Source organism: Amphiura filiformis, chromosome 13, assembly GCF_039555335.1.
Source record: "Amphiura filiformis chromosome 13, Afil_fr2py, whole genome shotgun sequence".
NCBI lineage: Eukaryota > Metazoa > Echinodermata > Ophiuroidea > Amphilepidida > Amphiuridae > Amphiura > Amphiura filiformis.
The window spans coordinates 48,676,285-48,748,373 of NC_092640.1; the positions used below are offsets into that span (position 1 = coordinate 48,676,285).

Here is a 72,089-nt window from a genome sequence, read left to right on the forward strand (position 1 = left end):
GATTTCATTACCCTGATAAACTACATTTGATTTATCTAAGTAAATACTTCATTAAATACAGGCTTAATAATAACTATTATGAAAAATTGAGATAGAAGATATATAAAGGTATGCCAGTGTTTAAATGTAAATTGTATACTTTACTTTATTTATTAGAGTAACATTATTTGCTTATATTGATCATAAAAATCTAATTTTCAAAATGAAGATCAAAGTAAAAATGTGGCATGATATTATGTAACATAAAATATATATGTTTCACTTTTTGTCTTGTAAAATAGTATAACTTGAACAACCATTGGATATTCACCGAAATATCCTTTTTTAGAAGTTGGAGTGCGAAAGGTTTCACAAACCACTAACTACGTAAGCCAGTCTCGTCTTGGGGTAAATGACAGACTAGAATATATTTCACTGAGATGAGCACACTGGTTGGTTCTACAAATATCACAAGTGAGTTGTGTGATTTTAAGTTTGAGCGTTTTAATACTTTTTATGATAAATATGAGGTTACTGCCATATCTGCTATGAGAAGCTATGACAAAAATGTATTTAGTGTAATGGTGGCCATATTGGTGTGGTGACGTTTTACCTGTCTGGTACCGACTTTGTATAACATGATTGCTTGCTTAGTTGTGATTTTTCCAAAACCACGATAGCTTGTCCTTATGTCCTGCAGCACATCGTCCATGTCAGATATATATTTGATTGCTAACATAATAATATATAGGCCTAATATCTGTAGCTGTTGATATGTGTATACGCCTTCGTCTGGGCATATGAAGTATATGTATAGAACACTTCTGGGAGTCTGTATGTATTATTCTGAAACTTACTTGCTTACAATATCAATGTAGTTCAGAGCAGGTCTTCCAGGTGTCCGCCTCCCATGCTTAGACATCCAGTGTACCATTTTTGATGCGGGCTACTCAATTCTGGAACAGTGGCCAGCAAACCGGGTTCTTCTTTCTCTGATCTTGTGGCTTATTTTTGGAAGATCTCCACATATATCTGCATTCGACATTATGTTCCCTCCAATGCACATTCAGATCAGTTCTTAGCATGCGGGTATAAGCTTGAAACTCTTGATAAGAGTTGCTTTACGTAGCTTTACATCCCTTTCAGTGCTTTTCATCCAAGCGCCTAGGTATTTGAAATCATCGACCTCCTCTAGAACTACACCCTCATTAATTTGTTGTTATGCTTCCTTTCCTGTTATTGTAGGGCATATACTTTATTTTATTTCCATTCATCTTCAGGCATGACACGTGCATCATTAGTGTAGTCTATGCATCATGGTATCGGAAAAAGCAGACAATAACAATTCCAGGACTTTTAAGATATATATAGGAGGTATCCAAAACTGGTGTCGTGCTTAAAGATATATTGACAATTTGAATAGTCAGTTTAATATGGAATCACACCATTTAAACATTTCATCTATGGTGTACAACCGGTACACACAGTACCAGGGTTCGTGTCCAATATTAGGCGTGTATAAAATATGCCATTATTCAGGGGTACACTTCCTTTCACACTTCTTATGGGGAATAAAACGTACCAGCAACAGCTTTTCTACGCATTTCAGGCCTTTTGCGGCCCCAAGAACTCCGATTTACACCCCAATAGGGACTTGTACCCCCCTGCTACTGCTACAACTTAATACACAGGTACACACCAACAATCATATCACCGGGGCACCCTACACATGCACCCCACTTTAGAATACTTTAACATGGTTGGTGTTCACAGCAAGCGTTAACTTAAACGTACCAGTCACTGGATACATATATTAATGTAGATGATTTGAGTTCATCATGTTGTTGGTTGGCTGTTGTCTACTGAGGCTATGTACTACATTGCCGGTTTCCCCTGTTTTTTCTGTCAATTGAAGTCATTGAATTATTTATTTATTTATACATTTGATTACCATACACTTGTCCATAGGCGAGATAATAATCCCCTGAATGCATGTAAAACTGTCAATTCTAAGCCCCATGGTAAATCAATATGATTTAAAATTGCTTGAACATTGCTCTTTTTCACCTCATTTTGCATCGCCTTATCCTGCGTTCAGACATTACTAAGCCCTTGGCCTATATTCATGGAATACTAAATATTCCACATCATTGTTGAGAACTGTCTGCGTCTTTTACATTCTATAGTCGTACCATTTTCACTGAAGTTTTCTAGCTACATCCGATGCTGGAAAGCAAAATGAAATGAATTTTAAAATGAATTGGCTTCGATACAGACTCTCGTCATAAAATGGCACGTTACGGATTTAAGAATCAGATCATTAATGACATAATATATGTCACTGACAGGTTACGATGATAATCAAGCACCTGTTTGCATCTAGTGATGGAGAAATGAGACTCCCTTTAGACTTGATTAGCACTAGGATATATTTGAGCTTTGATTAGAAGTCTACTACACGCGGTTTCTATAAACCAATTACATAGCATTAGCAGATACAGCAGTGTTACTTGACAGACAGATGTTTTGAAGCGATATAAAATGCAAGATGTACCATAGCTTTGCATATAATAACTTAATAATAATATACTTTTTTTATTTTGTTTTAATCTGCTTTAATGCCCTGCAAGTTATAGCCTTCAACATACAACATATCAACATTTCTAAATATCAAGTGATATCTCTTGGGCCTTTGAACCAACACCAGGCTCGTTTGTAGTCATTTTAAGACATGTTCCATGCTGATTCCAAATATAGTCATAAAATTGTACGCACTATTAGCTCATAATTAGTACGACATAGTGCGATTTTATGTGAAAGGTATAGAACTCTACTTCAATTTGCGCGCATTTCATTTCGATATTTAAAAAACCCGCCTCCAAATTTATATGTTTTTTATAGAGAATAAACATAATTAAAGTAAAGAGGAAATGAAAATAACAAGAAATATTGTTTCTTCTCCTTAAACAAGACCAAGAGAAATAGCACTTTGGGTGTTCCATTTTATTTCAATGCCAATGAGGTTAAGAAAATGACAGTCGTTATTAATTTATCTTACACAGAGTGGACTGACATTCAAAGTTTAGATGTCTCTTGGACAAACATTAACTTTGGGTATCGCTATAAAATGTCCTATAAAAACGTTAAATGTTAATTCCTTGATTTTTTCACACAAGATCACTAATTAATATGTTATTTATATTAAAACATGTTTTAAAACCTAAAAAGTTCAGCTCGGTTCTTAGATAAGAATGGATTATTTTCTCTTTTGCACTTTTTTGATTCACCCTGTAGTGACCGGTCCTTGATGTCATCTTCAGTTATTGGATTATGCATATTAAATAAGTTGAAAGAAAATTCAGTTTCAGAGCAACCAATCTCAAGATGTTAATTTCAACTGCAACACGTGGTTTTGAATTTTTAAATGCTCACTCATTTACATATAAGCAAAACGTATATTAGTTGTTTGAAGTGTTTATCATATGACAGAGGTTAATAGTCTTTATAGTATGAATGGCCAAGTGGTCCAAAAAACGCGTAAGATAAACGTGTAAGGTTACACGTGTAAGATTGCTTCTTATACGTGTAAGAATGAAGCAGGATTGTTAAGGTTACACGAAGAAACGTATAAAAAACGTATAAAAGACGTATAAAGTTGTTCTCTAAAACCGCGTTTTCTCAGCAATCAAATATCGCAGTGAGTCAAATGTTGGTGCATGGATGTATCTTAACATTATTTTTGTGTGTTTATACAAATTTTTAGAATCCGTTTGAAAATCCTTCGTTTAAATCATTTTTACGCACCATGTTCACAAGATCAAAAACACGTTCCATGCAGTTTTTTCAAATATTCGCTCCGTATAAAACCACGCCGAGTGACTGTTTTCTCCTTTTTTGTATTGTACTACAAATCGACCAAAGAAATAATGTTGCCATGGGGAAGAACCAAATACAGTACCGATTAAATTTTATTAGCCCGTTTTTGGGAACAATTTTCGAGAATCTTGTACCACAAAACACTGTTATGTTACATTATCGATATCTGGATTGTGGAACGTTAATTTTGATTTCTAACTGCCTACATTATTTCTCAAAAGTATGTCGATTCCTTTACCATTTGAATTTAATTCCAAATTTAAGCTACTTTTGCAAAAATCGAGGTTTTTCGCCATCGATACCTCCGACATTTACAGCGGTGATGAGATTGTTTACCATAAGAGCCTGGTATGCACTATTCAATAATAGTCAGTTTGAGATCAATCGATTTCACAGGTCACTCAGTAGCTCAATCGGTTAGCGCGCGGCCGGACACACGTTCGACTATAATACTATAGTTTTGAGCTGGAAAACTTTGGTACGTGTTCGAGTCCCTATGTGGTCCATTCCGTCTATTTTATTTTATTTTTCTCTCACTTTTTTCTTTTTTCTTGTTCGTTTCTTTCTTTCTGACTGCAGCGCAGCGATTGATTGTTTTTGCCCGTTTTTTTTTTCATTATATAATTCAGGAATTTTTAGGCTATAGGCCTACTAATCTAGTTGGCGCGGCCTATGAATATATTTTTACAAATTAGATTAACAAAATGTTGGTTGTTGGTTTTGTTACTGTTGTTGTAGTTATTGTTGTAGGCCTATATATTGCATAATCAGGGTATAAATAGGCATACTAGGCCTAGGCCTATTATAGCCTATAGAAGCATTGATTTATTTCACGACAGATATCATCCAGGATAATTTCAAAAATTGAAAATTTAGAAAATCCAAAGTAAAATTGCCGAAAACGGCTGCCCACAATCCCCCCACCCCCATCAGCCCATATGGTCCTATCATGGTCGCCCCTTCCCCCCGCCCTTCCCTATCCCTGCAACATATAGGATTAGGATGACTCACGAGCCGCGGTTTGTCCGTGGCCCAAGTTCAGATTGATACACTATTCATAGGGCCTGCACTTTGGCTCGTTTTTTGCAGGTTTACATGGTCCAATAATCACAAGATGACTGACATGTGGTAACAAAGGAAGCAGTCACTGCAATTTGATTATGTCCCATATGATTGGCCATTCAAGACACCCCTGTGAATATACTATAGCGGCCTTTTCAAAATATAATACCTGTTTGCTTGACTGTATTGACAATACCGGGAACAATACACACAGTATATGCATTGGACAAACTTTTTACAATAAGCATGATAAGTGATGATGTGACCTCCAGATTTATACATCGTTCGTCTCGCACACTGACAACATTTGATTGAATGGACTGTAGGCTACTGCGCCGTGATTACGGTGAAGGACACCGGTTCAAATCCTTTGTTTGGAGCCAATCGATAAAAGCATGCAGGGCCTCTATACCCATGTACAGTTTATCCCTACATAACCTATGTCTTGAATACGCTGGCAAAGTTATGTAATAATCGGATTAATACTATATAGCAGTAGGTAAAAACAAGTTTTGAATAATCCGCGCTATAAAGTCCCATTCAGTGATCCCAGCGAAAGTGAAAAAAAAATCAAATTGTTACGTTTATAAATTTTTTAATGAAAAACAAATGGCAAAAAAACAAAACAGGAAAACGACAGTATTGACGAAGTTGAAGCCCCATTCAAATACATGTAGCTAATTTATATACTGTCAGTACCGGTATATAAATTACAGACTCACGTAAATGCATTATTTTTTGTCTTAGACACACGGCGCGGCTTTCGGCTGAACCACTGCACTAGCAAGCTATGTTAGCACATCTATGGCAATGACGAAAGGTACAAAATCAGCCATAGGCCTTTAGATAGCAGAAGACACAAAAGTGGTGTTTTATGACCTTTGACATTCTTTTGTGGCGAGTGACATGGTCTTTCAATTCACGCCGAGTGTCCTTGACAGGTTTGACTATGCTTCAGTGGTCATGAAAGAATTCAAAAGATAACCTCTGCCCCAATAATCCCAAGCAATTGTCTGAAACTGCTCCTCGGATTATAAGAACTCAGTCCTCAAATGATAGTCATAATAATGTCCAAAATATAAAAATTACTGACTATCATTGAAGACTGAGTTCCGCAGTCTAGTATCCAAAATCTGAATTTTGATGATTTTTACGAAGGTAGGAAAAAAAAAAAAAAAAAATCACTGAATGGGCCTTTAGTTCCCTCCTCTCCTTACCCTGGCAATATAAATCAAAGAAAATAAATAAAGAAAAAATAAAGAAAACAAGAAAAGAAAATTAACCAAATTAAGGGATCTGTTTTGAGCGTTTCGATAGTATTTTTGTGGGACATGAGAACACATCAGACATATCGAATTGCATTCTGAATACGAAGAATGTCTTTCTGATATCAAATAAATTTCATTGTTTGAAATTCACGATATAATACAAATTTTATGACAAATTATTAAAATTTGATATTTTTCACATTTTTTATAAATAACAGTCCTCGAAGTAAATATCATTTATTTTTTTTTCTGCAACTATAACGGGACGCAATACGATACCGGTATGTTATAAGAATCAAACTTACAAGAAAGATGGCTCTTGTCAAATCCTACAATTCTGTCAGAGAAAATATGCATATTTGCATTAAATTTTTAATTAATCGACATAATTGATTAATTAATAAATATTTTATTTAATGATTTACCATAATTCCAAATATGTCAAACAATATGTCAAATTAAAGCTAATGAAATGCTTTATAAATTGGTCAGAGCGCATTTTGCAGAATGCATTTAGTACTTTAGTTACATGATTTCAAACATTCTATTCCAATTTTCTGCTATACACGCATAGGAGCTGTACTTTTAAAATCCGCGCCTAATCAATAATAATAGTCTTTCACTCCATTGTCAAAGTACTGTGCTCCCTGTAGCATTATGGAGTGACCAGGTCCTAGAGCACACCACTCCACGCCATACATAAATTCTCCCAGTCACATTTCCCCAATATGAAATTTAAAAAAAGTTAAATTTTAATTTTACTTCTTTTAAAGTTTGGCAAAGGCGGGTTCGAACTCACGGCGCACCACGCCACTTTGGAGATGCTCTATGAGCCTAGCGCCTTAGACCACTCGGCCACTTGTCTTGATGGAATCTTTTATGAAACGTATTTGAAGATATAATCGCAACTTCAATATAGGCCTACCACGTGACAAGCAAAAGCAGAAAACGTACCATATTTTGGAATTTTATTTGCCTAAAAACATTAATGTGTATTAATAGCGCTCAATTGTTGTTAATCCGACAATAAACATGATAAATGCGCGTCTATATGGACAATACATTATATCGATTTTGACATGTGCTCGCACGGTGTCAGTACATTTCCATGGTCAGTAAAATACTATAGAGGAACCTACCATTTTTCTTGTATACACGTTCGATGTTTTTATCAATTACATAAAAAATCCATTTTAAACCCCAAATGTTTCTTCAGGAAATAAAAGATTAGATTACCATAAAAACGAAACAGTAATCTTTTGCCGGGTCTAATGTTATTTATACATAGAATTTTCAACGTTTTTTCTATCCTTATTCTTGCTCAATTAAAAAATATTTTGGCGTATATAAAATTGAAATAAAATTCTCTGCCTCATAAACGACCTCAAATGTGCCACAATTGGGTATCACGAATCGTTATATATGATGTGCAGTTCATATTCATATTTTCTTTTATACAGAGGATGCTTCAGTTTTGACAGGAAAAATATTTTCTTGAAAACCCTCTCACTCGGTTATTTCAAAACGGTAACCACGCTTCCCTAGAATGTGCAATAATTTAGCATTAAAATTTTTCTTATTCTAACAGCAAGCGTTTCTAGAATGCAGTATGGCGAAATGTGGTGTAGTCCTAGAGTGTGATGGTTTTGTAGCAGATGACAGTGCTCATTCAAGCCTGTCAAGGTCAGTTAGTAGCCACTTGCTGAATGGATGGCCATGATCAGCTATCAAAGAGATGCCTTGTGCAGCTGCCAATCACAGTAGAGGTTTGATAACATTTTGTTAAAAACCCAAATGTGATATAAGGACAAAGCTGTGCATGTTGGTACTTAATTGTTTGGATTCTTACGTTGAAATTCCCTTGTATTAGTATTTTTTTATGTGTAGTGTATAGTGGTCATAAATTATATAGCTTTTAAATTTTGGGCATTTTTGCTCTGTTGCACTGTACCATTATGGAATTTGAGCAAATCAATTACCGACACAAGCAGGTACACAGTGTATTATTTTATTTTTATTTCGTATCTCAGGAGCACAGCTCACTTGGTAAGGCATCAGAATTTGGTACACTAGCGCTTCGAACTTTAAATCGGAAGGTGGTGAGTTCGAGCCTCATCACGGTCACATTAATTTTATAAACCAAATATTGTTCGAACTTTTCATATTTGTTTTTCTTTTATTGTTTCTTTTCTTTGTCTTTTTTTTTTTTCTTGTTTTCTTTTTTTTTTTCTTTATTTTTCTTTGATCCATATTGCCAGTGTAAGGAGAGGAGGAACTAACGGCCCATTCAGTGATTTTTTTTTCATCCGGACGATCGTAAAAATCATCAAAATTCAGATTTTGTACAAGACTGCGGAACTCAGTCTTCAATGATATAGTCAGTAATAATCTTTTGGTCATTATATGACTATCATCATTTGACGACTGAGTTCTTATGATACATCATCCGAAGAGCAGTTTCAGACAATTGCTTGGGATTGTTGGGGCAGAGGTTATCTTTTGAATTCTTTCATGTCCACCGAAGCAGAGTTAAACCTGTCAAGGACACTCGGCGTGAATTGAACTGACCATGTCACTCGCCACAAAAGAATGTCAAAGGTCATAAAACATCAACTTGGTGTCTTCTGCTAGTGGTTCAGCCCTAAGCCGTGTAGGCATATTTAAGACAAAAATAATGCATTTACGTGAATCTGTAATTTATATACTGACAGTATATATAAATTAGCTACATGTATTTGAATGGGGCTTCAACTTCGTCAATACTGCCGTTTTCTTGGGTTTTGTGCCAATTTTGTTCATTAAAATTTTTTATAAAAGTAACAATCTGATTTTTTTTTTCACTTTCGCTGGGATCACGGAATGGGGCTTTGCAACGCGATATATTCAAAACTTGTATTCACCTACTGTTATAGCATTAATCCGATTATTACACAACCTCGCCAGCGTATTCAAGACATCCAATGCAAATAATCACCTAGATTATGACGTATCATACCGTAAATATGGCGGAGTACTCAAATTCATTCAACAAAAGCATGATTACAAGCTATTGCAATCTACCGCGACAGCTCGTCTCACACACATAACAAATGCACAAATACGATCAAATAGGTTGACGACAACGTTTGATTGAATGCACTGCATTGTGCCATGATTACAGTGAAGGACACCGGTTCAATTCCTTTGTATGGAGCCAATCAATAATTTCACGCACATCCTCTATTATTGCCCAATTATTGCCCGGGATGATTGCACACTGTAAAAGAGCTATTGTTATAATGTTTGATGAAATCGTGTTTAACTACCGTATTTGCTTAAGAACGGCACAATACAGATAAAGCAGACAGATTGACTACATGTGGTACATGTATATACATATAGGGAATGTGTGTGAGTCGAGTATTACCTAATTATAATAGGGGCGTATCCAAAAATGAATTCACGCCCCTTTCAAATGTCGAGCCAAAGTGCAGGCCCTATGGTACGCGTGAGTTCATTCTTTTCTGCATGGCTGTTTCCATTATTAACTTACGCCCCTCTGGAATCAAGCCTTGAAAATCAGTTGTATTTAACCTTAAATTGACGAATCACAGAGTAAGAAATCAGAAACAACCAATCATCTCACGCGTAACAAACTTCAACCAATAATATGTAAAGACGTTTTGTGATTTGTAACACCCACGACTTCTTATACGTGTAAGATTTGGATTTTAGTGATGGACGATATGTGATATTATTGGCGGCGTACCGATGATAATGAGAGCAAGTCACCAAAATCGTAAACGAGGCATTTTCTTAATTTGTATTGAGTACTACAATGTCCTGTATTAATGACGAATCTCTGTCAGGAATTGTTCCGACTTTTGGTCCGTCATGGTCACATCCCGATTTATCTCACTTTTGACTACTTATCAGTTATCTGGAGTCAATTAATACTCATATCAATTAAATTTCAAGAGGTGATGGTAAAATAATCACGTTTGCGAAAACTACCGCGGTGCAGATCGATATCGAGGCTGAGATTATTCGACACTCGTCGTACCAGTCAAATCGGAATACCGTCCATCCCTAAGAGGCAATTCTTACGCGTATAATAAATGATATGGTGAGATTTCATTGGTCGAAGATGAATACGCGTAAGATGATAGGTTGTTTGGGGTTTAAATATGGGTTCTTTATATATGATTCGTCAATTTAAGCATCCCGCTAGATTCGAAGACGTATAAGATGCGATCTTACACGCATAAGATGCAATCTTACACGTGTAAGATGCAATCTTACACCCGTAAGATGCCATCTTACACGTGTAAGGTTACACGTATAATCTTACACGTTTTTTGGTCCACTTGGCCATTCATATTATAGAGACTGCATTGGACCCTAACAAATATATTACACTTAAGTACATTAAGGAGCTTCCGTCGGTGTATTATTAAGTGAGGTTCCTCATAGGGACGCATGCATTATATTACAGAGGCCACACATTTGTACATTTATTACCAAATATTTTTGCAAATGTTTACCAAACTAAAAGTGAAAACTTTTCTAATTTCAAGATGTAGATATCAGAACAGATCAGATTTCAGTTATTGTCTTCTTAATTTTTGACACCGCCATAGAAAAGTATTCCTGTTGAAATCAATACGACATGTTTAAGACTACCTGGGTGCTTTGAAGTTAAGTGTTAACTATGGGAAATTATAGATTTTGAATATTCTTGGTGGTAGGAGCGATTAACTATACTAGCTAATGACATTGATTGAATAATCATATTTCCTTTTATGGCTTTTTTAAACGTTTTAACATTTTGTGATCACATTTATTTGTATAGTTGACAGTTTAATCAACATGGCTTCCAATCCAGCTGGGTCTTTATAAATGATATAAAAAGCACTCTCTATCTGACTTGAACTATACTACTGAACTGAATTACATGAGTGATGAATCACTAACACTAATATTTATGCGAGTGCAAACTTGAAAGAACTTTATTATTGGGCGTAGTTGAAGCGGAAAACGATATTATTCACACGTAACACTTTTCAGTCCACTTGGAGCTTGCTAAGTATTAAATTCAATATTACGTTCAACTTCATTTTGTCATTGTTTTTGCACGGTACATCCTGTTTAGGGTTGTTCTGATAAATGAAGGACGCAATATACGAATAGTGATAAATATATTTTATAAAGTTTGGTTCTTAGAAAGAAAACAACGCGGAGTGAAACAATGGCGATGATTCAACTTATTATTTTGGGGATTGTTGGCAGTGGTGTTGTTACAAGTAAGTAGTGGTACTCTTGCAGTGCCGTACCGGTCAAAATGTCAAATTTCTCTTTCCTTTTCTCTTTCCCAGCAAACACAAAAACGTTTTAAAAACGTTTTAAATAAGTTATATTTTGGCTTTTGGTTTAGGTAAAAACGTTTTAATAACATTAAAATGTCGGGTTATCTAAAGGTCATGATAACGTTTTACAACGTTTTGTATGAAAACACACTACAACAATATTTTTAAATGTTTTCAAAAAATGTTATTGTAAACTATTTTTGCAAACATTTTTGCCAAATATTGTGTCAATACTTAACATTATGTTAAAATATTTGAACCCAGCAAACACAGAAATGTTCTTAAAATGTTTTTTTCAAAACCTTTTAATAACATTTAAATGTCGGGTTATATAAAGGTCATGAAAATGTTTTTAAAACGTTATTGAAAATATTTTGGGCAAACATTTTTCGCAAAATATTTTTTCAACCCCAAAATAACATGACGTACGAGACAGAAGAAAATACAAGGCTGACGGCTTACGGTGGGGTACTTTGTCGAACCCCAACTGTTTTAGAATAACATAATTTAGCTTTAGCGACACATAATTGTTTGTGAAGATGTCAATGGCGACGTCAAAATTGCGATATTGCATCCGACCCCTGCATGTTTCACACAGAAATGGGGTCAAAGGTCATTTGAGATTCATTTCCGGTATGGGATCAATGAAGCAAGTTAATTTGTACTAAATTTGTTAATCCTTCCACACATTACATAGCAACATGACGTCAGTTACACACACGAATCAGCTATAGTGTCTAAAAGCTATACACAGATGTGGGCCAAAGGTAATTTAAGTGACGTTTAAAGTATGTAACCAAATACATACATTAAGCGCTGTTGTTTCCACAAATGACATAGTAAAAAATGTCTCTTGCACACATGCATTGCTAAATCTTCCATACAAGTGATGGGCCTCATAACTGCTAAATTGTTTGTCTAGAGTATATAATATTGTACATATTTAGAATGGCAAATACTTGATGAATCTTTCTGTGGAGTCAAATGTTGGCCAAAATGCTTAGTTTTCTTGACCCCCTCCCCCCTCCCCAACAAAAATTATATAGTTTTGCCTGGAAAGGTCGGGGCTTCCTTTTCACTATCTTGAAGAATATAGACTCCTCGACAGCCCTTAGGCGTTTGCTTAATACACGAGTGCGAAATAGGAACGCGGTTCAACCAGGTAGATGTTCGTGACGATTTCGTTAATTTAAAACAACGTAAATGCCCTCACATAAATAAATGTAGAGAGATTGAGAAATTTACATGACACGTGATACGGAACGGCGACCTCAAGTCACACCTGTCGAAAGTAAGTTACTATGCCCCCTAGAGGGTGAAGTCCATTGGGAATTGGTCAACCGTAGATTTCTCGTAAGCATGGTAAGGCGGTCACGTTGCGGTTTGTAGCAAAATATTGATATTCCAAAATGACAAAAAAAGGGCATTACAAAATGCGGAAAAATGTTACGTTTGTCATGTTATGAAGCGATTCGGTGTCACGTCAGATTTGAGTTTCGTGAAAATATTTAGCCATTAAATAATAGTTCCCTCGATTTTGTGCTATGCGTCCAAGAGTTGTATAGATTCAATGCCTATTGACCGTGTTCAGTCAAAAGCGAAATCGGAGCAACGAAACGGCGATCGGGAAAACTTCAGAACAATAAAAAGTAGATGTTCGGATGCGAATACCAATTGTTTAGTTTTGTACGGGAAAGGCCGAGGTTTCGAATCCCGCTGAATGATAGCGCGTGGATGACTGGGTGGGTCACTTGATCATTAACATCCAACGAGGAAAGACGTGGTTTTCAATCTATACCACCTCCCCGAATAATCGGGTTTGATTTCAATGAGTCGCGTAAAAGGCCACTAATACATACTATAATTGCATCCAAGCAAATTATACGAGAGTATGTACATAAATAATGGTTCCAATAAAGGTATTGGTACGAATGTAATTATGTGGTTGCGAGCTCAAGGGGTGCCGTCTAGAGGTCTTGCATCTGTGTTTGATGATGGCAGTACCGAGAAATTGACCACCGTGTGAGGGGAAGTCGTTCAAGTCACCATTTTTTCTGTTTGGATCCAATTCCACCGTTTTGTTCCTGTAATTATCTGATTATCCTGAGTTTGGAAAACCGGAAACAACTGGGGTCAACGTCAAGTCTACATGAGGGTCAACTAGGTCAACTCAACATTTCATCTCATAACTCTTCGCTACAATTTTATGAACTGTATTTCTCCGTAATTACAACGATTATTCAAGTCATCGCTTCAATGCATTTTCATACGCTGTATTCGCCTGCATGGTATTTATAAAATTATAAAAGATTCTTCGAAATCCATCGCTAATTATCGCGAATGTGCACAAGTAAATTAAGTTTGGGGTTTATATCAAAATTGTTAAAAATGTAGTACACTAAGGAAGGGAAAAGTATTTAAACAATAATCTTGGTGTTTACAATTTTTCATCAAAATTCACGTTTGGACTTAGAATATTTCTGAGATCAATTTTTCATCAAAATTCACGTTTGGACTTTTTAGAATATTTCTGAGATCGATTGTCATCAACATTCATATTTGGACTTGCAATATTTTATAGTTGATTATTATTCAACAAAGATCCTATTTGTACTTTGAAAATATTTGTAATTTGAATTTTGGAATCAAAAGTGTTTGTACTTTGACAAATTTTGGAATGTTCATGAAGTAATTAATTAATCCAGGTCATTGTGGACTTAGTCCATTTTCATAACAAATTGTATTAGGAAATCAGTGTGATTTATTAAGATCATAAGCATAAGGTTATATCATCCGGTAACCAGTTTTCTGGTTAACTCTGTATTGGGGTTTTTTATTAATGGAAAAAAAACTTAATGAATTATTATTATTATTATTAATTAAATTACTTGTAAATAATTTATAGTATACACTGGTCCGTCTGATTGTTTTTCCTAGTGTCCTTACTGAGCTATATTAGGGTTTTAATTGCACTTCGGTTGGGAGTGACAGGGGGGTTACAATTTGACCTAGTATAGATGAGAAGTGAATAGATTTAGACATTTTTTTGACGCGGAATCGAACGGGCAGATTTCCTATTCATTTGTGTGTGGAAAATGCCGTCCAAAAACACCTTGCAAAATGGAATTTTAGGCAAGATCGTGTCGTCTTAACGACATTATGCTGTATGAATAGCAGTTCATGTAACGTCGTTTATCACCATAGCTATTTCATTGCGTTAAACAGCTGTCCGAGTGCTTTTGTTATGAATACTACCCAGCGAAAATGTTTTTAAAACATGATAATGCATGTGTTTTTGTTTTAGTAAAACATTTTGATAACATATCAATGTCGGGTTATAATAAAAGTCATGAAAACGGTTTTAAACGTTTTATGCTGAAAAATAGGGCCTATACAACTACATTTTAAACCATTATTTAAAATGCTATAGTAAAATATTAATTGGAAACACTGGGCATATTAAATTATTAATTTTCTTTTTGCTTTAACAAGTTAACAGGGTATTATTTATATGATCATGGGGTTTATTTCTTGTTGTTCGAATAATATATACCATGGCGATTTATAAAGCTTTAATGGGATATCCAACACCAAACTCTGTTTATGTTATTTAGACAAATAGCATATACGTGTGAACAATACTCATTTTCCAATAGCTATGATAGTCCGCAGAACTCAAATATCGCTAATCTTGTCTGGACTGAATGTTTGGCGCAATAGATACAGCCAGTCGTATTTGCATATTTTTCTGGTTTGATGCATCCAAGGCGATTGATGGGTGCTTCCTATCTCTTTAGATATATTTGTCTCAGCATAGCACAACCATGAGCTTATTGCAGTTGTGTTCTGGATGTAGTCTCCGGCCAGACTGTATGCTGCTATCATGAGCATACCAGGAACGACGAGCATTAGGACCGACACAAGCTGGCACTGTAGGTGACTAGTTTGGATGCGAGCGGCACTATGACGTTCCATCGCAATACGTAAACCGTATGACAGTGAAAGCCTCATCGTAATCTCTCTAGTAACATTATTTTTTTCTGGGAAAAATCACTTTAACTTAATATACAAATTATATTAACGTAGGTAATGGGGCTACGTATCCTGCACAAAAACACAATGGGGAACGATTGCTCAGGAAACTTAAAATAATCAATAAGAAAGAAAAACAGTTTACCAACCCAAAGTGTTCCAATTAAAATTTCTTGTGCTGGTGACTCTATCAAGAGTAGTGTCTTCACTTTCAGTTTAGTCAATACATAGGTGTAAAGTGTAGTTTGAGCGTGTATTCTTACCGCGGCCAAGTAACATGTACAGGGTGGCCCAAAAAAAGAGGCCCCTCATTGCGCCCTCTTTTTCTCCTCTTTCTGAAAATGTGATCAAATATATTTTGGTATGTAAAGAAACCTTGAGTCATTAGCTTTAATAAACCAAAACAATTATATCAATCGGCTCACAACTTTTGCAGATATGCTCTTTTTAAAGAAATGTACCCGTTTTTCACTTTGTCCACGGACAAGGTTTGGCTACTTCAAAGATTGAAAAGGAGTACACATACCATGCATGAATATCAAACATTCCTCAATGATAACTTTATGAAATAACTTTATTTATGGAATGTGCTTTACCGGTGGGTTTATGGGCAATGGATTTTGTTAATAGTGTCATTAATTTGTGGCTAAAATGGATGCCGAATGGGACTTCTTTTGCTTTTCTTGCCATTACTTATTTTTTCTTGCTTATTTATGCCTTTTTGTTTTATTATGTTTCTTACTTTCTTACTTTCTTACTTTATTGTTTCTTGCTTTCTTTTTATTTACAACATATAGTCATTTCTCTATTTAGGATAAAAGGTAGACCTAAAAGGCTGTTTGGTTTGTCTTTGGTTCTTCTGAAGTGAGTTTACTGTGCTGCTCTGCCCTCCGCCTGGTTGCCTCCTTGGCGAATACAGGTTTCAGCTCTTGTCCTCATTGCATCAATTGCGTTCCGTACCATCCTCGTGCGCGGGATACTTGAATTTTCCCACAAAGGAAAAAAAATCAAGTGGTGTGAGGTCTGGTGATCGTGCAGGCCACTCCACAGCATGAGCGATCCCAACCACTCTGTTTACTATCCGTGGACAGAGTGAAAAACAGGTACAAAAGGGCACATCTTCAAAAGTTGTGAGTCGATTGAAATAATTATTTTGGTTCTAACGATTAAAGGTTTCTTTACATACCAAAATATATTTAATACACTTGTCAGAAATAGGGGAAAAAGAGGGCACAATGAGGGGCCTCTTTTTTTGGGACACCCTGTAGTTTTTGGTTTTTGTATGCGTTTACGGATAGTTTGTTAACTTTAAACATATGTCTACATGAGTAAGCTCTTTATTCATAACTATTTCTACCTCCTCAAGTTGAATGTGCGAGAAAAACAAAGTGATGTCTTCTGCAAAGGGTATACATCGAGAAAATTTGTAACATGATGGATATCATAAACATACAAGTTAAAGAGCAGTGGCCCAAGTACACAGCAAACACCCACCAGCACTGGACCAGTAAAAGGGCCCATTTGCACTGGCCCAGTACTGGACCAGGGTTGGGCCACATAAAGTGAGCGCCAGCACTGGACCAAACCAAGTCGGTCACAACTGGTCCAATATAGTGTGTCACTTATGGACCACATAATGTCGCCAGAGCTGGCCCAACGCTGGCCGGGCTTCCGTGTGGCCCAGCATTGGCGCTCACTTTATCTGGCCCACATGTGGTGGGTGACGTGCTCACACTAGCGAAACAATCAATTAAATTCAGTTTTCCGACTAGGCTTGGCTATGCCCGGGGGCTAGGGCTATTTGAATTGATATTTTTAGTGGAAGTGCAACTTTTGCGGGAACTTTGATTTTATTTTCAAATCTTGGTGTATGGCTACAAATTTGGTACTAAATGAAAGCTAACAGATTAAATTTTATTGTTTATTATTGAAAAGTAAATATAAATATTGTATGAAGGAATATTTTTACAGTGATTTTACTATTTTTGGCTCATATTTGACAATTTAATAGGAATATTTAGGCATGTTTAAATTTCAACTTATACTTCTATCCTATCGGTAGGGAAAAATCTAAATAATATTTCATGTCCCTTTGATTTCTAGACCATCCTCTAGCGCCTATACTGATTTACGGGCCGGGTCCAGATAAGTGACCCTCACCATTTTGTAACTGAGACTCGTGTATAATTAATTTTGTGAGGTAGGCCTATACAACTTTTAAAGCATTTTATATAGGCCTAATATTTATTCTGCTTTAAATTAAATAGGCCTAGGCATATGCATGATACGTTACAACATGTATCAGTAATAGACCTAATAGGGCCTATTTTTCTCTCCCTAGGCCTAAGAGCTTCAAACTGTTAATAAGCCTATAACTTTCCATAAGCCGTGTAAAATTAATGTTTTGGTTCTCGTCCAGAGGATTTTCAGGAATTGATGACGCAGGGAGGTTTTTTTCTCAATGTAAAATTAGCCCCGGTAATTAGCATGGCTTAGTTTTCGGTCTTTTTAGAGCAAATCAGGAGGCCTTTTTTTCATTTAAATGTGAGATTCTGAGGCCGGATAAATCCCCTAGATTACCACAAAAATTCTTGGAAGTGATATTTGTTCTCTAATAAACTTATTTAGGCATATTTGTAAGCCTATAAAGTTTTCGTAAAGTAGGCCCGGGAAAGTAGGCTATTCCTAAATTTTAAAAAAGTTGAAAAATCTACTTTAAAAAATCTGACAAATCCCGTAAATTGAGGAGGGAGAGGACGAGAACCAAAATATTTAATATTTATTCAAAATTTCAGAATAGGGTGTTCCTAGGCTAGAGGGTGTTATAGCTTGAGCTATTCTTATAGGGCGTAAATTAGACCTCTAGTCTCAATAAAACTTCTGCATGGATTATTTGAAAGTGTAGGCCTACAATCCAAAATCCCGGGGACTCATTTATACAAGCATAAAACGCCAACATTTAGGGTCCCTAGCTTAAAACCACACATTTAAACTTGAAATGTCTGAATGTCCCTTTCTTTTCATGGGGGCTGAGCAATTTATGTGCCCGGTTTTATGGGACGCCTAATTTTTAAATACAACGCTCTAAAAAGATAAAACGCTGCATCTAAATGATAAAACGCTGCATCTTGTAAATTAGGTTCCCAAAATGTTGTCACACGTTGAGGGGGGGGGCAAGGACAAGAGTAAAGCAATTTGCAATTTTGGCATGAAGTTTAGAAATTTTACCCCCACCCGGACTCGTATTGCACAAAGGTTGGTCACAGTTAAGTTATTTGTGGTTTCACCGCCTTTGACCGGGAGGGGGCACTCGAATCCCGAGTCGAATATGAAAGTGACATACCTGTGCCTACCAAAGTAAGATACCAGACTAGGGATCTACCGGAGGCGATTATTTGTCAAAAAAGTGGGTCATTCAGTGGCGACTCCAAGAAAATGTAATGGGCCATTACGTATGGAAAGGATTAGAATTGCATCAATTGTGTGTCATTGAATAACTTTTTGGGCAAAACTGCACAAATGTGCTACAAAATGTAAAAATTGTACAATTTGCGCATTTTTGTTTGTTTGTTTGAGTGTAAATTTCTATTAAAAAAAAGGGGTCATTGGGTGTAAGCTGATGACAAAAGGGGGTCATTGGGTTAATTTTAGCCTTCAATAAATAAATAAATGATAATAATAATAAAAATAATAATAAACGCTCGACAACCCCTACTAGAATAGGGTTTTTTGGTCTCCTAATGTATATCGTATTAAACTCCCTGAAGATTACAGATGACAGAGAAATAATGGAGACTCACTCAATGAAGTACAGATATTTCAAATTTAATTGAAAATTTAAAATCAAACAAACTTATAGGCCTATTCCCCCTGCATGTCCTTTCTCAAGTCAAAATCAATTCAAGTTATTTTGAAAATGACAAGTCCCCTTACAAGTTGACTCTTTACAACACAATATCAAGGGACCGTTTTTTTATTTTTTTGAATTTTGACCAACTTTGAGAAATTTGCACCAAAAATGGTCAAAAAATGCAAAATTTTCAAAAAAACCATATAAAAGCCTGATTTTCGTCCAAATTTCAAATATTTTTGGTGAAGTTGGTCAAAATTCAAAAAAATTAAAAACAGGTCCCTAGATATTTTTATCTAGTTTTTAAAAATTGATAAAAAAATTTTTTTGGCCAAACAATTTTTTGTTACGTGCGCGTTGCACGAAAAAATTTAGGCCAAAAAAACTGTTTTTTTTTTAATTTTCTCCAAAAATGAGCATTTTGGCCCAAATTGGACCTCACAGATGAATTCATCAAATCATTTCAATTAAAAAAATGTATACTTTTATATTCTTTAGACTAATAATTTAGCAGTTATGAGGCCCGAAAGTTTTCATAATTCCATGGTTCAGACCAACCTTAATTCCCAGCAAACACAAAACAAAAAACCCACTTCTTTTTCGTTAATCGTAACAAAACCATTTTTTGGTATTAATTTTTTTTAAATAAAATATCTAGGAGCCATTTTTTTTTTTTTTTTGAAATTTGAACCAAAAATGGTCAAAATGCTGAAAAATAAAAAAAATCATAAATAAAAATTCATTTAAAAGGAATAGGGCGGGCAAATGAAAAATTATCAAGAGAAATGAAAGAATGAGTAAGTCTTCACAATTAAAAACAGGGAAAATATGACACAACATCGATTTATGTCGATTTATCGACTTTATACGTTTATACGTTTGTTAAACCCCCATTGGAGGTTGTGTCATATTTTCCCTGATTTTAATCTTATCTATTGCTTATCCTTTGTTCTCTGCTGGTCAGTTGGAACAGATTTTCCCTGTTTTTATATTAACCCTTCACATCATAACAGAAGACGTTTTATGTTAACATTTTATATAAAACATTGTTATAAAACGTTTGTCATAGTTATTTAAAACATTTTCGTAATCATACCTACAGGGTGTATCAAAATGATTGGTACCGACGACTTTTCATTTTTGCAGATTTTTTTTACTATGTTTTGTACCAGTTTGTGGTTAATTGTTTACATATTTGAAATGATAGTAGTTTTATCTTCTCTACGAATTTTAGATCTTAAAGATAGCACATTCGGTTCAGAAGTTACATGATTCTAAAGGAAAGTAGGTGTTTTACACTTTTCATCGTAACGCTGGATCCGTTTTCAAGCTGTTGCGCTCTATTTTATTACAAATACATGTCGAGAATGATATTTATGTTGAAGATCTTGGAAATGTTTTATTTTTTCCTTGCATATTTCTTCATTCACGATGTGTTCTAATCAATATTTATTGGTTGATAGTAATGTCAAAGCCGTAATACCTTATTAACTTGAATTAAGAGCATTTATGCAATAAACATTTCAAGCAGTGAACATATTCATCTTGTTGTGTATAAGTAAAACCATGATTACGCCGATCTTCATTTAATTAACATTAATATTTAGATTATTAGATCAATAAGTTAACATATGCCGCTTTCTATTTATAGTACAAAAACAATATTAATTAGCAATCTAATATTTTTTATATAATGGTTTATAAATACTAAAATAAAAGGCATTTTGCTGAATTTAATTTAAAAAAATTCATAATCAAAAAAGTAAATGAGATTAAATTTTCTTTTTGATTTTGCAAACGTTTTATAGTCAATGGCTCAAATTTGATTGCAAAGTTGATCAATGATTGTGTTTGAGCTGTACAGTGGATTAATGACAAGCATGTATGCCAAATACACAAATGAGCTCATTAATATTTGAGCTAGAGAGTGGATTAATGGAAAGGCAAAATATGCAATTCTAAAACACAAGGCCTGGTGGAACTTTCAAAAAATGTATACTTTGGTATATCTTGCATGACTAAGTTTAAAAGAGGTTATAACCATGCTAACAAATGTATTGCACTTCTGAGACTCTTCAACCACCTTATTTTGGGTGAATATTTGTGTAGTGAACTGATTTCCTGATTTTCCATCAAATGAGACCTGTTCTCACAAAATGAGCGGAAATTGTCAGGTAGAAAAGGAGATACATGAATGGTTCATTGAACCTGCTAAAAAACAATAGAAAGCAAGAAAATTCTCCTTTGAAATATTGAAAACTTATATGACCCAGATAATTTTATATGACCCAGAGATTATGGATCTGGCCATAGCCATGAAGATCTGACCATAGCCATGCAGATGGTGCCCACCTGGACTAGCTTTAAGCTAGTCAGTACTGCTGGACTAACAAGGATGACTAACCTATCTTAGTCCAGCTTGACTAGCTTTTGCTTAATCGCTTGACTAGTTTGATGTTAGTCCAGCACGCTGGACTAGTTAAGGTTAGTCACTCGACTAGTTATTGACTTAAGTTAGCCCAACTGATGCCCATCTGGACTAACATAGCGCTAGTCAAGCCAGCTGGACTAATGTAACATTAGTCCAGCTGGCTTGACTAACATGCTCAAACTAGTCGATCCGACATGACTAACCTCAAGCTAGTCCAACCTGCCGGACAACCCTAATTTAACCATACATGCAGTTGCAGATTGGACAGTCTGATAAGGGTTATACAGTTGGAAGGTAAATGAGTTTGTCACTCATATTCACAATAATGTAGTCACACAATCAAAAGTTTTGATGGATCCATTTTGCATGTGCATCAAATCATCAATCAGAAAAGTTTAATGTGCATGATTCAGATAAATCCATCTTTGACAGGCAAAATTAGTGCAAGGTTCTTTTTTCACATGACTTTTTTGTGTAACAGCTTAACTCGTAATATTTTGCACAGCTGATGTATGCAGGATATACCGCATTTTCTTCTTGATGAGTTGGAATTGTTGGAAGTCTATTCCTACCACAGTTGGGTCACATTTCAGCAGCACCTGAAAGCAAATTATGCAAAAAGTTACTGTTAGTTAAACTTCAATTAGCAAAATGAATATTCCGCTTTCACATCTGGCGGTTTTCTGAAAAAAGTACCAGTGAAAAATTCGAAATTCAGGATCATCAAATATTTTATTTACAGTTTAATACATGTATAGTGTACGGAGCCCCTGAAGTGACATGGAAGAAAAAAACTCTGGGTCCGACTTTGTAATTCTGGGCCCCGAAATAGTAACTTGGGGGCCAAGATAGTAACTTGGGGCCTGAGATAGTAACTCGAGCGCCCCAAGATAGTAACATGGGCCCTGACTTAGTAACTCGGGGTCCAAGATAGTAACTCGTAGCCCCGAGATAGTAACTTGGGGCCCGACTTAGTAACTCAGGGCCCGACTTACTAAGTTGGGCCCTCAAGTTACTATGTCGGACCCCAAGATAGTTCTTTTCTTCCGTGTCAATTCAGGGCTCTGTAATAGTCCCATCAATTAAGGGCTGAAATCAAAACTCGACCGGCGGTTGACTGGCAGTTCTGTCCAGGTGCCATTGTTTAGAACAATAGCAAAAGGACAGGCGGTCAACCACCTGTCGAGTTTTGATTTCATCCCTAAACCAACAACAATTTTTTTTTTGATGTTTCAAAATGGGAGCTTAATTTTGACAAATGACAACGGGCAGGAAACTTTAAGACGTTCTTACACCTCCAAAATTTTGGTTGGTCATGTATTTCCACACCATTTTTTAGAGTCCACCATCAGGGACAGTACTTAATACAAATAATAGTATACTGTCCTAAATTGCACAAGCAGTTTTAACATTTAGAACCAAAAATGTGTTTCATAATGGCCATAGAACCATCATTGGTGGCACCAGGGCATTTGCCCCTCAATATTCTCCCCCACCCCCACTTATTCTGAAAAATTGGATGATTTTGCACTCATTCACTTTGCCACCCCCAAAAACCAATCTGTGGCAGCACTACAGGGGGCATTTTTCTTACTCCCCCAGTTGCAATTGAACAGAAATTACAGAAAATTTCACTTTTTGCAGCAATTTTGTGCAAATTTAGAAGATTTTGCCCCCATTCACTCCCCCCCGAGAAAAATTCCAGATGTCGCCACTGAGAACCAGTTTATAACATCTAAACATGCTAAACGGAACATATTTCAGGTCTAAAGTATCACGGGGATTATGAGAATACATGAGGTTTCTTTTGATGCAAAATGTCTCCATTTTGATCTAGGATAAAGAACAGTATGACCGGATGAGGCTGTTGATCTGGTCACACATTTTTCAGTTACCTTTGGTATTTGAACGAAATCATTCAGACTAGTTGTATATGTTGGCGTTGAGTCTTTCAAGCTTCACGGTTGCATCGTCAGCCACAGAGCCTATAAAAAAATTCATGGAATTAAAATCATAAAATGGGATTTGACAAACTGTCGATTGTAGATTTTGGGTCACAGAACTTTGTTATTCTTTAAAAAGTAAATTGCAGACCATGCACATAGCATTTTTTTGCCTAAGTTGTTGCTAATTTAAGGTACGGTATGATATATTTAAATGAGTCATATTTGAAATTTGTTTTGATTTTTTTTTTTTTGCAGCAATTTTGGGCAAAATTTGTTGAAATTCACTTCCTTGGGGGGGGGGGGGAGTGAATTTCAGGGGCCATGTCACCGAAAAAAAAAAATTCTGGCACCGCCACTGTACTTAGGGGTGGTGCAATAATTATGTGTGCCCCCGGGGGGGTGAATTCTCACAATGGTCTGCCAAAAATCGCTTGCCCCCCCTTTGGCCGTGCCAAAAACCTTTGCCCCCCCCTTTCGACGTGCCAAAAACCTTTGCCCCCCCTTTGACGTGCCAAAAAATCTTTGCCCCCCCTTACACATGCAAGATTTTGGGGAACCCGAATTTAAAACCTTAAATTGTCTTAACATATAATGCGAGCGCAGCGAAACAGGACATTGTGCATATTTGAACGTGTTCGTAACGTTTTCCTATGCCTTTTAGGGCGTAATATAGAAACGGTGCCCAAAATATCTGTGCCAAAAATTGCTTGCCCCCCCTTTCGACCTGCCAAAAATCGCTTGACCCCCCTTTCGACCTGCCAAAAATGCTTGCCCCCCCTTTTGGCCTGCCAAAAATCTTTGCCCCCCCTATAATTCACCCCCGGGGTACACATAATTATTGCACCACCCTTAATAGACCTATTCAAGTGTTCATGAAAGTCAAAATAGTGAAAATAGGGCTAGTTTTTCAATCCAAATTCCTGTTTTAATTCAATCGTTTAGAACAAAATAAGGGTAAAATAAAGCTCAAAATGCAATCTGCAACAGGGGTTGTTTTGAATTTTCTGAATTAATCATCATCATCATATGTTATGCCTTTGATAAATTTATATTAAGGGGAGCCCTGTGCAATAATTGCGAGCCCCCTGGGGTAATTTTCAAATGGCAGAAATGCTTGCCACCCCACCCCCCTATTGGCTTGGCAAAAATTGCTCTTGAACTTTACGGCCAAGGCCCACTTTTAGAGCATTTTATTTTTAGCATTTTAGAGTAGGGGTAGGTTAAACAGCCTTTTAAAAAGGGTGGTGTTTCATATTAGGGAACAGGTTTATTTGATGCAGTATGATCTCCTGAGCATTTTGACACCATTTTCATCCAAATCGGCCAAAAAATGAGTTAGTGCCGGCCAAAACAAGTTATTATTTTTGGTCTTTCTGATGTAATATTATAATAATTGCAACTTTACATAATCAACACAAAGCAAGACTTACATTGTAGCGGAAGACATCTTCTACAAAATCTTGATGCATTTAATTCCAGGACATTGGGGCAAGAACTTGAAGTGTTGCTCTGCAGTGCAGTGTATACGTGTAGACTACAGTATCAGTAGTTGACTCTGACAGTTGACAGTTGTGTTTCCCCGCTTATATAGAGTTGGGTCAGAGGTCACATACCACAGAGTGGCAAAATTTAAACTTGAAGCTAGTCGAGCAACCTAGTCAAGCCGGCTTGACTAACGTTAAGCTAGTCCATCTACCTTGACCAGTCCGTCCAGCTTGACTAACCATAAACTAGTCAATCCTCAAACTAGTATGCAAATATTCTAGCCTGGTTGGTCTGAATGGCATGTATTCCTATAGTCACAGTTGAAAATATGCAAAATCAATGCAATTTCAACAACATTTGAACTGGAACACATAGTGACACATCTATGATGTTGATTTGAAGTCATTCCAATTGTCTTCTTGCACTGTCACCATGTAACCATTTTCATACTTGGCTCTGTGAATGATGTTGATCAAGTCACGATACTTTCTGATGTGATATTCCTCAATTCCTGTCTGAAACAACAAAATAAAATATTGATACAAAGTAATAAACATTTTGGTCATCTAAATGTTTATTCATATCATTTTCAGTACCGCGGTATTTATTTAAAAGTCACTAAATAACACATGTTCCGATTCTTTATTCTTGTCTGGGGCTGTGCAATAATTATGAGCACCACTGGGGGTAAAATTTCCAAACGGCTTGCCAAAATTGCTTCCCCCCCCCCCCCACCAGCCCGCCAAAAATCGCTTGTTTTCCGAAGCCTTTTTAGAGCATTTTATTTAAAAGGCGCCCCAAGAATGTGCGCCAAAAATTGCTTGTCCCCCCCCCCCGACCCATAGTTTTTGACCTATGACCTCCAGCAAACCACAAGCCATTTCAGCATGTAAATAGGCTACATAGGCCTATAAGCAGAGAGGCTGCAATAAGAGTCATGATTTAAGATTTAAAGAGCTAGGCCATATGATTTTAAGGTTTTTGTGCAGCACTTTTGGACAAAGCTTCTAATGGTGATAACATTTATTTACACACATTTTACCCGGCTGGCATTCCTGAAAAGTGACTTGATATTTGGGTTGAAAAATGCAAAAAAGCTATACTGTAGCTCAAGTACCGTATGCAGTTCAGAATAAGCAGTTCAAAATAGAATAGGCCTAAACACCCAGGCGCAAGGCGTACCGTATAAAACTGGATGCCCAACAAGAGCCCAATTTCAGAAAAAGTAATAAAATTTTTTAAATTGCCGCATAGCGGCCATCGTGTCGCACTTGCGCGACGTAGGGTGGGTGTCTGAGGGTTGATGTGATCATGTTCCCCCTCAGAAGTAAGAAACTTTTGCCAAATGAAGACCTAATTGAAGCGATTTGGTGGACCATTTTTGCACTATTAGTTTGTAAACTCTTAGTTTGAAAAAGCCGAGAATGTGTGAAATGAGCAGTCCATGAAGTCTTTTGTGGGGCTTTTGTGGACAAGTTTTAATTGGCAAATGTCGAAAGCAGAAGCGAAAATGGCTGGCCACTTGTTTATCCATCCACTACGCAGGAGGTGTCTGAGCCTGAGTGGGATGTTCCCCACACAGAAGTTGGAAAATGAATGTCCAATTGAAGCCTTTGCTGCATTATTTTTAAACTATCAAAAAAGGGGGGGGTGGGCAAACTCAATTTGCAAAAATTTAAATGTTACACAAGCGACATTTAGGCCGGGGGGGCACTCAAATAAAATTTTGGTAGGGGTGTGCCGAACTTTGGGAACTAAGAACTAATTTTGGGTCAAAATAGGGGCTTGATGAACTGAAATTTCAACATATTTGTGGGGCTCTGTGAACTAAAATCGGCCAAATTATATTATAGGCTTTGGAGCTAAAAATTTCCAAATTTTAGCTAAAGAGCTACAGTTGTCAGAGTTTGAGGCTCAATGAACTGGAGCATATTGCAAATGTGGGGCTTAAGGAACTGCCGGCGAGCCTGAATAAGGGACCCTTGACCGCCGCACATACCCGTACCACCTTTACATGTGAGTGCCCCCCCAGGCATTTAGGCCTATAAAACTTGAGACTCGCAATTAAAGCAAGGATCGATGTTGAAGTCTTAATAGGCATGTCGACGGGCCAGCAGTAATTTTCACATGTTTTTGTGCCAAGGACCCGCCTTCAAGTACCGTAATGCCTAAATTAATCACAGGCCTAGCCTAGGGCCTATATAATTATAGGGCCTACTTACGAACCAAATGTCCGTTTTTTTAGGCATGGGCCTATGTGCAATGTAAGTATTTCTCTTCTCCTTTTCTCCTCTCTCTTTTTCTCCTTTCCCCTCTTTCTCTTCTCTCCTTTTTCTTTGCAAAAGAGTGGAACACCTATAAACCAAAATGCATTGCAAGGCGGCATGCCAATGCAAGTCATACATTCACCAGAATGAACTTGTGTCTTCTAATGATCTAATAAACTGTTCCATTTATCGTGGATTCAAATTCAGTCAGCATATTTACCACAAATATGTCATTGTCATATCTCCTAGTCCTACATCATGTTCATCATTCATGTTCTTGAGCTGACATGCATGACATGACACTCTCCGCTCGCGGAAAATGAAACCAAATGAGATTTATGCATGTGAAATTACAAGATTTTTTATAGTTTATACATACCTATTCGATGTCGTCAGTGGTCAGCCTGAATCCTCTAACATTCTGTTAAATATGTATATGCTTTTGGACCAAGATATACGAATAAAAACCTTTTAAACGGCATCTAATTTACTTTTTATAAGCTTAAACACATCCAGTGATTGATTAGAATTTTTATGAAAACTTAAAGACAGCTCGTGGTACTACCAGCTCTGGGCCAGCAAAAGTGGCTTGATGTGGCCCATTGCAAGCGGCTCCGCATTATGGTCCAATCCAAGTGTCACTTTTGCTGGACCACACGAAAGGTCCTTTTGTTGATCCAATCGCCGGTACCAGGTGTGGCCCAACACTGGCCCAGTACTGGACCAAATCGGCCAAGTTCCCTGTGTTATTGACCTTTGGGGCACACCACAAGTGATATTTTTGCTCTCTGATGAAACACCATTGTAAATTACAAACTGTTTACTGTCTTTGAACCAGTCATAGCACACACCTCTAAAGCCATAATTGTGACATGATCAAGGGGAATGAGTCACATGTCGAACCTAGTCGAAAATGGGTTTACTTATATTTCTAAAGAGGACATAAAGAGCTGTCAGAAACTGAAAACCCCATGTTGATATAACTTTTCTTTGCAAAGTTACGTCAATTTATCAATCGCTGAAAACATTATAAAACAAAAGAATTTTGACACCTCCTTTGCCAATATCTCAAAATCAATATTATCGACATCAGACTCATCTCCCTTGATCGTGTCACAATTGTATAATTTAATAAGACGTATCGGGAGATCAATGATATCCAACGCTTTCGTTAAATCTAAGAAGATACCAGTAGTACAATAGCATGAATATACTTTGACAAATCATATTTCTACTTCATATTAAGGTCAAAATGAGGGAGATATTAGGTTGCGAAGAGGTGACAGTGATGCTAGTGGATACATTGAAATATATAACGGTGGCACTTGGGGCGAGTTTGTGATACAGGATGGACACATAAAAATGCTCACGTAGTATGCAAACAATTAGGTAAGATCAACACTGGATATATTACGTAACGTAAGTCATCGTATGTTTTTTCTAACTAACTTATTACATGCTCTTGGTTGTAAGAAAAGTAATTTGTTACAGTATTTTCGACTTGGCCCAGTTTATCACATCATACGGTAATATCTCCAAGTTTAACTGGAAAGAAAAAGAGCGAGGTACACCAACTTGCCGTGGGGAAACAAATAAAACACAGACTAGATGGTACGCAGACGGAGGGGGACAAAAACAGCAAATGTAGGCATTAAAAGTAGGTAAAGTTCGATAGCCAAATGTTACCAAGTCCCACTGAAGTGCTAAACATGTAGAAACAACAGGGGTTGGTGGTGGTAGTGATGGTCTGTGGGGGTGGAGGTTTTGGTGGTGATGTTGCACCCCCCCCCCCATTATTGTATATATTAAACGTAATAATATACCGTTATATAAAGTAGGATTTACTACTTATAAGTTCCCCCAAACGTTTTCTGAAATACATTGAACAAATATTTTACAAAATGTAAAAATGCAAAAAGGTTTATGTAGCCTTATGTTTTTCCCCATCTGGAACAATTTATAACGTGACGCATCATTGCATTCTGTGTCAATGGTTTTTATTTTAAAAAGAGCTAATTTTAGAAGTCCGTAGGCGTCAACTTTCGAACATTACGGCCAGACTTATTCATATGTATGTTAAGATGGAACTACACCCCTTGATAAATGTGTGACTATTTTTGTGTATTTTTTCTCAAAAAAAAAAAAATAACACAATGGTAACAAATGTGACGTTTACTTTTGAAGTAGTTATAATGCGTATTGGTTCTCCAATATTTGATTGTTTTATGTATGTAGTATTTTAAACGCGCTGTTGTAAACATTATATTTGTTTTATATTGTAAGGATTGTATTTATCTGAATTTGCGATTTTAATTTGTGTATTTGATTTTATGTATCTTTTAGCCTTTGTTGTATTGATCCCTGAGCCTTAAGAAGAACAGGTGGTTAATTGTGGTTTCAACACACCGAGTATCATGTATACCAAGTTAAAGGAAAAACAAAAACAAAACAAAAACAAAACAAATACATATGCCGTGTTGGGGGAACTACAGGCTCGGGGGGGACTTATGAATTATATTCATTATAAAGCTATTGTATTTACTTAGACAGTAAACTGAAAATAGCATATTTTTGCGACCATTTTGTATTCCATCTTGAATTGGAAAGATACAAATGAAACTAATTTTGTGCAAATTCATTTCTTTTGATTAGAAACGTTTCCATATTTTATTATTATTTCATTCTCATGTTACTAAAGTTTATTTCAATGGAAATAGGCTATTCTGGCGGCCATTTTGGACGCCATCTTGAGTTGAAACGATGCGAAATGGGCATATATTTATTTCTGTTGATTATAAACATTAAATGCGTTGATATTTTTTCATTATTAGATCATTTGTATGTTGCTATACAGTAAGCCAAAAAATTACGGTACCAGTTGTGTTCACCCCTGTATATCCTAGATAAAGACGAATGTGTCAAAATTAAAACAAGCAGCCGATGCCTGTACTCTCTAGCTCTGATTTAAGACCTTATTTGTTTAAATTGGTTGAGAATTAAAGAAGCGATAGTCCAAAACCTGATGAAGATACGAAATAAAAAATTAAACAATGTCAACGAATGAGGTCTTAAATTCGAGCTAAAAGATGCAGCTATTGGCTGTTGGTTCCTATTATTACATATCTGCCTTTGTTTAGGATATACAGGGGGTGAATGTCACTGGTACCTTAATTTTTTTGCTTACTGTAGTGCGTTTTAATGGAAAACTCCTATTTGGCGGACATTTTGGACTCCATTTTCAATTGCACTTGATCTGAATTTCTTATCCAAATTTTTTGGAAGGTCTTGGCATATATAACATAAAAATGTAAAATAAATTTCTAGAAGAGCGATGTACACGAGCTCCCTTCTAGAACCTATAGATATGGTGGATTTTTGTGGGCACTTATATATAGCACTATTGTGAAGTTCCAAAGTAAGAGTAGCTTTACTTATTGCTCGGTGCTTCCGCAACTAGAACTAAAACTTATGGTTTAACTTGATTTAACTTCTAACATCATTAGATTACAATGGGGCTCGGTTTCCATCAAATAGGCCAACTCAGCCAGCGAATGCTGCAATACCTGTATGGCTAAATAATTTGTCGTGTAGAGGCAACGAAAAACGACTAACTGAGTGTGATGGGAATGTATGGATGCCACCCGGAAGTATTTGCCAATCAGCTAGTGTTACATGCAACCCGTATTGTGAGTATCGTAAACAAATCGTCGGCTCCATTACATGGTGGTGACGTATCTTAAGGGAAACTGTAAAGAACATTTCGGAGAAAAACGAGTTTGAAAAAATAATAGGATTGTGTTGTTGTGTTTTGCCCACATTTTTAGTTTTAATTTAAAAATGTATGAAGTGTTCAAAACAACCTTTACTTTGACTAGTTATAGTTGAAATATTAGCTTTTAAATGGCTATAACAATGATGCGTCAGTATGTGAAGGGCAATCTAAAGGACAATTGTTGTCATCTCTACAGTTTCAGGTGTGGGGGTTGACATAAGTCTTTGGATCGCATATTCTTAATACAGATCTTTGGCATACAGCCGTAACTCGCATGTCTCTGCACCGTCGAAGCTACCCATGGTCACATCAAAGTTTGTATTACCGCGTTTGGTCCTTGAGGTGCCTTTATTGTACAGAGACGATTTCTTTGCGTGGTGGATGATATGCTTTTCATCATCTTTCATGTGACCATGGGTAGCTTCGACGGTGCAGAGACATGCGAGTTAGGTGGACTTAAACTCTTATCACAACTGCATGTTCTTGGCATCAAAATATCCCCTATACAGAGACGACGGCCTAGCCATTTGTCATAACAAAACGGCTCGACATATCGAACTCATCAAGAAAAAGATATGTAAAATCTTTGCAAATAATCTACGCATCACAATTGAAGCCAACAAGAAATATATCAACTTCCTCGGCATCACAATGAACCTGTCCACCGGATCATACTCACCATTCATGAAACCGAACAATAACCCAATTCATGTCAACAAAGAGAGCAACCACCCCCCATCCATTATCAGGAATATACCGGAGAGTATAAACAAAAGACTTTCAAAAATATCTTCCTCTGAAACCACTTTCAAGAATGCCACGCCTGTATACCTAGAAGCACTCAACAAAAGTGGATATGATCATGAACTCAAATTCAATTAAAAAAAAGGGAATAATGGAAACAACTTTCGTACACGTGCTCGTCGCATCACCTGGTTTAACCCCCCATATAGTGAAAACGTGTACACAAACATCGGAACAAGATTTTTCAACCTTCATCATCATCATCATCGTCACCATCATCATCATCGTCATCACCACACAAAAATAATGTCAGTGATTATTTTTGGCCAAAACAAAAAGATTTTTTAAGGAAAGAACTTTGGGAGGGGAGGAAAATGATTCTTTTATTCACAGGTTTGTAGATTTTTCAAATCAACGAAATGTATGTCAAGTTATGCAAAGAAATGTCTTGTAATTTTAGGAGGGGGGGGGGTATTTTTTGTGAACCCTTTATTTTCAGAATGACCCATCATCCGGGGCGTATTTTCTGGGCGCATTGAATTATGTGAAGGGCGAGTGGAATTACGTCACGATTCTAGTGTATTCCTGTTCGTTTGGATTCACCCGAAGCGTTGGGCAGTATTGCTACAGATACGTCCACCCAATCCACGTTTCTGATCTCATGACTGCAAAAAAGTACAATAATGATGTAATTAGCTGACACACGTCATAGCTAAGTATCAAAGACAACAAGGCAATCCCACACATCTCGCCACAGAAATTGTCGTCAAAAATGCTTCCGAATCAAGGAAGTTTACTTTTTTAGATTTAGTAATATTGTTATAATCTCAAGACCTTGCAGAGGCGGTTTTTTATTTGGAAGGTGAACGTTTTGCCCAACATATTATGCAATTAAAAGATCGACATTTTTTGTTTAGTAGGCATGACACGAGGTAAAGAAAAAAAAGTACCGTCGGGGCAAGTCCGCCCTGTATGTGAAGGGGCAAGTTCGCCCTGTGTTTTCCCCAGTGGACTATCGAGCGGATTCGCCCCATCGGCGTATTATGCAAAAAAGCTAACAGTACCTTTAAAAAGGATAAAACTACATAGAACCATTTTTTTAAAAGTTAAGTGGTATCAGTATTGCTCATACCACCGTTTATGCCCTAAACCCATAAAAGGTTTTGCCAATTTTGGACCCCTAAATTGATTAACTTACATTATACCCCTCCAATAAATGTAGCATATTATCTTTAGAAGAGAGAAGGTTCCCAATATACCCCTATATTTTGCATTAAATTTATCATTGTTATGCAATATTATAGCCTTTTCTTTTTATCAGGGCGAACTTACCGCCACCATAAGACGGCACGGGGCAAGTCCGCCCTTGCATCGTGATTTTTTTTTCAATTCTCATGCCGTTACTGAAAGCTAAATGCTCTTACAAATGTGGTAGTATTAAGCTACAGTATACAGCTTTAAAGTGTTAAAATATAGCTTCTAACATGAGAATTGTCCTCTTTAGGGCGGACAAGGTCTAGAAAAGGGGCACCATTAGCAGCCATTTTGCTGTAATACTTTGGTACACAATACATTAGTTAACCGGTTTACAATGGAATATGTGACACGATCAAGGGAAATGAGTCTGATGTCGATAATATTGATTTTGAGATATTGGCAAAGGAGGTGTCAAAATTCTTTTGTTTTATAATGTTTCCAGCGATTGATAAATTGACGTAACTTCGCAAAGAAAAGTTATATCAACATGGGGTTTTCAGTTTCTGACAGCTCTTCATGCCCATTTTCGACTAGGTTCGACATGTGACTCATTCCCCTTGATCATGTCACATATGACGATGATTTTTGAGGTGTTAGAGAGATTGCGATTTTCAAACGTATGACGTCGATCTACCCAAAACCACTCTCCTGTATCGAAGTGAGGTTACGTATTTAGCCAGTTTTGAAGAATTTGTACGTGCGATATCAACGTAGATACATCGTTGAGAATGCATAAATTTGGTTCATTTCACAATAATGTTAAAGACAATCAAGTATAATGAACATACGAAGGAAAGTCTAATTATTATTATGACCTTTTTTGTTTGTAACAAATCATTATAATAAAGCTACAGCGATGTGTTAAACATTTACTTCATTTATACGCGACGTTCATACGCAGAGATTGTACATTGAAATGGAGGGGAATGGTGGTTGATGAAGTGTGGGGTATTCGATAAACTAAAAATCCTGATTACAATTCTATGACAGTACGTAATAAATGGATACTTCTAAAAGAATTCTAGAAACACTTGGATTTTCGGCGCTGCGGATCAGCTGTTTTAGAAAGCAATAGGACGGCCATTGTTGCGCATGTTGCAACCGGGAATTTGTCTATTGCACATCATGTGTTATTCCAGAGAAGCTATGCCACTTACTATAGGCTATTAATACAAACAAATCCAATTTCACGCATTCCTACACCTCAGTGGTAGCCATGGCTGGGTCCCCGCTGAGTATATCTAACCTTTTTAAACTGCATTCAATCACCCGCGTTACACGTAGACAAAGGAAGGATGAAAGTTTACAACACAATACAATATAACATCGATTTTTAAGCAGATTTAATCCACCCAATTGGGCAGTCACAACACCAGACTTGGCTCGTTGGATTCGTCTTTTTCTGGGATGTGTTGAAGAAAAAATACGCGGTGAACAAATCGACCGTGGGTGGTTATGTAACGCATACATATAACGTATCTTCCCTACAATAATATTTTACCTATGATGATAATCCATATGCATGATGATGATAGGATGATGATGATGATGATGATGATGATGATGGTGGTGCTGGTGATGATGGTGCTGGTGGTGGTGGTGATCATCCACCCATCGCCCATCAATTTTATTAGGATACATTTCTTTGAGCCTCGTTAGCCAACTCCAAACCCCGACTGATTACATGCAAAATCAAAATCGCGCAATGATCACCAGATGACTGTGGGACATAGGACCACCACACGACCGTTGGTTAAGTACGTGGCCTCATGCGATGCATACAACTTAAAACCGTACGTATTAACGTACGTAAAAACGTACGGTCTACGTCGGCGTAAATCGCAATATCTCAGTTTATTTTCAATACACCATTATTATATTTATTTATTTTTTTCATTTCAATTTTAAACAGCAAAAACACGTCGATTATATCCGTTAAAAAGTGCTATTCGAGATACAATGTTTTTTCAAGTTTCATCTTGGGCCAGTTGTTAAAGGGGATGGTCCGATTGAAATCCTGTTTGCCGCTTTGTCACAAATTGCAAATGTGTCAGAAGTGAGTTAACCCGCTTCTTTTTCACACATGCAGTATTTTATCTTAATTAAAAATTTATGGGCTTTTGTTTTTAAAACGGATTGAAATACCGACATAAAAATCCGTCAATAGCATTGCTATAGATGTAATTTTCCTTTAAGAATTGATGCACACAATCTCCTTTCCAATTTCAGTGGCTCAACATTTGGGATGCTACAACGACAATATTGAGCGTGCACTACCCAACTACGTAAATTGTACGCAAGAACCAAGATGCAAATGTGATTTTACCAGAACTGGATGTTTAAGCGACACCGCAATGACTGTAGAGCTCTGTAAAGATATATGCTGCAATGGAGCAACGACATTCGCCTTTGCTGGGGTGGAAGCAGGAAACGGTTGCTACTGTGGTGTGGCAACAACAAATTATAAGAGATGGACTCCTGGTGAAGTAGCTCTACCTAATACAGATTGCTATGTGCAGTGTGTGGGGAATCCTACCGAGTCGTGTGGGGCAGATTATAAGATCAATGTTTATGGATGTAGTAAGTGAAACAAGCGTTTTGTATATCTATTGACATTAATTTACCATTTTTATTGTTACTAAATAGGCCTAAAACTGTGATTAATTCAATCTGGTCAAGCAGAAACTCGCGTTTTTTGTTAAATTGATACACCGACATTGCAATCCGTCCAGCTGAATACCAATGTTTGGTTGCAAAGTTAGTTAGTTGAGTATAAAACGTTTTCATAACTTTGAAATATTCATTATTTGAAAACTTCCTGCAAAATATTCTAACATAATGTTATTTTAAGTGTTGGCGAAATATTTGGCAAAATATGTTTGCAAAAATATTTTACCATAACATTTTGACAACGTTTTCTAAATGTTGTAGCATGCTTTCATATAAAACGTTTTTACCAAAACAAAGACCCAACATATGACCCGTTTAAAACGTTTAAAAACGTTTTGTGTTTGCTGGGAAGTTCATATAAATCAATGCTTAATATTTATGGAAACGTAAGTTGTTAATCAACTTTGGAAGACGGGTTAGTAAATCGGTATTCTCGCTCGCTTCTTACCACTGCGGCTTGGGTTCACTTCCACAAGGTGCCGCGTGTGAGTTTGGTTGCCGATATATGTTTGTGCTAGCAAGTTTTTCTCCGGGTGCTCCAGCTTTTCTCCTGCTTCTAAAATCGGGTCTCATCCCATATCCATGTCCCGTCACATTCGGTTGACACCCTTCGATTTAGTAGCTTTTGAACGCTATTGGCTTTTGCCTGTCTTCGGCCGAATGTTACAAAAAAAAAGTCAAATATAAGTTTTGGTCATTGTTATGGTATTGATAAGTATCAATTACCAATTATGACGTCACATAATAAAATGACATTAATTTTGCTTGATCATATTAAATTTTCTACAATCAATCTGTCTAAATGAACTAACAGAACTTAACTAAATTTATATATACATTTAGAGGGCGAATCAACTTGATATGCCGAGATTATTGATGCTATATTAATAAAATAAAGGTATTGTTTTCAACCGCCATGAGCTATCATCTCATATAACATGGGTGACGTCATTATTACACATTATTATAAAACAACGAGGCGAGACGTCGCCCGTATTATATGAGACAATAGATGCACGGCAGCGGCTAAAACAATACCTCTATTCTCATTCTTAAACATTATAATTCAAAAAAACAAAATCATAAGTATATCAAATTATAATCAACTTTAGGGGGTACTACACCCTTAGTTTTTTTTGCGTGGTTTTTGCATTTTTGTGAAGAAATGAAAATGCAAAATGACGGGGCAAATCTTCTCGTTCTATTGGTGGCATCAGTATCAATGTAGCTTACATGCTTTTAAAGGTAGAAGCCCGGAAGAGGTACATAGGCCTACATTCACAAAATCGAGTTTATTTAGAATTTCAGAATTGCTACCGTAAATCCAATCACACACACACACACACATGTTAAGCACTTATGGCAGACGCTAAAAGTATCAAAATTATTTTGTGGGGGAAATTAATTAATTATGCACAGCTTTGAAAACACATGCTTGGCATCGCTTTCAGGGTCTAAGGTACAAGAAACAAATTTGTTCGATCTTTGGATCGACCGTCGATGCTGCTTCGATGCTTGTTATTCATGAACTAACAGCTAATTAATCAGAATTAACGCTAAATTTATATTGGTCAATATCACTACAGGCCCAAATTACTGTTTTATCACCACTAACAATAGTAAATTAATTGATTTCATAAATAATAAGGATCGGCCAAGCATCGATGGTCGATCAAAAGATCGAAGTAATTTATTTCCATTGCCTAAAGAAAGTAAACCGTATTTTCCCCCTTTAAGTTACCAACGATGTGCAAAATTTGTGTTCGCGAGTCATTACATCTGTTTCAGGTTATATAAACTAGAATCTAAACGATAAGATAATGCTTGTTTTTTTAGTTCTACCTGATTTTTAGGGTCGTCGGTGAGTAAAATACGAATAACATGTATGGTGTGAAACGCTATGTGTTTGGGACAAAAATGTTAATTTGTCGCAAGTTATTCAACAATATCAACTAAAGTGGGAACGTTGACAGTGTACGTTGGAGCATAATTAATATTCCACGCTATATACTTACATCAGAAGGTGTGAAACCAGACAATGTCATTAAAATCTCCTGCCATTGCACACATTGCACAGTCCGACTGGCTAACCGCCGCCATCTTAATTTACGGCTAGCGTTGGGCGAAACTCGATACCGCCGTGTTGGTATCGGTACTATCGGATGGTCAATGCCATTTGGTAATCGACCATTCTCCGTTATACGATACTTTTGAAAGGATATAGAAAAAATAAAATGTAGGGGCCTATCATTTTATGGAACGTATTGAAAACAAAAATATTCGAAAATTGAGAACAAATATAAACAAATATTCTAATCTTTCAATATCTATTAGCGACTTCAGGTAGCGAATAAGTTGTGTGGTAGTCCTAGAATTGTTTGTTACGATTCGTAATCTCACGAAGTGTAAGTTAATGTGGTAGGCCTACAGCCACACGTACATGCCCATCCGCCCCCCCCCACAAACATATCCTACTCGGGGCGGTCCTATAATATAGTAGGCCTGCGATCAGGGCCTTCGCTAGACCATTTTCTGAGGGCGGGGGGGGGGGGGTATCGAGAAATCAATTTTGCTGGTATCGGCCTGTAGCCTGATTTACCTTTTGCTGGCACCTGTGCAACATGATTGCTACCCCTGGCGCTGATACCCCTTACCCCTCCCCCACAACTGTAACCTAGGTTTTTCCAAGCTGTCCCCCGAATTCCTTTACCGCGAAACTAAGTGAACCAAATTTTGATAAATTGCGCGTGTAGCGCGCGAACATTTGCTAAAATTCAAAGGGGATGTACCGGAGTCACCGGGCCAGGGGTCAACATTTCCAAATTGTCCCACTGATCTGCTACTAAAAGAACATTACTGGGAAATATGCGCGCGAAGCGCGTGAAAATAAATGCAATTTCAATGCTAAAATAAACACAATGAGGACAATTGTCATGTCCTAAAATCGTGCTAAAGGAAGATGCATAGGCCTTTACAACTGTTGATTCATTTAGTCCCAGTGTTTCCTGCTCGAGAGCTTTATGCTTATTCCAAGTGTTAGAAGAGCTGCCCTACTAGTAGCACTCATATTTATGATTTACATAATAGAAAGGATGGAATTATAACTGTCATTTTTAAGACTTTGTGATCGTGTTCAAGTTTGAGATTAAAAAAAGAAGGAATTTCCAATGGGGCGTCTCGCAGATCTACTCACAGAATTGGTTTGCCATAACTTGTAAATGCGCGCGAAGCTCGCGGCAATTTTGGCATTTTAATACTAAATGTTCCAAAATGGGCCTAATTTTGGGTCTAAAACAAACCAAAAGGGAGATGCAAATCGTTAATTTTGTCTCAACATTTCTGTCGACTGAGCCCCCTCACCTCCTCCTCCTCCTCCTCTCTCTCTCCCTCCCTCTCTCCTTAGGCCCTCTTTCTTCCCCTTCTCTCTCCCTTTCCTTCTTCTTTTCCTTTGTTACGGGATCGCCAGGGGGTGTCGCAACCTACACCCCCCTCATGGGGACGGCCCTGCCTGCGATTATTACGTACTGAAATTATATGTTAAGTTCTTATGTTCTGTACCTTATATTAGTAAGGTTTTGAACATTAAAAAAATCTTGAATCTTTAGGCATTGCTTGAAGGCGGGTCCTCCATACCGATTTATGCATGCTTTTTAGTAATTGTGGCGGGAGTCTCGAGTTTTGCAAATTGAGTTCGGGCACTTTTTTCTGTTTAAAGCAATTGATTTAAATAGTGTAAAAATGATGCACCAAATGGCTTCAATTGGACATTTATTTTGCAAATTTTTCAAACTTCTCAGAAGGAACATCCCCCTCAGACACCCCCTTGCGTATCCTAAACATATGACCGTTTTCGCTCTTCTTTCGACATTTGCAAATTTAGGCCATATGTCAACACAATTTATATACCTGCAAGGAAAACTTGTCCACGGATGGTTTCATGGACCATCATTTCACAAATTTGCGGCTTTTTCAAACTAAAATTTTAACACACTAATAGTTCCAAAATGGGCCACCAAATCACTTCAATTTGGTCTTTGTTTTGCAAAATTTTCCCAACTTCTCAGGGGGTACATGATCCCATGATGATCCCCTCTCTGCATAACAAGTGGCCATTTTCGCTTCTGCTTTCGCAGATTTATGTTTAAAACAATTTATAGGCCTACAATAATAGGGAAACCTTGTCCACGAAAGGCTGGACCGCATTTTTTTTCAAACTAAAATTTTACACACTAATAGTGCCAAATAGTCAACCAACTCGCTTCAATAAGGGTTTTATTTTGCACAAGTTTCTTACTTCTAAGGGGGCATCCTCCCTCAGGCGCACCCTTCCGCGTTTTTTTAGTTTTTTTATTTATTTTATTTATAAAATTGCCCCCCCCCCCCGTCTGACTGCTCTAGATCGACAATCGATACCAAAAGCTGGAATCGTCCATCCCTACAGAGGTTGGCATACATAAGTGTATTATAGGACTGGGAGCGAGTCTAATACTGTATGTGCCTATCGACGAGTGTAAGGAACGGCACAAACCGGTTGTGAAGAAGACTACGTGGATCGCAAAAAAAATAAGCGTCCTTATCAACCAGTCAACTTTAAAACAAATAGGTGAAAAGGGACACTTTCGCGATGTTTTTTCATTATTTTTTTTATTTCACATGATCCATGCTTATATCGCCTAGCTATAAATGAAATTTTTTTTTTAGACCAATCAAACCAATACATGGGTGTAGCTCCCCTTAAATAATTTGACAAAGAATTACATATGGCTTAGAATCGTTCAGATGCTATGCGCTCCTATTGGTTCAAATAGCGAGTACGCGTATTACGTCGACGCACAGGAGCTGAACCGTGTTTAAGTATTTAAAAATTGATGATGAAGTTTATAACATGATCGATAAATCACTGTATGTTAACAGCATGCGACATGAGTCATACCTCTACATTAGCATTGCTCATTTCATGATGTTTCAGATGTAGGCTGTGAGATACCAGGAAGTCTGTCAACCAATCTGGTGGCAACACCGCAACTAGTAGTCAAATTGTATGACATAGGAGATACTATTAATTTCAGATGTCTTGGAGTAACGAATCTTCTGGGGGACGCACAGATTACATGCCAAACTGATGGGGGATGGAGTGGCGCTGTACGTAGATGTCAAGGTAGATAATCACATCCAGCACTGTGTACTTTCATTCTGGACAAAATTAGGTCCACTTTTCTACAAAACTTCAAAGAAAATACAGAGTGTGTTGCAAATATTTTGAATTCAGGAATCATTGTCCATTTAAAAAAAAAAATGAAAGCAAAAAATGCATTATAAATGTGTTTTGCAATATAATATTTGTCATTAGTATGTGTGTGTGTGTGGGGGGTGTTTGTACATGTATATGTGGCCATGGGTGTTAATCCTGTGCAGCATGCTGGTTTTTTTTAATAGTACAAGGATATTAGCTTATGCATATCAATGGATTAGTTCAGACTCTATTGAAATATTAATAGTAGAGTAGTGAAACTGATTCCCGTTTTATTTAGTAGGAATCATCAGTCACAGGTTCCAGAACACCTACTCTGACTGTGGCCGACAATTTTATGATTTAAACAACGAAGAGAAAAAGAAAAAAATATAATAGGAAAAAGGAGCCCAAACTTGAAAAAGTTTTTGTGGGTTGACTTTTCATTGCAAAAGTGCAGCCATTTTAAGTTATCACAGTTTAATTGCCGCGCACCATTACGTTCCAAGTAAAGCCGTGAAATTGTGCGTATTTAGCAGATAAACTCAGTATGCAATTATAATGTAGAATTTCGCTTATTGTCTATGTTATCAATGATATGGCTATTTTACACCTTATTTCACAGCCCCAGGGTACGGGTCTGGGGGCAGGGACTTATGCCGGGGCTAAATTTAAAAACTGTTAAACTCCCCGGCTAATTCTTGGCCAAGTCCCCGACCGATGGTGCAATATTTGTATGTAGAACTCCGGCTAATAGTCCCAACCGCAGCTAACCAGGCAATTCAGTGCTGTAAACCCCTGGCTTTTACCTTGGCTAAAGTCCTCATCCTCCCAGCTCTTTGGACTTGGTCAAGTCCTGGAAAAGGTCCGGCACATGGCCGGCCCTACAGGTACCAGATTGCCCGTCTGTTCTAAACTGTCCGGCTATTCCCGGGTACCCAGGCAGGGGCTGGTGTGGGTCAGGGTTTCAATTGATAAGTGCATTATCAACAGCCTTCATTTCACGTGCATGAAATATATAAGCTTAACTACTGAACATACAGGCCTATACATCCCCTAAAATCATAATTACCCACATCACTAGTATCACAGACATTCAAATTGAAATTCCATCATGAAATCTAACCGGCTTTCATAGTTCCCTGATTTTCAAGTTCAAACGCCAGCTCTTCCACGGTGCTGAATTCGACAATCATGCATGAGCAAACATAAGGGCGCAGATAACCACATTAGCTCTTCACCATTGGAAAGGCTGCCAGTCTATCCCTATAGAAAATGCTGCTTTAAATCATTAAAACATTCACGATCTCTCCCATCTGTGGTACACATGGAGAATTTGATATTACTAATCATGACCAATCCAAATTTAGTCACAATTAAGCACATTTCTGCTCGTTTTAATGCTTACTTTAGGTGTAAACGAGTTTTTCTGAGAATGAAATTTACTTGATTTGGTGTAATACGCCCGTAAGATTTGTTCCAAGTCTACCATGTTATAATATTGCTAATAATAATAATAATAAAAAACTTTTAGACTGCAACAAGTCTGCCCTAACACATTGTATCTGTATGGATAATGCTTTGAAATTCAAAATCATATTTGCCACACAGTGTGAATTTTCTCTCAAATAATGGATTTAATTTTGTCCAGAAAGAAAGTACACAGTGTTATCTACTATAAATGTTGATACAAATCTTTAGTTAGAGCAAATATGTTTTTGCACTCGTATTCGTAAATAAAACCTTGCGAACAGGGCACTGTTTACGTACTGATATATGTTTCTTGGAACCGGCACCAGGTGGCTACTGATATGAATAACATTACTAGGCTGCTAATGTCATTTGACCCTCAGTAGTAGGCTTATGCTCTGTATAATTAATAGGGCCTATAATATTGACCCTGTTGCTTTTGAGTTAAAGCTCAATTCCACTGATGCTTCAATGGAGGGTGCACATGTAGATCTTGTCCAGTTTTATAACAAAACCTGCAGCCAGTACTTGAGACCCATCCAGGGAGACCCATGCCCCTGCCAAAGAAAAAACGTGTACCGTGGGCATCAAACCTGAATGATTTAATCAAACTGTTCAGGATGCGCAACGTTTACGTAGCCGGTCTGAACGGTGGCGTTGGCGTATACCAAAGACTAAAGTGGACCGTCGAGCCTATATTGATTCCCAGAGGAGATCTGCGGAAACCATTGGGAAAGAGAAAGCACCCTTTTTGTATAAAATTCTACTCAATTGTAACACTATGAACATGTATAAGACTATAAATGCTCTTTTGAAAAAGAACTCACGTGACATTTCGGATAGTAGTTCTCCAGCTACATTAGGAATCTTAAGATGGTGATTCAGTGTAAGTGATATGAGCAATCTCGTTTTGAAGGTATATATTTTTAACTGGAAATACACGTTTTTGGTTTCATGAAAAAAAAACCCCGCTGAAACTGGCCAAATTAGACAATTTACATCTAGAAACATTGGGACATGTTCAGAATTAGCCTTTTTAAAGAAAGAGTGCTCAGCATATTTGTCACTTGGACCGAATTGGGAATAATTTACCCAACCTTCATTCATAAAACCAGCCTTAAATACTTCTGCATAGGCATATAAATGGTTGATATTTATCTAATTGTTTTAACTATTTGAGTCCCATGTCTCGTACATCATGTTGCCATGAAAGGTGGGTCCCTATGGGTAAACAACCTAATTATCTCATTAAAGATTTGATGGATTGTGATATATTTCCATGAAAAGAAGTGTGTCCAAAAGTTAGACATTAAAAACATTTACGCAGGGTCGTAGCAAGGTGGTGGACAGGACGAAGTCAAGGGATCCCGGACAAAAATGAGAATAAAAGGATCAGGGATAGGGCCGATAAAGGAGATGATAAATACATACGAAATGCTTGATAAATGGGCCCGTGCTAGTCCTTGTTAATGGGCACCCAAGGCTACGCCTATGAATTAACGAGTTAAAAACATAAATAAATCGCGTGAAAACATCTGATAAAAACTCAAAGTATTAGTGCAAAAATATATATGATCAAACAACTAATGGTGCAAGTAACATAGTTAGCATATAAAAACACACACACAAAAAACACTATGCAAATCTGCACTTTTACTCACAGTCGATCTCATATGTAACAGTTAAAGGAAGACCATTAATGTTGTTATTTGAGAACACAGATGGTCGCTTATCATCAAATCATAGTTATAGGCTGTGGCTACCAACCCTACTTTCCTGTTACCTACTCAACTGACCGAAATTATTGTTGTAATTAAATTTTAGCAAAGTAAGGTATTTATGATTGTTTCAAACTAACCTTAGGTTGTCGGATGTTTCAGATATTGTAGAGTCTTTTCCAACCCAGCCTCAGACGCCAACATACATAGACATAACTGCCACGCTAACGTCGCCTGGTAATGGCATTGGTAAGCATAGCAAATACTGCACTGTAGGCCTACCTGTTGGGACTTTTACACATTGTAACATATTGAAAGGTCTAAATGACTGGAGCAGTATATGTAGCGTACTTTTTTAGGATACTATTTTAAATACATATGCAAAGTGTATTATATGTCATAGTGTAAAATGTCATAGAACTTTGCACAGAGGGTCAAGTTCAAAATTATTAGCTATCTATTCAACACTCACACGATCGTGATTCCCTGGCAATAAGGATTCAGAAAAAGTATACTTTGACCTACCTACGCGTACGGTATGGAGTTATGAGCAAAATAATACCACAGGTCTAATTTTATCATCGCACTGGGCAAACATGAAATGTGCTATGATTGTGATGATAATTATCTCAAATTATTTGTCTTGCTGTAAGAAATCAGAAAAAGGGATAGTTTTAGCTATCTAGAGTGTTTTCTTAGCCAAGTAACACAACAACTGTCCATGTCAATAGACTCAATAAAACTAAATGCGATACTTTCTAAATTTGATATGTTACCGAGGTAACAAAACATCCTACGCGTCTTCGAAAGACAAATAGTGTGAGAAGATTTTCATCAAAATCGGTACATGTTTTTTTTTTAATTTTTGCTCCCTGTGGAACCAACTCTCTTAAATGGAAAGATTGGGGTGAGGAAAAAGTCCAAATTAAGATTGAGAAATCAGTCTTAAAGATCTTTGGTTTTAAGAGAGAACATATGACATATATCCATAATCATACGTCGTAGATAGGTCTAACTGTACTTTTATCCGAATCCTTATAACTAGAGGAACATAATTGCTTGTGGTTTTAACCAACTCCGAGCAACTGACCTTGACTCTGTGTAAAAGTTCAGCGACATTTTCCCACCAAATAAGGGTGCTGTTGAAATGCCTCCATAGCCTATAACGATCAGTACTATAATAGTACAGTAACTATAGTAACTAGAATTGTGGCGTAGCCAAGGAAGGGTTGGGGTAGGGGTTTTGTGTTGCCTGTTTATATATATATATATATATATATAAAGTCTGCACAAAAAGTAACTCAGCTGTTAAAAATATTCAGAACTAATAATTGTTTTCACAATATTTCAACATAGAGAGAAGCATGATTTATTTACTCGCATTTTGATACCCCATTCGGCAAATGTCGTTCAATATTAACAACACAGTAGTGCTTTTACAGAAAAATACCCGAATTTAAAAGTTGCAGTTTACAGGATCTATGGTTATAATGCCAGCACTGTATTAACACGTAAAGCCCGCCATTATCTTCGCGCTTTACTTCAAATCAATACAAATAACTGCAACTTTTAAATTGGGGTATTTTTCTTTCAAAACACTGATGTATTGTCAATATTGAACGAAATTGGACAAATCGGGTATCAAAATGCGAGTAAATAAATCATCCTTCTTTTTTTGTTGAAATATTGTGTAAACAATTATTAGTTCTAAATCTATAGGCGTATTTATAACAGCTGAGTTACTTTTTGTGCACACTTTATATATAAAACAGCGCTGCATTATCCCTTTTATTTATTTCATTATAGTAATAATATTTTAAACTGAATAAATACAATTATAAAATTCAACTTCAATATTTCCACAGAAGAGTCATACACAAATGCTCACCCTCTTATAAACAAATGCTTTAACATGTTTTATAAATCCGGGACATAACCCGTACTCTTTCTCAATCTTTACAATCACAATTTATACATAACATACAGTACACGGAAGTTATTGTTGTGAATTAATGTTGTTTTATTTTAGAGGGATGTCTTCCAATAATAAGTATCCATTCTGACGAGGGCTTTATTTCTCCGGTGCGCAAAATATATGCATATGGAGATGTCATCACTGTGTACTGCAAAAGAGAATTGGACCTTATTGGAGATGAACAACTGATTTGTTTAAATACTGGATCCTGGCTTGGAGAGATTCCAAGATGTTCCACACAAGGTGAACAAGCAAGCGTACATTAAATAATAAACATCCATTCACCCCAGTTGCACTAAATTTCAAAAAAATGTCAAACCCGGGAGTAGAGTATGCTATCAAATTTCATAGGGTATGACGTCATATAAGTCGTGTTGGTCCTCCCCTGTTGTTTGGTAAGACGTGCCGGCAAAAATGCTTGGTAGACCGCAGAGGAATAATTTGGAATTCTGTTGTTGCATCATCCGCCATCAATTTGTTCCGATTAAGGAGTATCGAAATATGCATACACAATAAATTGAAAAAAAGGTATATGTACACTGCAAAAAGCGCGTGTCTAAACATGTTTGATTCCTAAACACCAATGTCAAATTCTAAGATATCATTATATTAAATTCCTAAACACAGGCCATCAAATTCCTAAACATGTGTAGCATATTTACAAACATGTTTAAAAAAGTGGTGCAAGATAGTGTTTAGAAAAGTGTCTAATTCCTAAACACGCTTTTTGCAGTGTAATATTAAAGTTCCGTAAAGGTCGGCCAGTGCAGTGCGTCTTTATCATGTATCATCAGAATGTGTGGTACAGCTAAGATGAACACAAAAATATTAACAGGGTATCAAACACTAATACTACAGGTTGTATCAAAATTACTGTTCTTCGTCCGTTTTTTAAATGTGTGCCTCTTCCAAACTGGATCAGCTTCTGAGCCAAGGTTTGTCCTCAATGAACTGTCATAGACAGGCCAGTGAATCCTCCGGCTGGAAGCGGTCATTAAATATTTCGCGGTCAGAGGGCGTCTCATGACTTCAGTGATCCGAGGGTTTACGATGATTGTGAACTAGACTGGAATTTTGTCATATCATGAGGGCTCTGATTAAGAGCTACCTCCAAACACACAATTGTATGAAATTGCCCAATTTTAAACTATTAGGTATATGGTCTAGTTATTTCCAATGGATCGAAAAGTACCTTTGGACTTGAGATGCAAAAACGGTAAATTATGGGGTTTTTTTTATACTGGCTGTAAATAAATTGTATATATTTGTAACATTATTTTAGTACGTTTAAAGAGTTAATTACGATTGTTTTGATAATAGCAGAAAACATACCTTTGGGTACATTCACAACTGTCTCGAGAATGTAACTTGTCGATTAACGTTATGACCGGCGCCAAAATGAGACCATTGCCCATCACTTTACAAATATTACGACAGGTCTAATCTTTTTTCTGATAGCAATGGTTGCAAAAATGTATTGTTTGTACTATCTACGTCTTCTACTAATATAGACAAGAATTTTGCAATCATTAACATTTCTAGGAAATGATTGAGGGCAACCCGGTTTCTCCCAAACTGATCAGGAAGTAAGTCATAATATTTCTGCACTGCAAATGCAGGGAGATGTCCATATTGTCTTTCTACACTTATTGTGTTTTACGTATACCTGTTGCACACAACCAGTTTATGGAGTGAACATAATTGTAGGGTTGTTCTCCTCTGCTGTTGATTATTCCTATCCCATATATCTACCCAATAAGGTTGCCCGTGCATAGTAGTATCTCCCTAGTTTGACATTGAAGTCTCCCACCATTATGAGGTTTTCTTGATCTTCTTGATTTTGATAGGATACTAGCCAACACTCCTGATGGAGTCAAGGGGGTAGGTTGTAAAGCGGTTCTTAGTCTCTGTTTAATTTCTTGGTTTCTTGTAGATGTTGGGTTGCGACAGGTTTAAGTAGAGTGGAATCTGATATGTTGACCAAATGATTTGGAAGATCGTTCCAATCGCTAACTGTTGTGGCTAGGAAGGCAAATTTGTAAATGTCTCTGTTGGCGTGAATTTGTTGATAAGATAAGCACAGTTGTTGTGGGCCGTGATTGATGTTTGGGAGGCTGAAGCAAATTTCATTTTAATTTCATTTCTGGATTTCTTTGTTCATATTGTTTTCATATTCATTCATATGAATCCCAACAACACGATGGAGCATTGCCCATCAGTGGTCTGGCAATGGTCTTGCATTGCAGTGGTTTGGTGTTCTTAACAAGATTATTATAGGTTCATTTTGATCAATCAATCAATCAATCAGATTTATTTTATTTCCATCAAAAATTACAACAAAATACAATAATTACAAAAAGTATAACACGATGGAGGAGGTACAACGATAAGCAAAGCCTGTAAATGCTGCACCCCCTGTATAATTAAATTACACAAATTAAAACAACAACAACAAAACGAGGATCTGTAGCCAAACATTTTTAAACACAAATATAATCAATCAATCAATTTAGATATAATGTTGTACTATAATCACGAGTATTTAACATTAACATTAACATATAGTAAATTACAAACACTGATATAAAGCATAAAAGCAATGATAAACAACTTTGAGATGACATATTAAGTGGAGGCAATGATTTAACAGAATGATTAACAGAAATATTACACTATAATAATGAAGCAAAACATGCTTAGATCTACTTGTCATTCAGTAAGGCATGTAAATGTTGGTAGCCTGTCTAATCTCATAAGGTATTTGATTCCAAATGTTTGGACCATTGGAGATAACAGTACTTGTTTTGTGCAGTTGGTAATTATGCTTATTTCTAGTATTATAACTGTGAATATCCTTAAGACTCTTAAACATAGCATCAAAAAGATTTTGGTAACATACCTTGGGTATACGTATACATAAAAATAGACAACTTTTTCTTGTACATATCAAATATATCAAGAACATTGTATTTATCAAAAACATAACATAACATAACATAACATAACAACGGCGCTTGATATAGCGCAATACCCAAAATATGAACATTGCGCTTTACAAATATACAAAAATAACAACAGCAAAATACATTAGAAAACATATGTTTTAAGACCCTTTTTAAAAGATTCAACTGTGAGAGCAGTGCGAAGTGTAGCCGGTAACTGGTTCCAGAGGGTTGGACCAGACACACTAAATGAACCATCACCAATTTTTCTCTTACTCCTGGGGATGACAAGGCGAGTAATATCAAGCTCAGAGCGAAGGCCCTTCCTAGGTGGAATGTAGGTAGCGATGTAGTCAGTGAGATATATCGGTGATAGCCATTTAGCACTTTGAATACGTGAAGAAGAATTTTAAATCGAATTCGTTTATCAACCGGTAACCAGTGAAGCGAGTTTAACAAAGGAGATGTAGAATGACGGCGCGGAACTTGGTAAACTATGCGAGCTGCCCGATTTTGTAGGCGCTGTAGACGAGCAAGATCTTTTAGGTTGCATCCAAACAGGAGTGCATTGCCATAGTCAAGTTAAGATAAAATAAGTGCCCGCATAGCATTTGAGGAAGCATCCTGATCTATGAATTTGCTTATCTTAGCCAAGTTCCACAGTAAGAAATTAATTGATTTGCACATGGATGTGATTTGATTAGACATAGTCATAGCAGCGTCAAAAATGATACCCAGATTTTTAATGGTGGGAGATGGAACAATATCAGCGCAAACAATTTGTATTGTGATCTCAGACAATCTGGTGATGTTATATTTCGAAGCAGCAATAAAAAATTCTGTTTTAGAGTAATTCAGTTTTAGCATGTTGTTAAACAGCCAAACACGAAGCTCCTCGACACAAGATGTTATTTTGATAATTGCAAAATAACATCTTGTGTCGAGGAGCTTCGTGTTTGGCTGTTGAACAACATGCTAAAACTGAATGACTCTAAAGTGGTCTTGAATGGCTTAAATACGGACTATGAGACATTATTCTTAAAGCTCTTTTTTGTAGCTTAAATAATTTGTTAAGATATGCCTTGTTTGCATTTCCCCAAAGTAAAATACCGTCATGTTGTTTATATACTTTGTAAATGTTAGGTTGTTGGTAAATTCCAATTTTAGCACTGAGTGACCTATATTATAGATGAACTTTTTGGGTGGGGGTGCGTGTGTGAGTCTCATAAGGAAGCATGTGCTTGGGTTGAAATGCATTTGTCATTTAGATTCCCAGTTCATCATTTTGTTTAGGTCACTTTGAAGATCAGATGCATCGAAGTCATTTTGCACTTATCTGAATAACATACAGTCGTCCTCAAAGGTGGATGAATATTATTTGAGAGGTCATTAATGTAAGCAAGAAATAATAACGGCCCAAGTTACGCGCCCTGGGGCACACCAGAGGTAACTTTACTCCAGTCTGAGTGCTCCCCGTTAACCCCTACCTGTTGGTTATGGCACTTTCGGAAGTTCTAAAACATGAGTTTGAATTTGATGCCGTAGTTTACTAGTGTGAGCAATAATCTGTTCTGTGGGACAGTGTAGAATACCTTGCTAAAATCTATGATAATTATATCAACTGGTGAATGATTATCAAGGTTTTTAGCAAGGTAACTTACAGTCAGAATAAGTTGCCACTCACATGAGTGATCGCGCCTAAAATGTATTTGAAAAGAATGAAAAATCTAACAAAATGAGCCATAATATTGGAATGAATGATGTGCTCAAATGTCTTACAACGAATTGAGGTAAGGCACACAAGACGATAATGTGCAGCATCAGCTCTAACTCCCTAAATCTTTGTGTCTTGGGTACTAACTATTCTCTGTATGTGGCGCTGGTGGGTATTTACACGTATCACCCTCTGTTTATGAGGTAATAGACAGGATTATATATGCCTAAATTAATGTTGAACTTGACAGTGATAACTCTTAGTGGGAGTGCTTCGTAGCTCTAGAGACACTGGGAAGTGCTTGAGATACCTTGATCCGCACCCTATGTTTATCAAAAAAGAATGGTTGTGAATATACCATTATAATTTTTGACTTAATTGACATTCTTAGATAGTTCCACACCGATCACCACAGCCGTTGGAGTTGGAGTTGGAATCGTTGTGATCGTTGCTCTAGTAGCCAGTGTGATATATTGTAAAAGGTATGGAAAGCATTATATTGTTTCTGTGTTCAACATCTGAAGAGTTTGATTCCATGTGCTTTGTGCACAATTAATTTGAAGATATTAGTACGAGTAGCAGTAACCTTGCCAATCTAATAGCATTTGACCACTAGAATAGTTATAACATTTTTGGGTTATCTTCTAAAAAATGATTGCAAATCTCGTTAGCCTCCCACGAGCTTAGAAGAAAATAATAACTATAAAAGATAATTATTGTTTTTGTTCCAAAAGAAGCTAAATTAAATGGCAGTCATTTTTTAAATTTGCATTGGAGAATTGTCCTTCTTTCTTTCTTTCTTTCTTTCTTTCTTTCTTTCTTTCTTTCTTTCTTTCTTTCTTTCTTTCTTTCTTTTTCTTTCTTTCTTTCTTTCTTTCTTTCTTTCTTTCTTTCTTTCTTTCTCTCTCTCTCTCTCTTTCTTTCTTTCTTTCTTTCTTTCTTTCTTTCTTTCTTTCTTTCTTTCTTTCTTTCTTTCTTTCTTTCTTTCTTCCTTTCTTTCTTAATTCATTCATTCATTCATTCATTCATTCATTCATTCATTCATTCATTCATTCATTTATTTATTTATTTATTTATTTATTTATATTATTATTAGTGAAATTACCACATCGTAATACAAATTTGTTTCGTATGGATGGTTTCACCCATCCACACTCGTCAGTTGCAATGTGTAAAATGACAAAGAATATGTCTTGAGTTTTGATGCGCGCGCAAGAGGAATTAACGCAACCGCGTATCTTAAAGTTGCGCAACACAATACGCGTCTTAAGTGCGTATCCATGTCTGGGCCTACTTATTGCTAAACATGCTAAAAGAGCGACTTATTTATAGTTACACAGTAAATGTTTTTTTCTATGCCTGCAGCCACTTGCTAGTTCGTTTCTGTGGTTCAAGGTTGACATTTGTGGTTTAGTTATGATAAAGTATTTCTCAATAATGCATAGATTGCATTTTTGCTGCTGGTAGAGTACGATTTACTTTTTTATTTATTTATTTATTTATTTATTTATTTATTTATTTATTTATTTATTAATTAATTAATTAATTAATTAATTAATTAATTAATTAATTAATTAATTAATTAATTAATTAATTAATTTATTAATTTATTAATTTATTTATTTATTTATTTATTTATTTATTTATTTATTTATTTATATCTTAGGAAAAATAAAACAAAGCAAGGACATTCTGCCGACTCTACTCCCACGCCACCCACGGGACAATATGCAGGTAATACTGTAGTGGTGACAGAAACTCACGATGCAGGTACTGAAATACCTCTTGACAATATGGGATATGAAAGTCTAGGAGCTGATAGAGATACGCATAACTATCAGGGAATCTACGCAGATATTTCTAACTAAGTTGGTTATAACGGAACAACGATATGACGATACTGATGGGTTTTATAAGGATAATACAGTAGCGTAGCCAGCGGGGGACGTTGACTCGCACAGGATGTTGTTTTCGCTGCTTAAAGCCTAGTCTCCACAGCAGCCAGTTTGGTTCCGCTCCCTCCACACAAACAGTCTGCCAATGATCACGAACTGGTCCTTTTTGATTCGCTAACGGTTTTCTGCCGACGTCATCTAGCTTGACGTCAAACAAAGCTTTCAATTGGTCGATCGGCTAGACGGCTACTTTATTATTCATGAGCAAGTTTGACCCGCCATCTCGCCAGCTGAATGAGGTCAATCAAGTTCCCGTATGTACAGCTCTACGGCTACTTTCGTGTAGCCAATCAGAAACGGCGTTATAAGTGGCAATTGGCAGACTGTTTGTGTGGAGGGAGCGTAACCAAACTGGCTGCGGAGGAGACTACTTAAAGCCTTAATGTACGATTTCCTTACAATTTTAAATTTTTTATTCTATATTCAAAATGCTGAAATAATACTAGTAATAATTGTCGGGAAGGGTTCTGTCCATTTTGAGCTGAAATAACACAGTAAAGTGAAAGAAACCCTACTGGTTATTTTGGCCGTTTAACATGCAGTTCTATAGGAGGACATAAAGTCATAATTTCTTGAATTATGACTTTATGTCGAACTTCGCTCTGTTGACCTACAAACACAACAAATTTGGCTGATTCCATTAAGGGGGTACTACACCCATCGCATTTTTTGCGGGTTTTTTGCATTTTGTGAAGAAATGAGAAAAAAAAATTGGTCAAAGTGGTATGCAAAATGAAGGGCAAATCTTCTCGTTCTATTGGTGGCATCGGTATCGATGTAGCTTACATGCTTTTAAAGGACATGCCCAAAAGCGGTACATGGGGGCACTTTTACAAATTGGAGTATATCTAAAATTTCAGAATTGCTACCGTGAAACCAGTCACACGCACAAATTAAGCATTAATGTCAGACCCTAAAAGTACCCAAATATATATTTTTTGGAAATGCATTAATTATGCACAGCTTTGAAAACACATGCTTGGCATCACTTATCATTATTAAAGAAAATAAACTTCTTTTTTCCCCTTCCAGTTGACAATGATATGCAAAATTTGTGTTCGCTAGCCAGCACATCTGTTTCAGGTTTGAAACAGTAAAATCTTAATGATAAGATAATGCTTGTTTTTTAGTTCTAGGCGATTTTTAGGGTCGCCATCTCAGTAAAAGACAAACACTGAATACAATGTAAACGCTATCACAAGTACATGTGTTTGGCACAAAAATGTTAATTTGTCGCAACTTGTTGCACAAAATCAACTAAAGTGAGAACGTTCACAATGTATGTTAGAGCATAATTAATATGCCACCATTTTTACTTACATCAGAGAAGACAATCCTGTATATTTCACTTGAAGCAATTCCTGCCAGATGATATTTCCGAGTTTGTGGAGGTCGCCATTATAATTTTGTATTTTGGGGTTGGGCGATACTTGATAATTTGATACCGCCGATCGGTACTGTGGGTCGATACGATTAATTGGTATCGGCCATTGACAGAATATAGAAAAAATAAAATGTATTATTATGAAACGTATTGAAAACAAAAATATTCGAAAATTGAAAACAAATAATTATAAGCAAATATTCTAATCTTTCATTCTCGACTTCACGCCGTGAAGGGGGCACTCGGCAACTTTGAGGTGACGCGCCTGTAGGGCTGGATAAGAGTAGACCCCCTTTTTCAGCATCGCTGTCACCCAAAGACCCCATATTTTTTTACAAACACATGCTCTGTCACCCGAAGACCCCCTATTTTCCCCAGGCGGCGAATGGCATGATCGAGCCGGCAACTTGTGAAACCGCCCGGCCGTATGGCATTTTCCATATAGGCCTACCGCTACTTGGTTAGTTTTGTGGGGTTCATTATCGAACCCCAACGGTTTAGCTTGTATTTATATTATTTATTAACATAGGCCTATTTGTTTGTGATATTTCAATCGTTTTAAAATTTCAAAATAATCCCATTCAATTACACGGTTGAAGATGAAAATTTACTGAATTTAGAGAATGCAATGCGACCACCACCTGATTTTTCCATTTGATCTGTCACCCAAAGACCCTTACAAGTTCAATTTGAACAGCAACTTTCATTTATCACTGATTTTGTTACTTATTTTGAAAAAAAAACCAATGAAATTTGAAGCCATTTAGAACTAGAAATTCGATTTTCGAGGTTTTTGCAGCGCTGTTTCGGCTCTCACCCAAATATTCCATTTAAAAATAAGGTCATGTTCTCACCCAATGACCCCATATTTTTTACATTTTGCTCTCACCGAATGCCCCTTAGTGCGAAAGTGCCAGCCCTACACCTATAATCCATTTCATATTGAAGTGCCCCCCCGGGACTTCAGGTAGCGAATAAATTGTGTGGTATAGTGATTTAATTCCAATGGATTGTCCCAGGATTGTCTATGGATATACTCAGCGGCATACCATGCGTGATATGTGCGAGATATTTCGAGTGATAGAGGTGAAGTTTATGATGTTGTTTTTTTGCAAATTTCCAATGTTTTTCGCCTCCAAATGTATTGGGAACTTTCATAATGATTGCATATTAAAGACCCATTCAGTGATCCCAGCGCAAGTGTAAAAAATTAAAACTGTTTGAAGGATAAGTCATTCAAATTGTCATTTGGTATTTTTGAAATGACAAATTTGGCAAAAAAAAAAAACGAAAAAAACAGCAGTACTGACGAAGTTGAAGCCAGTGGCGTAGCTGCCAAAATTGCCTGTTTGGGCCCCGCCCCTGGCGCTATTTGGGCCCTCGCCCCTAGCTCAAGGAAAAAAGAGGAAAAAGAGAGAGAGAGGGAAAAAAAAGGGAGAGGAGTGGGGGGGGGGAGAATGGTACTATATAATATCAAAATGTGTTGCTTTTAGGGCGCTAGCACCTATAATCTCTTTTTTCTCTCTCTCTCTTCACTTTCTCAAACCACCGGAAAAAATTGGGTCAACCTTTTCGGGCTGTTGAGGAAGGGCGGCTAAATTTTGTTTGGTGGATTTGGGCCCCCGCCCCATACAGGCTTGCCCCCCCCCCCTGGAAAAAAATCCCAGCTACGCCACTGGTTGAAGCCCCATTCAAATACACAGTAGCTAATTTAGATACTATCAGTATCTAAATTACAGATTCGTGTAAAATGTCTTTCGGCTGAACCACTCGCATAGGCTATGTTTAGCACATGACAATGACAAAGGTACCGAAATCTGAATTTTGATGATTTTTACGATCGTCTGGATGAGCAAATCACTGAATGGGCCTTTTAATTATTTTATCATTTTGGAAGAAAAAAGAAAAATCTAAAAATTTAAAACGATCGTACATTAAGGCTTTAATTAAAAAGAAAGTTGTAAACTTGTTGCATCTAGTTGATTAAAGTGATGTTTGCTATACTGGTTTTATTATCACCTGTGTTGTGTTTACGATTCGTAATCCCACGAAGAGTAAGTTTAGTTCGTTAATGTGGTAGGCCTACAGCCACACGTACCCCGCATCCCCTGAACAAGCACATCCCGACTCATTTCAGGCGCGGATTCAGAGGGAGCGCCGACTGGCCCGAAGAGAGAGAAAGGGGCTTTCGCCGATTTATGTTTAAAACAATTGCTAAAATTGTCCACCAAATCGCTTCAATTAGATCTTCATTTTGCACAAGTTTCTTTCTGAGGGGGAACATCCCCCTCAGACAACCCCCCCTGCGTCGCGCAAGTTAGCTCCGCGGCCATTCTTTTTTCATTTTATTTTATTTTTTCTAAAAATTCGGCCCCACTCCCTGACTGCTCTGGATCGACAATCGGTAACAAAAGCTGGTATCGCCCATCACTATGAAGATTGACATAGACGTATTATAGGACTGGGAGCGAGTCTAATACGTGTGAGTAACGGCAGAAACCGGTTGTGAAGAAGACTACGTGGATCGCTACAAAAATAAGCGTCCTTAACAACCTGTCAACTTTAAGACAAATAGGTGAAAAATTACACTTTCACGATGTGTTTTCATAATCTTTTTTATTTCACATGATCCGTGCATATATCGCCTAGCTTTAAATGGAAAAATATTTTTTTAGACCAATCAAACCAATACATGGGTGTAGTACGCCCTTAAGGTGCAAATATGACAAAAAATCAGGTTAAAAAAAAATTAACCAATTTCATATTATAAGATCGTACATTATGGCTTTAAGTTAACCAACGACTTCTTTTGCGCGCGTGATTATTTCTTGATTTTGCATTTAATTTCTATAGGTCCTATATCTTCAATATTGTTTTATGGACGTGTACATTATATGTCTAATGGCCATCGAGTATAAGTTAGGTTAGGAAAGAAAAGAGGAGAAATGTGTTAATGTGTGTTATTGAGACACCTCGTATTCTGTTAATTTTACCCTTATTTTATAGTATGTTTGATAGTATTTTATGGTAATGTTACCGTTATTTTGCACAGTAAGTATCCTATTGTTCCAAACTGTGTCTTGCTCTGTAATTTTCTAATAGTTCAAGGGAAATGATAAATCATGTTATTACTGGATTAATTTCATATGGGTTGGTATGAGTAATGTAACAAGTAGCATTAATCATAATTAATAGCCTTGTCGGTTGAAATCATTACATGGTCATAATTTGTTCACATGGAAATACTAGTAGGTGATCTTAAAAGCACATTGTGTTATTAAATATAATGGTACTAAGGTCAGGAAACGTTTAAATGTCGGGTAAATAAAGGGTATATTAAGGGTATAAAACGTTTTCATAACATTAAAAAACATTTCTAATTACCTACTGCCCAACGAACACAGAATATTTTGCAGAAAACGTTTAAATGTCGGGTTATATAAAGGGTATAAAAACGTTTTAATAACAATCCAAAAACATTTTGAAAACTTGATACTTTGGGGTTGAAAAAATATTTTGCGAAAAGTGTTTGCCCAAAATATTTGCAATTATGTTTTAAAAACATTTTCATGACCTTTATTTAACCCGACATTTAAATTTTATTAAAACGTTTTGGAAAAAAAAACAAAAAACATTTTAAGAACATTTCTGTGTTTGCTGGGTGCAACTATTTAAGGTAAGGTTTTTAACCTACAGCATGTAGTTTTCGTTGATTGCTTTAATATTTTGTTGTCTGTCCCTGAAGAAGAGCAGTTTATCTGCTCGAAACGTCGGTTGATTTTTTGTATGTTAGGTCTTGTTTGTCTACTATGTGCACAGTGATTTTCATCAATCCAGTGTACTTTTGTACTGTTTTCCTGACACTTCTGTGGGTTCTGGACTTGGCAATTTTTGGCCATCGAAATTTACCTGTTTTTAGGCCTACGTTGTTTTTTTAGGGTTTTTTTATGTCTGCTTATGTGCACAGTGATTTTCATCACTTGTTCGAGTGCACTTTTTCTTCTTCTGCCTAATGTTTTCCCCACTATGTACTGTCAAATCTGTATTTTACTTGTTCCCCTACGTCACGTTGGTGTACCTTGCTTTTTTCCTTTCCAGTTGTTCATAATTATATTCAAGATATGTGTTTTGTGTCCTCGTCCGTTGGATTTACCATTACCCACTTGTTTTTATTTAACGTAATGTTATTTAAGTGATGACAAAAATATTTGGCAAAAATGTTTGCAAAAATAGTTTACAATATCATTTAGAAAACATTTAAAAATATTGTTGTAGTGTGTTTTCATACAATTTGAAATACCCTTTTCCCCATTCCCAACTGGCGTAAACAGTGACCGGTCCTTGATGCCATCTTCAGTTATTAGTTGACAGAAATTAAGTGCTATAGCAACCAATCTGAAGATGATAATTTTAATTGGAACATGTGGTTTTGAATTTGTAATTGCTTGATACTCATTTACACGATATAATGAAGCCCATAAATATAAGACAAGGATATTATTTTTTATTATCAACATTTCATGAGAAGTATTATAGGACCACAAACTTATAATAAGCAAAACATATATATTTTTTTGTAGTTTTCATCATTATGACAGAGGTTAATATTAAATAAAACCTCTTTATAGAGACTGCCTTTATATATAAGTAATCGGACCCTAACATAAATGAATTACACTTAAGTACATTAATGAGCTTCCGTCGGTGTATTATTAAACGAGATTCCTATAGGGACGCATGTAATATATTACTGAAGCCACATATTTGTACATTTATCACCAAAAATTCTTGCAAATGTTTACTTAACTAAAAGTTAAAACTTTTTAAATTTCTAGATGGGTTTCATTTCGGCAACTACTGGCTCTTTGGAGTGTCAATGATCAATTATACTGAAAGCAAATAATTATATTGCTGTGAAAAAATAAATTGAATTAGATTGAATTAAAATACCTTCACCTTTGAAACTACCGATACCGTGATGCAAAAGTACATGAATGCGGTTAAGTGTTAATTGCAGATTGTTTTTAAAGCACGAACTAAAAACAAACGAAGCTAAAAAGCAAATGTTTAAGTGTTGACATTAGGAAAAGCCAGTAATATAGAATATGAGCTACTACTAAGTATACACGCATTACGATATTAAAAGGTTTTTCTTGTAGTATCTCTTTGAATTTCACCATGCAAAGTAGATCATGCCGTGTTTCAAATGCACTTAGAGATAACAGACAGTTATTTGCATAGCCTCCTTACACTTCGATACGCGATGTGAACCTGATACGTATGCTTGTATGTATTGCTTTCATGGATGTCAAATATTGAACTATAGATGAAGAGATCACAAAAGATCAGATTGCAGTTATTGTCTTCTCAGCTTATTTGACACCGCGATAAAAAAGTATTCGGTTTGAAATCAATGCGACATACATAAAGATAATCTGAGTGTTTTGAACCAGGTTCAGCACTCCGTGTATCCACGGCTACTCATGCTCGTTATTGTATTCGCAATTTATTAGAAAGGTACTCGTATTGAAATTAATGCGACAAGCTTAAGACTATCTGAATGTTTTGAAGTTATGTGATAAGTATGTGAAATTATAGATTTTAAATATTCTTGTTCGTATGCCTAGCATTGCGTTTATTTTAAGTCCAGCCTCGCAGAGAGAACTTTAGTGAAGCCATTGATTATACTATCTCATCTCATCTGTATAGTCAGCAAGACATCATTTCTGGACGCATCACGCTAACTGTGTATAAACCTCTGAATGATGCTTGCATTAAATTTTAATTTTTACGTTTGGTTTGGTAGAGCTCATTCCATTCTTTTACAGTCGTTGGGAAGAAGGAGTTATCCAAGCCAATGACATTGATTGTTTGTAGAGCAAGTTGTAAATACAAGCAACACCATTGGCCGAAGTTCATTTGCTCCGCACATTTTAATCAGCCATGAGTTGTTGTGGCGTGTGGTGGTGAACTAAACATCTCAAAAAACTAACCCTCTTAAATAATGGCTATTATTAGAATTTATGTCTGCGCATTTTGACACCTCATTACGATAAAAAAAAAAAAAATAAAACACCGGTAAATTTAATGTAGTTAGGTCCAGATTTGAAAGTTGCACTTACATACAAATTTTTACAATACAAAAACACTCAGATATCATTACACATATTTTCTTCCATTACACCGAGTACAAAATCAATAGAATTTACTGCAACTTTAAAATCTTGGGCTACATTGATTTAAAGGTATGCTGTGACGTCAATATTTAGTCAATTGCTACAAATGAGGTGTCAAAATGTGCAGAAATAAATTTTACAGATTGGTAATACAATCACCGTTTTTGAATAATGGTCATTATTTAAGGGGGGGCTAGTTACTTTTTGAGATGTTTATATCGACATATTATGTAACTATGAGTGCGCGCTGGTTCGAAGTCGAACAGTTCTGATTTTTTTTTCTCTCCTATTATAGTGTCAGTTTTCCCGAGATTCACTTCTTTATTTATTATATATTATTTTCTCAGGCATGTATCCTCTGGATCCTCGCATTTATCATTAATTGTCTCACATTGACTGCTAGGACACAACATATAGGCCGTCCTCCCTCTTTTTAAATTTTAATGAAATTAAATCCTACATTTCAAAAGTAATTGTCTACGACTTAGAAACGTTTCAAATCATAAGCACATTTCCGAGTGTGCAGCAGCTGAATACATATTGCTTAAAATATCAACAGTTTAGTCCATTTTACAGTTTGCTCTTTAACACTATTGTTCGTGTACATGGGTCTCTCAGAGGCCCCTTCCTTCTGCGTGACCGTCACCTGCAGCAATGTATCTTGCTGCCCTCGTCTTCAATACAATTATACTGAGCAATTGTTAGATAATCATTTCTAATCCTGCAAATGAATGATGTTTGTTTTTATCTCACTCTAGTGCATAGGTATTTGGATATACCATTCCATTCAAGTTTAGTAAAGCAGATATCTGTATTGCCGAAACCAAAATGGAAAAAAAACAAAAACAAAGCCATGACTGCTCCCTTGACGTCGATGTAATCATCATGTCGCAACAGTATTTTCTAAATCCCAAAAGATGGCGCTTTCCACTTGCACAATTGTTTTTGACAGGCTGTATAGCATCTATTGTATCAGCTATTATCTCAAAACCTTTACATTTATATAAAGCATGTAATGATTACGATAATCTTACAACAAAGGAATCCAGAAGTGCGGGAAAGTCATTACTTATACAGTAGCTTAACACAAAATACCTCTGTAGAATTGCCTTCATTAAATATGCATATGTTATTAGTGGTAAAACAGTCGATATGGGGAATTGATACATTGTTTGCAACAGATGTTGTGTCTGCTCCTCATAACACGGCGGGTAAGGTGTGAGAACCCACCATCCTACTGTAATTATATTCGTATACTCCGACATATTAACACATATCAAAATTGCTAGCCTATAATCATATAATAATATTTGTACACTGCAAAATTCCTGGCGACAGCGTGACTACATCGCACTGGAACTCTGAAGTCACTACCGCCGTCACTCCAGAATAACCTACCCTATGGTGGCCGACAGAGTCACTACAGGAGAGTGACAACATCGGAAACAAGGCAGTAGGCTACTATGCAGCAGTGTCATCACACAGTGACTACAACTGCTAGCCTCCGATGTGTTATCTGCTCGATGCCGCATCGGCGACTCATGATGTACACCACTGACTAGATTCCGACAGTGGTCCACATCTTGTAGTCACATCAAAGTGACTTCCGTAGCGTGTCCCCATGCGTCGCCTGCTCGGTGCCCAGTCGGCGAACTTCAAGGTGACTACACTGCCAAAAGGTCGTTGACCGAACCCTGTTATGAGTTCGAACACTCTGGGGACGCGCGCGTATATCTACCAAATACGCGCTGATGATGACAAATACGCGTATCATGCTTGTTTACTGCTTGTATACGCTCATGAATGGAATGAGTTGGTTTTATAATTAATTGATTGATGCATGCTGTACAGCGGGTCTGCTTCTGTAGGCCTACTGCCGTCTTTGTTTTTTATCGTGCTTTTGCATTCTTTGTCATTTATATTTCTACTGTGAGACTTCCGATTCATTTTGTTTCTTTTATTTGTTGTTCTCTTTTATATATTGTAATTGTTTTTGTGCTGCCTGTTTAATAATCTCATCAACTGTGTGTGTTTTACTTTTACAGTTCTTGTTCTTGGTTTATTTGTTTGTTTCATTTCAAACGTTTTTATTTAGTTTATTTGTTTGCTTGTTTTCCCACAAAACTTATATCATTCATTGCTTTGTTTACTTCAGTGGTTAGATGACATGTTTTGCTATCAAATTATGCCTATTTTTTCATATTTTGCATGATAACGTTATATAGGCCTATTGAAACTTTTTTATTTAAAACGAATTGTGTTTTAAAAGAGATATTAATTTTAGCCGAAGTTCGCAAAGTATGCCTATTATAGGCCTAGCATTTTCAATTTATACATTTTGATTTGCCAAAACTTTACTTATTTTGAAGCAAGAATTTTTCTGTTATATTTAAAATTGATTTATAGGCCTAGCATGCATTTTGTTTTACTTCTTGTCACTTTCCTGAAAGGCCTACTACAAATGTATACTTTTACTGCCGTAAGTTTATGCAAAACTTTGGCTTGTGTTATTTTTTTCTCGTTTTTCAAAATGGTGTTTTCATAGGACTATTAGTTTAATTCGTTTTTCATGTTGATTTTTTACGTTATCAAATTATGCCTATAAATCGGTGTCACATCAATATAGGCCTATTGCAGTGTTTGTTTGAAATTGTGTCCTATTTTTTATCACGCAAATATTAATGCTTGTTATGAATTATTATTGTTATAATTATTTATTTATTTTACACATTTAATATTTTTAATTCATCAATAGGCCTACATGCTTCTTATAATATTCCTACTTTTTAACTTCTTTATTTGCAATTTTTCTCAAGTTGTTTTACTGATCATGTTTATTTCTTTTACTAACAAATCATTTTATTCATCTAATATTTCCCTTATTTTTAAAGTCCAGTTTGCAATTTCCCCTCCTAATCCCCTAAAAGCAAGAAATAAAGAATATTATTTGAATAAATCAAGAGAATATAAAAAACATGGCAATAAAAGCAAAACCGGCAACCCAAAACGCCGTACTGAGCACCCAGGCCTAGTCGCGTAGTCACACCAGTGTGACTCTCCTGCGAAGTCACCGCGCCGCGAAGTCACTCTGTAGAAACCTAGGAGGCTGGCTACCCGGCTATTTCGGACCGGCGATATGGAAAACCGAGGTGTAGTTTCCGATGGAGTGACATTCTGGTGACATCGGCGTCACACAGATAAGAATCTTGCAGTGTAGTTGTTGATATTTGTAATGCGCCCCTGGGAATGTGACTTAGGTTTCCATTGTTTAGAACAATAGCAACCGGACGGAACCACCGGTCGAGTTTTGATTTCATCCCTTAAAACATTTCTAGGTGTCTATACGTATTATTGTAAAACTCACGTGTTCGTTACCTTATGCCTTCCGATACTGACTACGAGGCACACGTGCGGGATTAATGTGATTTACGCAAGTAGAAATAACATCATTTTGTAAATTACATCTAATACTGGAACTACGAGTAAAATGTGCAACTCACTTTGCAAATGTTACGTTCGAAAGCATCGGACTTCATCACGCATCTGATTGATGATGTTATGATGACGTCAGATGTTGTGACGTCAGACGGCGATGAATGACTCGTAACGCCGGGTCTCTTGCGCGTGACAGCTGGAAGCGCCCCCCCCCCCTTTTTCTGTCGCGTCACGAGTCAACTCTTAATACATACTGACTGACCCACGTATTATGAAAATGGTATACCTTTATTTAAAATTTAGGTTTTGTTTTGTTTGGGAGCCATAAACATACACTTTATAATATTTTGATTCAGTCTGCTTTAATGCGATGTCATCACCTTCATCATAAAGAGTTTTGAAATATTTTCTTAACATATACCACGAGCTATCTCCTGAGCCTCTGAACCAATAGTAGGCTTGTTTGTACCCATTTTAATGCCTTTTCCATACTGATTCCAAATTGACTGATGAAAATGTACAATTCCTAATTAAAGAAATATACTGCGTTTTTATGTGAGAGGTAGAACTCGCTTAGGGAGTGGAAAGGGGAATGGGGGGTTTAGGGGAATGCGATTTTTTTTTTCGTGAGTAAGAGGGTCCGAACAATTATGCATTTTTTTAAATCGAGAACTTTCACAAAATTTAGGGGGAATGCTGAATATTTGAACGGAAAAGAAGGGGGAAGTAACATAGTTCATCAAAAAAACAACAACTAATCTTAAGATGTTAATTTCAATTAGAGCATGTGGTTTTGAATTTTAAAAATTCTATTGCTCAATCATTTAAAGGATTTGATGAAGCACATAAATATATTAGCAAGTGCTTATTTATCGATTTGTAAATACATATTTTAGTTTTTTGACAGAGGTTAATAAAACCTCTTTATATAGACTGTCTGTACAAGTAATTGAACCCTAACATAAATGTGTTACACTTTAGTACGTTAGGGAGCTTCCGTTGGTGTATTATTAAATGAGGTTCGTATAGAGACCTATGAACTATATTACAGAAACCGCACATTGTTACAGATATCACCAAACACGACATTCTTGGAAATCTGTACCAAACAAAAGATTGAAAACTTTTCTTATTTTCTAGGTAGGTTTTATTTGAGCAACTAATAGCACTTTTGAGTGTTACACCCAATGATCAATTTGACTGAAAGCAAATGATTAAATTGCTCTGAAAAACTTAATTGAATTGAATTGACTTGAAACACCTTCACCTTTGAAACTAATTAATGCCATAATTCAAAAGTGCAAAAGCGCGGTTAAGTGCTAATTGTCGATTGTTTTGAAAGCATAGGCTAAAAACAAGCGAAGCTAAAAGCATGTTCTGCAATTGTTGACATTTGGAAAAGAAAATGCCAGTTATATAAAATAGTACTACAGCATAAACGTCATGGCAGTGTACACGCATTGCGATATTAAAAGGTTTTCCTTGTAACATCTCTTTGAATTTCAACATGCGAAGTAGATAATGCCGTGTTTTGATATACACTTAGAAGTTAGAGATAACCAGGAGTTATTTGCTTACCTGCCTACTCTTTGATACGCGATGTGAACCTGATACGTATGCTTGTATGTATAGCTTTCATGGATGTCAAAGGTACTGAATTATAGATGAAGGGATAAAAAAGACCAGATTTCAGTTATTGTCTTTTCAGTTTATTTAACACCGCCATATAAAAGTACAAATATTGAAATTAATTCAACAAACTTAGTACTATCTGAGTGTTTTCAAGTGATGTGTTAAGTATGTGGAATTGAAGACCTGAGCGCAAGAAGACCGTAAGTCCACTTGGCCCCTCAACATGTATACACTAAAGTTACGTATAGTTTCTTAGGGTTTTGTAATGTTTAATACATGTTCCAGTGCGAAAACATCATGAAAGGTTGTGAAAGATTTGTTTTGGCCCCTGAACATGTATAAACCATTACCAAACTATACGAAACTATACGCAAGTTTAGTGTATACATGTTGAGGGGTCAGGTGGACTTACGGTCTTCTTGCGCTCATGTTTCGAATATTCTTGTCGTATACCCAGATACGTATATGTATTGATTTCACGGATGTCAAATATTCAACTATAGATGAAGAGATCAAGTCCAGAAAAGATCATATTTCAGTTATTGTCTTCTCAATTTATTTTACACCGCCATAGAAAAGTATTCGAATAGAAATCAATGTAACATGTTATCAATACCAGATTGCTTTGGTATTATAGATATAATATTAGAAATTATAGATTTTCGATGTTTTTGCTCGTATACCCTGTATTGAGGTAAATTTTAGTCTGGCCACGAAGTGAGACCCGATTGCGGTTATTAACTACATATATTAGCCAATGACATTGATTGTTTGTAAATCTGGTTGCAAATACAACCTACATCATTTAAATTGGCTAAAAGTGATTTGCTAATCAATGATAGATACTGACACATACTTGGTCCATAAGTCGATTGTTTTACTCAATACATTGTTCCAAGAGGTATGACATATAATATACTTTTAGTAGTTGAATTTATTCTTTATATGCGACAACTTACTCTTTTATTCGCCTATAACTTGACTCCTCTTAGACCAGCAGTAAAAACATGCACTTTTTTATTGGTCAGATCGAAATCACTTTGCGCTCAATGGGGCTCAATAACACGTGTGTAGTATTAGCTGCAAAAGTCAGCCTAGGGACTTTACAATGGATAAAAAAGCGCGCAGAAAAAAAAAGTTAGTCGAATGAAGATGTAGTCACGTAAAGTATGCCATCTACACTGCCAGTCATTGCTGCGCCTAACTCAACAAGGTCACCAGATCCGTTCAAAGTATAGATTGATATATCAAACATTATACACCTTTAGCTACTCAGTGTAAGTTGTTTTTCTTCTTTAAGTGCAAAACACATCGAATCAAAACAAATGTTATTGGAATATAGACACTTATATGACAGTGGCGCTCATCATACATCTGACGGTGCATCCAAGGTACATGAAAACGTTACAAAAAAGAAGAACGGAGATACAAGACATTACTTAAAGGCGCATAATTGGAATGTCATCTTTCCCTGGGAAAGATCTGACACCAGGCCAGCCCATGGCCAGAGGGTAACATGAGTAGGGTTGTTTCACCTTGAAGACGAGGATAGTCTTGCAAGTATGGGCTAACTTTCCCCATGGCCATCCAATATGCCATATACAGTAGGACTATAACTGGTATCTATTGGTACATGGTCAGTTTATACTTTTATTTCCATATCTGTTATTTTTATATGCTCCTTTAAGAAATGAAAAACTATGATGTACAATAAATTCACATACACGATTCTACACATTCTGCAAATAGCAACCTATTCATATTTTCCATGTTGATAACCTATGCTATTATCTAGCAGATAATAGCATTTTGTTTTAACATCTTTTTCAGTTTGCTGTAAGCGACGTAAAAAACAGGATTCAAGACCGTGGAACACATACGTAGCATTTTAGTAACATTGACTTCAATGAGTTTCAGATTGAGTTCTCACTCCAATGGATAGCTTAAATATACCATACACGTACGAGGCATGCTTGTACTTATTACCAAGTTTTTAGATCACGCTGGAGTACTTTAGTCATAAATACATTAGAATATCAAATTTTCTTATCTTTAATTTCATTTCGTTACGCTACGCTGCAAGGCTACTATTCAAGATTCTTGAAATGTATTAAATATTAACGCTCCTAGTCTAAATGTTGTAATCTAATGTTATTAGATATGTAAATCTAAAGCTTAATGGAGTCATTCCAGTCATGTACAGGGTGTCCCAGACAAAATTACCGAGCGAATAAAATTGAACGTAAGTCGAGAAGTAGACATCAGAATCAAATAATTTAAAATGTAGCGCATATATTATTTTGTTGTGCATCACAAACGAAAATTGTATTTGATTCGGTTGACTGGTTGCGAAGAAATGAACGATTACACAATGCGTGCATCAATGCAGTTCATTCCAAGTTTGATGAACAGGCGTTTTTTTCATACTCGATCACCGCTTCCTAAAGTTTGTGTATCTCATTAAATTTAGTCCACATTATCTATTTTATAATCCGACGGTGTTATGTCATTCATGCTTTCACTGAAGATGAATAACAGTTTGTCAGAGAAAACTTTGATTTCTGCAATTGGATACTTTCCAACTTTAATTCTTTATGTTTTGTAAATATGTTATATTTTAACTTTCCAAAGAACATTTGAGCCAAGAATGACAATGATCAAGTGCTTACAGCTTTACGTGTGATTTTTGATACCATGCAACATTAATGTTGAAGTTTTAAGAGATTTAAATTTTGCATTACAATATCTTGGAAATATTCCAAAAATTAATGTGTGTGAGAATTTTTTAAGCCAGCTGGAATTCTTTATGCAATAATTCTTTATGCAACATTTATATCAACATTAACGAAAAAATATATTTACAAGTACCAAGCATCATCTTACATGCAAGCTTTCATTTTCAATATCGTGCAGGTTTTCAAATTTGAACAAAACCTAATTAAATGTTTTGCAAGAAACAGATAGGTAACCACTAGTGCGCATTGTGTTGAATTGTCTTTCTTTCAAACTTGGAGCGAAGTGAATTGACGCATGTGTTATGTAATCGCTTATTTCTTCGCGATCAGTCAACCGATTCCATTAAAATTGACGTATAAGATGCAAAATAAGATGGGCTACACGCTGATATTTAGTTGTTTGGATTCTGATATCTATTTCTCGACTTACGTCCAAATTCATTCGCGCGGTATTTTTTTCTGGGACACCCTGTATTATGTCATTACCCTGATAAACTACATTCTATTTATTTAAATACATACTTCGTAATTGCTCAAAAATACACGCCTCAGAATGATATGAAAGATGGAAACAGGAATATTATTAAGGCCAGCATATATATGTCAATTTTATTCTTAATGACGGAACGGTGAAATAAAAATATCAAGTTACATAACACATTATGTGTTTGAATTCTTATGTCAAAATACATTTTACAACATATAAAAATAATGTGATTTTCACCCGAAATATCCTTCCAGGTTTTGAAAGAACTAAATATAACAAGTTGTTTGAAGTTTATATCGCTTTAAAGAATTTAAAACACGAAATGTTTTACACGCCACTAACCACGCGATTTCACAGTCAATCTTGATCCGGGGTTAGGTGGCAGACTAGAATATATTCCACTGCAATGAGCACACTGGCTGGATTTACAATTATTGTAAGTCATTTGAGTTGTTTATCAGAGTGTCTTTAAAATACTTTGGATGATAAACATGAGATTGCAGCCACATCCACTAGACGCTACAAAAAGGACATAGAGCATATTGTTCAGTGCCTTGGTGACCATCCCAAAGGGGTAGCGCAATAGCTGCCTGGTGGCTTGCCTGCTTATTTAGCAGGCATCCTTTTGTTCTTATCCCAAGCTCCCATGTCAGATGCTACCATTCTAGTGTCTGCTTCATCCTGCTCTACACCTAATTTAATAATATGGAGTGGTTAATGTTGAACAACATATAGCTTAGAATGCAGAAATTGCCAAATATGTACCAGCTATGGCCAATAGGCCCTTCTTTCACCAATTTCTCAATATGATAACCTACAACTTTGCAGGATATAAGACTTTAAGGATGACACGACACAAAATTGCCAAATACGTTGTCCTTCTTTCACAAACCCCTCAATATGATAAACTACAGCCTTTCAGGATAATACAGGGTGTCCCAGAAAACATTACCGGGCGAATGAATTAGGACGTAAGTCAAGAAATGGACATCAGAATCCAAAAATCTAAAAATCAGCGTGTAGCCCATTTTATTCTGCATCTTATACACTGATTTTACTGGAATCAGTTGACTGATTGCGAAGAAATGAGCGATTACATAACGCATGTCTCAATTCACTTCATTCCAAGTTTGAAAGAAAGATCATTCAACACAATGCGGACTAGTGGTTAACACTGTCAATGGGCTTCATATTTTGTTCGGTGGAATCCTTTTCGTTCTTTTTAAACAATCTGTTCCTTTCAAAACATCTAATTAGGTTTTGTTCAAATTTGAAAACCTGCACGATATTGAAAATGAAACCTTTGCATGTACATATGTAAGATGATGCTCGGTACTTGTAAATATCTTTTTTCGTTATTGTTGATATAAATGTTTCATAAAGAATTATTGTATAAAGAATTTCAGCTGGCTTAACAATTTCTCAAACACATCATTTTTTTTGGAATATTTCCAAGAAATTGTAATGCAAAACATTAATGTTTGCATGGTATCAAATGTCACACGTAAAACTGTAAGCACTTGATCATTGTCATTCTTGGCTCAAATGTTCTTTGGAATGTTAAAATATAACATATTTGCACAACCTAAAGAATTAAAGTTGGAAAGCTTCCAATTGCAGAAATCAAAGTTTTCTCGGACAAACTGTTATTTATCTTCAGTGAAACCATGAAAAACATAACGCCGTGGATTATAAAATAGATAATCTGGACTAAATTCAATGAGATACACAAACTTTAGCAAGTGGTGAGTGAGTATGAAAAAGTACCTGTTGATCAAACTTATTAATGCCCGCATTATGTAATCGTTAATTTCTTCGCAACCAGTCAACTGAATCAAATACAATTTTCGTATGTGATGCACAATAAAATAGGCAATGTGCTACATTTTAATTGTTTTGATTCCGATGTCAATTTCTCGACTTACGTTCAATTTTATTCACTCGGTAATTTTTTCTGGGACACCCTGTAGACTTTGAAGATGACACTCATCAGATTTAGAACTATGCTGTCTTATGTGCTTAATAATGGAACTTACAAAGGCAAACAGTGAACTTTTGAACAATATAATTCCAAAGGTATATCGCACATATGTTATTTTCTGCACTGATGGCACCTTCACCGTACATGTACAACTTTATTCCTTGGCGGGAAACCCAAGCTGATAGGCTATTCCAAGTATTGCAGTAGAAGCAGAAGAAGTATAACCTCTTGTACCAGCTATTATCTCAAAACATTTACATTTATATTGTCGGGTGCATCACATACTGGTCTATCTTGAATTTTTGACTTTTTTGAGAAAATTGGTATATAGTTCTTTTTTACTGAGCTCTTCCAATACAACAAATTACAGACCTCAATTTTTCCTAGATAATTAGTTATAAAATGTTAAATTTAAACTATCTATGATTTTTTCAAAATACGTATTTTCACATACTGATCTATCTCGAAAAAACACGCATTTCTAGAAAATCGCAATTGAAAATCTTCGTATTAAGTTTACCTTTCTATAATTTAATTAGACTATGGATTTTCATGAAAGTGGTTTTAAATTAAAGCATAATTTTATACTTAACAAATTTATTTAAGTGGAATCTTTAATTATATTTACGTATGTAATATTGTTTAAAGCTACACTGAAGTTGTAGTTCTGTATGTGAAATCGTTAATTTCCCGATATCGTATTGAAAGTGCATTACATACTGGTATCTCGAGATAGACCAGTATGTGATGCGTCTAAAATCACGTCTTTGTCATGATTGTTCGCAAAATCGAGATAGCCCCCAAGATAGACCAGTATGAAACGCACTTTAAATACGATATCGGGAAATTAACTATTTCACATACAGAACTACAACTTTAGTGTAGTTTTAAGCAATATTGAATACGTAAATATAATTAAAGATTCCACTTAAATAAATCTGTTAAGTATATGCTTTAATTTAAAACCACTTTCATGAAAATCCATAGTCTAATTAAATTATAGAAACATCCCGGTCTACTTTCAAGTGGCGGGGGTTGTGAGCCAACTGACTTGTTCAATAGGTGACGGACAGACCAGGGTGGCTAGGAGAGGATTGCTCACCCGCCAAGCTTACATACGAGTGGAACTGATTCATGATGAAGAACCAAAACAGCACCAGGGTTAAAGCCCTGAAATTACTAACCCACCACTTCTTCCAATGGGCCTACAAAGGACAGAGCACCATGACGCTGCAGCCCTAAAGCCAACTGGAAGGTTTGACGGTTCTCCC

The 72,089-nt window shown here is 36.3% G+C and overlaps 1 protein-coding gene and 1 long non-coding RNA gene across 2 annotated transcripts; one reads left to right on the plus strand and one right to left on the minus strand.

Annotated features, from left to right (window-relative positions):
* Positions 1-22,342: 22,342 nt before the first annotated feature.
* On the minus strand, positions 22,343-28,028 carry LOC140167311 (uncharacterized). Its single transcript, XR_011861029.1, has 4 exons — positions 27,921-28,028; positions 25,220-25,789; positions 23,739-23,828; positions 22,343-22,442 (listed from the first exon to the last, which is right to left on the minus strand). It is a non-coding gene; the product is annotated as an uncharacterized lncRNA (long non-coding RNA).
* A 3,116-nt stretch (positions 28,029-31,144) lies between these two features.
* On the plus strand, positions 31,145-53,358 carry LOC140167312 (uncharacterized). The gene is made up of 7 exons (XM_072190639.1): positions 31,145-31,227; positions 35,544-35,894; positions 40,954-41,142; positions 44,565-44,651; positions 46,432-46,620; positions 51,425-51,515; positions 52,700-53,358. Exons 1-7 carry the CDS (start codon positions 31,176-31,178, stop codon positions 52,899-52,901), a joined length of 1,161 nt encoding a protein of 386 aa, XP_072046740.1. The 5' UTR covers positions 31,145-31,175; the 3' UTR covers positions 52,902-53,358.
* Positions 53,359-72,089: the final 18,731 nt, after the last annotated feature.

What these genes read in the sequence shown, in the direction of transcription:
- LOC140167312 (XM_072190639.1), top strand. Translation starts at nt 31,176, where the DNA reads ATGCCACCCGGAAGTATTTGCCAATCAGCTAGTGTTACATGCAACCCG. An exon ending in GATCAATGTTTATGGATGTA is followed by an intron (nt 35,895 to 40,953) that starts GTAAGTGAAACA and finishes ATGATGTTTCAG; the next exon opens with ATGTAGGCTGTGAGATACCA. An exon ending in TCCAAGATGTTCCACACAAG is followed by an intron (nt 46,621 to 51,424) that starts GTGAACAAGCAA and finishes TGACATTCTTAG; the next exon opens with ATAGTTCCACACCGATCACC.